Here is a 70675-nt window from a genome sequence, read left to right as displayed (position 1 = left end):
CCATATAATCGATTAGTGATTCGAGAGAACCTAGCATGTTATGTTTTACATATGATTTTCCAAATACTACTAAATTATAAAATAGTAATGTATATTTTCTTATATGTCTTCAGTCTTCAAGGAAGGGTTTTAGCCCCCAAGGAAATAAATAAATTAGCCCCACTGGAAGATGAATTTTAGTTCTGCAATTAGAAACACAGAATGATCCTATAATGCAATGATTCCCAAGCTGGGTGTGCATTTAAATCACCTAGGGAGCTTGTTAAAATACAGTGTCTTGGGACGCATCCCCAGAAGTTTTAATTCTGGTTTGGTGAAGGACCCAGAAATGCATACTTTTAGCAAGTACTCCAAGTGATTTTGAAGCAAGTGAATTACATTTGCAAAACCCCACATTACAGACATAGCTGAACAAAAAGTGAGGTCAACAAAAGCCCTTAGCACTTTGTACTGATTCAGGAACATCTACTTACCCTCCTATCATCAAATTAGAATTATTCTAATCCAAACTGAATTGATCTCTATCTCCTAGGCTCTGTCTGCTTTTGCCTTGGACACCCTCTCTTCATCCCGATTCTTTCGATATAAACATAGCGTATTAGTCAGCAAGGGCCGCCATAATAAAATATCACAGACCGGGTCGCTTAAACGACAGAAGTTTATCTTCTCATCGTTCTGGAGGCCAGAAGTCCAAGATGAAGGTGCCCTCAGAGCTGGTTTCCTGGTGAGGCCTTTCCTCTGTCTTGCAGACCTCCACTTCCCTGCTGTACCCTCACATGGCCTTTCAAGGAGAGAGACAGTGAGACAGCCCTGGTATGTCTTTCCCTTCTTATAAGCCCTTATTAAGTGAGGGCACCGCCCTATGACCTCATTTAATCTTGATTAATTCCTTAAAGATCCTATCCCAAAATACAGTCGCATTAGCGGTAAAGGGCTTCAACATATGCTTTGGAAGGGGGGACACAGTTCAATCCATAACAAGTAGGAGAGGGAGAATTGTATGCCTTAGCTCTGAGTGACAGCTTCATCAGGACAGCATCTAATTCGCTAAAGTGCCACCTGAAGAGGGAGATTTGTGGATGTGATGAAAGTGTGGAGATAAAAGTATTGTCACAGAGTTAGCAAGGATTTGGCCTTTAAAGCACTTTTTTTTTTTAAAGATTTTATTTCTTTGCCAGAGAGAGAGAGCATGCACACAAGCAGGGGGAGCTGGAGGCAGAGGGAGAAGCAGGCTCCTGCCTAGCAAGGAACCTGATGCGGAACTTGATCCCAGGGATCATGACCCAAGACAAAGGCAGATGCCCAACCAGCTGAGCCACCCAGGCATTCTACTTTCAAAACACTTTTTAAATTACTTCTTCTGTTCTATTTTGTCCTGAGATGTGACCTGCTCTGTGATATTCTTCACATGACAGAGATGGCTGGAAATTTTACCTGCCTTTGTAAGAAATAAAAGGAGGACTTAATTTAACTAACACTGTGCTGAAACCAGTAGATAAACAAGACGTGAACCTTGTCTCTAAGGAGACTTCAGTATATGGTTGAACAGGCCAAGTAAACACACACCCAAACACTACAGATGTAAGAAAACCCACGTTTACTCATAACATTTGCAAAGCATTCACTTCATGTTTGAATTCTGAAAATGTGTGAGCCTTGCCTATGGTGGACAAATGACACCTGTTTAAGCTTCAAGCTCCTCAACTATAAAATGAGGACAATAATAGTACCCGCCTCAAGGAATTGTTAGGAACATTATATGAGACCATTCATGTAAAGTATCTACATATATTAAGCTAATGTCATCATCATCATCATTATTAATGCAGTATTTGTTTGTTTACTGAAAATTGTTGGGGTAAATCCTACTCTCCCTTGCTATTAAGATGGGATTAATGAGTGGAAGAACTGATGTAATCTATAATCATAACCAGAACTGTAAATAAAAGATGGATACTGTTTCTCCAGGGAGATTCATTTGCCAGTGACAGCCCCGCCAGGGCCACTGGCATAATGGGTGAGAACTGGTTTTATCTGCCTTTGAATCAGACTTGGAACCTATTTCTCCAGAAGTACATTCACCCTACCTGCCATATCAAGACCTTTAGTGGCTCTTACTGAAGCCCTAGCCAAATTGTACCTGCTTCCCTCTCTCAGGACTTTTGGAATCCAACCCTTTTGCAACCTTTCCCTTGACTACATTTCTATAGCGAAAGACACCTGTTGATACAAGTTCAAGTGAGAAGAGGTATGTTCTGGTGATGTCTCTTTCTATGCACACCAGCCTAGATGGCACTGGGTTTTGTTCAGTTTTATTTTGTCTTGAGACAGAAAATGAAGGTTCTGAATTTTGAACGAGATCAGGCAGGGTGAGATGACTCCATGAGCTAAATGATTTCTCATTAAGCCAGACCAATGGCTATCATTTGTTGAGTTCAATCTCAGAATTATGTCCAAGAATTCCTGTTATCTAGGAGACAGAGGAAAGAGAGCAGGTCAAATCACTAAAGATCAATTCTCTAAAGGGCAATGCTCTGAAGATAAATTTGAAGATCAAACATTAATGAACAATGACCAGTAAGCCCAAGTACTGAGGATTTTTGGGGGGCGGGGTGCTGTGGGATCTTGTTTTACTCTTTTCCATCTTATATGCAGATGCAGGAACTTGCTGGCAAAGGTGGGTCAGTACATTCTCTGTCTTTGGATACGTGTTCCTTTGCCACACCTCTGTCCCTGTCCTTGGCAGTTAAACAGCAACGACAAACCACCCTAGCGATGGATTCAGGTAGTTGCATGACATTTTGTGAAGGGGAAGTTGGTCAAGTCGACCTAGAGGTGTCTTGGGGAAGCAGGAATCCATCCTCTGGTGAATGGACCCTCAGGCCGTCTTTTTCAGGAGGCCTTTTTTGGTTGAATCATGTATTCCTATCAATTCTCACATACATGCTCCTTTCTGTTCACTGTTTTTCCATTCTCTCAGCACCTCACGCACAGCCGGCTCTTGATTTCCCAGATGACGATCTCAGCCTCTTTCCCTGGACTCCTGCAGATTTCCAGCCAACCCCCCAGCTTCCAGTCTCCTCCTCTTTGATCCCTCATCCAGTGGCTGTAGTAAATGTTCTGAGTGCTGCGCCCACTATTTCACAGCCCTTCCGAAAACATTTTCATTTGATCAGTCTCCTTAACCTAGTATTCAAGATTGTCCGTATTACCCAGGTTATTTTGACAACCTGGTTTTACTATACCACTTTATGTACCCTATGCTGCAATAATTGATAATGTGTGCCTCCATCCATCAAAAAATGTATACATACCTCCCTAATGTCCTTTGTCATCACTTAGGGATATTAAGATCCCCTTCCATTACTCCTTACCTTCTCACTTCCACAGCTGCTGTTAGTAACTTCAGGGCCATTTTTTATTTATCGCACTTCATATGTGCATTTCCCCCTTCTGTAAGTCTTTGGGATCATCTCATCCTGACTTGCCTGACTTTTATGAATAATGCCACCAGATGTGGGCCTTTTTTCTTTCACTATGCTTGGATACCTGGACACTCATGTCTTTTAGTTTTGGACTTTCTAAGGATAAATTCACCGCTGATTTCTTCCTCTATATTTTCTATATTCTTTCTAGATAGAACTCTGCCATTCACATTTGAATGTTGATGAGGGAGGAAGAACACTTATTTTCTAATCCCCGCTTTTAATACAGTGGAATAAGTTCTGGTACATTCACCAGGCAGGAAATGTATGGGGGAATATTTCCAATTTATCTCAACTCTCTCCTGTCTGGTTTTAGAGGAGTTGATTAATAATACTTCTGTCTTCTCTTCTTGAATTCAAAACAAAATGAAAAATGGACATAGATGCCAGAGAAGATGATTAAAATTTGTTTGCATTATTGTTGTTAGAACTGTTTGAAGATCACGGTTTATGTCATGCAATCAAATCATCTTGCTTTTTCTCCACCCCTGAAAGCACTTACCCCATCAGTTACTGGCACAAATGGACAACCCCCCCTCCTCTGTCCCCAACACACACACACACACAACCACATGATGAATCTGTGCCTATAGGTCAGGCATATGGCAAAGCAGAACAGGATGAATCCTGAAGACAGGTTCGATTCAAACAGAGAGAAAGTGGCTGAGTCAAGCATACTCAGCTCCATTTGCAAGCCGACCCATCTTAATTTAACACTGTATGTTTTTTAAAAAAGATTTATTTATTTTTTAGAGACAAAGCTGCCCCTAACACCATGTATTAATTGCACTTCAATTTAGAAAAATAAAATAGGGGTGCCTGGGTGGCTCAGTCAGTTAAGCAGCTGACTCTTGATTTCAACTCAAGTTATGAACTCGGGGTCCTGGGATGCAGCCCTGCATGGGGCTCCTCACTCAGCAGTGAGTCTGCTTGTCTCCTTCTCCCTCTGCCCCTCCTCCTGCTCTCTCTCTTAAATAAATAAATAAATCTTTTAAAAATATATTTAAAAATTTTTTTAATATAATATTGTAAGTCATACTTCAATTTTTTTAATTAAAAAATTCAGTTTACCTATCTGATAAATTCCTTTTTCTTTCTCAAAACTACGAAAGCCTCTCAAGGCCTCTGCTTTCTCAGATCTTCTAAGACAACCACTGCCCAAACACCTGCTTTCCAGCTTCCAAAATACTGTTGACATTGCTTCTCTGTTGTCATCTCCTTTCCCAACCTCTTTTCCTTTGTGTTTATACCTTTTCAAAATTCTTTTAATGCCATTGTGGTAGACAACTGCCTTTGTTATATGTGTCATGTTTAACCTGAAATCCATATCTAATATTTGCGATTTCGTTCAGTAGCACTCACCTTCATGATACCATCAACATCTTGATTCCTGCCACCTCCAAATTCTCTTCACCCTTTACCTAGGATAGCACATCTAGGATAGCACTTAACACATTTTTAGTTATTCTTAGTTATTTATGCACATGTAGATAGATACTGGTGTATGATCTTCTTGGAATGGAGGATAGATCTGGTTAGTTTTCCTGCCCTGCAGTGCCCAATATTGTGCCCTGTGCTTAGTAGGCATAAAAGTTATGTTAATTTAATGAGTGAATGGATAAATGACTGTACATGAATCAGCCAAAATATTCTGATTTTAAATTTAAGGCCATATGCTATGTCTGGAGAACTGTAGGTATGTTAATTTTCTTTTATATACATTTCCTCTTATGAAATATCTTGCTTTCATGAATAGTTTATAAAGTCTTTAAAGGAAGAGGGGTAATTGTTGGATCATATGGTAAGAGTATGTTTAGGGGCGCCTGGGTGGCTCAGTTGTTAAGCGTCTGCCTTCGGCTCAGGTCATGGTCCCAGGGTCCTGGGATGGAGGCCCGCATCGGGCTCCCTGCTCGGTGGGGAGCCTGCTTCTCCCTCTCCCTCTGCCTCTACTTGTGTTCCCTCTCTCGCTGTGTCTCTGTCAAATAAATGAATAAAAAGTCTTAAAAAAAAAAAGTATGTTTAGTTTTGTAAGGAACTTCCAGACTGTCTTCCAAGGTAGCTGTACCATTTTGTATTCCCACCAGCAATGAATGAGAGGTCCTATTGCGCCACATCCTTGCCAGCAGTTGGTGTCATTGTTCTGAATTTCGGCCGTTCTAATAGTCATGTAGTGGAATCTCATTGTTGTTCTAATTTGCATTTCCCTAAGGACATATGTCTTAGCCCATTTGGGCTGCTAAAACAAAATGCCCAAGACTGGGGGGCTTATAACTTTTATCTCACAGTTCTGGAGGCTGGGAAGTCCAAGATCATGGCACTGGCAGATTTGGTGTCTGGTAAGGAACCACTTTTTGGTTAACAGCACCTTCTAGCTGTAACCTCCCATGGTACAAGGGAGGTACAAGGGGTCTGTGTGTCCTTTTATTATAAGAGCACCCCTCGCATGCATAAAGGCCCACCTTCATGACCTAAGGCCTCTAAAAGGCCCTACCTCCTAACACTATCTCATTGGGAATTAGGTTGTAATGTATGAATTTGGTGAAGGGGGTGGGGATAAAACATTTAGCCTAAAGCAACATATGATGTGGAACATCTTTACGTATGCTTATTTGCCACCTGCATTTCTTCTTAGATGAGCTAAGGTCTTTGGCCTGTTTTAAAATTGGGTTGTTTCTTTATTGTTTAGTTTTAAGTGTTCTTTATATATTTTGGATATTCTAAGTGTTCTTTATATATGTTTAGATATTTTATCAGATATGTCTTTTGCAAATATTTTCTCCCAGTCTGTAGCTGACCTTTTCACTTTCTTGGTAGGGATAGCATTGTCAAGCAAGGCAGCTTTACTAGACAAAAGTCTAGTTTTGTAAGGAACTTCCAGAGAGAAAGAAATGTGCCTTGGCTAGAATGGGAGGGTGGGTGGCGCCACGAATACCCCGACGCCACATATATCCACGCTCCAGTTCTCAGAGCCCCACTCTCTCCCCATCAGTGCCCTGACGAACAAGAGATCTTCAGAACACTTCAACCCGCTTTCTGGTACTATTTTCTGTATTAGTCAGCGTCTGTGGTTGTAAACAAAGAAAATAATTCTGGGGGCGCCCGGGTGGCTCAGTCTGTTAAGCGTCTGCTTTTGGCTCAGGTCATGATCCTGGGATCCCGGGGTCCTGGGATGGAGTCCACATCAGGCTCCCTGCTCAGTGGGGAGTCTGCCTCTCCCTCCGCCCCTCACCCCGCTTATGCTCTCTCTCCCTCCCTCTCGCTCTCAAATAAATAAAATCTTCAAAAAAAATTCTGAGAACTTAAGCAGAAAGAAGATATTGGAAGAGTGGTAGTTCACAGAATCAAAGTGAAAGGTGAAGAACCAAACTTGACAAACAGGCAGACATGAAGGGAAGCAAGATTTAGCCAAGATCCCACTCCAGAAAGACACCATGTAGGACATAACGTTAGTGCTGTCACCTGGGACAATAATCAGGAAGGCATCTGCTCCAACAGTCCCTTCCTCCCCCTCATTCTTTTGCCTCATTTTACTAAGATTCAGATCCTTTGTAGAAACATCTGATTGACCAAATCTAGATCACATGCACCCTTAGCAGCAAAGTTGCTGGGAGAATACACTGCCCACCTCCCAACGGCTTCTTTAATCATACAAAAGCGCCAACACCAATAATGTCCACTAACCTATCACACAGTGCTTTGATTTAGGGAAAAAATATATATGTTTGAAACTTGTCTACTGAAAGGACTTTTCTTTTTCTTTTTTTTTTTTTAAGATTTCATTTATTTGACATACAGAGAGAGAGAGCACAAGCAAGGGGAGTGGCAGAGGGAGAGGGAGAATCAGACTCCCCACTGAGCAGGGAGCTCGATGTGGCGCTCGATCCCAGGACTACAGGACCATGACCTGAGCTGAAGGCAGACGCTTAACCAACGGAGCCACCCAGGTGCCCTGAAAGGACTTTTCAAATGTTACTTTATAATGTTAATTGTAATTATTATATTCATTAACCTTGTGATTTCTTTTCTTTTTTTTAAAGATTTTATTTGACAGAGAGAGACACAGCGAGAGCAGGAACACAAGCAGGGGGAGTGGGAGAGGGAGAAGCAGGCTTCCCGCCGAGCAGGGAGCCCGACGTGGGACTCGATCCCAGGACCCCGGGACCATGACCTGAGCCGAAGGCAGACGCTTAACGACTGAGCCACCCAGGCGCCCCTAACCTTGTGATTTCTGTTGAGGGTGTAACCCATCTCTCTTCCAAGAAAGTATACATTTTCTTCCTCATGTCGTCAAAACTTCTGCTAACTTGGGGTTTTTTAAATCACTCTTATCTTCTTTGATTTTAGCAAGTGTCTCCCGTCAAAATTCAACGAAGCACATGAATGAAAGTTTTCCAGAGGATTTCATTCTTATGGGCTTTACCAAATACCCTTGGTTGGATCTTCCTCTCTTCTTTGCCCTCCTGATCTCCTACACGTTCACACTGTTGGGAAATATTGCTATTATTCTGGTTTCCCAACTAGATTCTCAACTCCAAAGTCCTATGTATTTCTTCCTCACAAACCTCTCCTTTTTGGACCTCTGTTTCACCACCACGACTGTACCCCAAATGCTATTCCACTTGGGGGGCCCCAACAAGAACATCACTTACATAGTGTATGGCCCAGGCCTATATATTCCACTGGCCAGGCTGTACTGAATGCATCCTGCTTGGCATCATGGCCTTAGACCGCTACAGGGCTTGTGTAAGCCTCTGAGGTAATCTGTAATTATGGACCCCAAGCACTGCCTGCAGCTCTCCAGCACCGTGTGGCTCATCGGTCTGGCAAATTCCCTGCTGCAGTCCACACTCACGGTCCAGCTGCCCCTGCGTGGGAACCAGGAGCTAGACCACTTCTTTTGTGAGCTGCCAGGGCTTATTAAGATGGCTTATGTGGACACCATGATCAACGAGGTCACTTTAGCTGTGGTGGCCACCTTTCTGATAATGGGTCCCCTCTCCATGATTCTTGTCTCTTACAGTTGTATTGCCCAAGCCGTATTTCGAATCCCCTCCACTGATAAGAGACTTAAGGCCTTCAACACTTGTTCTTCACATCCACATCACTGGTGGTGTCTTTATTTTATGGCCCAGGCATCTACATCTATATGCAGCCCACGTGGGTAGCCCTCAAGACCTTACCAAAGCTCTGATGCTGTTTTACTGTGTTATACCCCAATGGCCAACCCATTCATCTACACCCCGAGGAACAACGATGTTAAAGGAGCTTTGAGGAGACTTCTCAGGGGGGCCATTTTGTCCAAAAGAATATGAGAAAATGATGCTTTATTCTGAATGGAAAAGCCCAACAATAATCTAAAATACATCCTCCTTTAAATATATGTTTCACAAAAATCATACCCGAAAGTCAAGAAAGCCTTCATGTGCTGCGTTTACCTACACCACTTCTGACACCAAGTATGTTGGGGTTTTTTCCACACCAGCCAATTCTCGGACCCCACCTGGGTGGCCTACAATTCAATTCAATTGTGACACTAACTACCTAGAGTTAGCACAGACTCCACAATTTAAGGGCTCAGTCCCACAGCCTCTGCCTCGGACGAAAACACACATATTTGTCCATCCAGCAATCTTGTGAGAACCTATCCCCTAGAAATAAAATCATTTGTGCGTGCGGAAGAGATCATGCATAAGAATAAATATTGCCAAAAAAAAATATTGCAGACTTGTTCATAAAAAAATAGAAATATATTTTAGTATGCCTACTGATAGTAAATTAACTATTAAAATAAGTGCCTTAAGACCATTAAAAATAATGCTTAAGACTTATTCCAGATGACCTGGAAGGATCTACCTGGCCGCAGGGGCTCTTTACATGTTAATCATTCAATACTCATAACTGTCTGATGTTTATACTATTATTATTTTACAGAAAAAGAAAATGAGGCACAGAGACATTAAGTAACTGGATCTTGTAGGGGCTGCCCCAAGATGGGCCTCCTAGGCACGAAGATTATTTTGAGTTAAGGTTGCTGGAGGGGAGGTGGGTAGGGCAATGGGGTAACTGGGTGATGGGCATTAAGGAGGTCAATGGATGTAATGAGCACATGGTGTTATATGCAACTGATGAATCACTAAATTCCACTCCTGAAATTAATATAGTATATGTTAACTAACTGAATTTAAATATTTAATGTAATTTAATGTAAATAAAAAATTTTTTAAAAAGCAATTGAAACCCAGCAGATTCTGGAAAAGTTCTTTACCTCCCTCCCAACTGGCTAAAAAGAATTTAGATAGAGGTCCCGCTCCAGGAAGAGAGCTGTCACCATGGATACCTACGTTATGGTATGAACTAGGGACGCTGGACAGGGAGGAACCTAGCAAGGCCTGTTTGATCGAAGTCCTCTATGCCCCATTGTTTCTGAGTGGCCATGAAAACATTTGTTTATCAAACATTTACTCTCTTTCATCTTCCTGAGGATTGCATTCTTTCCTTTTGAAGTCCCAGACCCCTACTAGGTTCTCCCTAATTGAGGATGACATTTATACCTCATTTTGCTTGACTGTCTCTGGAGTTTCATGTCTGTCTGGCTTTCCCGCTTGTATGGTATCAAGTTTGATTTTCTCTGGTTAATCTCTGAAAAAAATCTATTCAAAGCCCCCCCTCCCCAGCCACCTTACAGACAAAACTCACAGGTGTCTGCGCTTGGCCCTACCTCTGTTTTTCTAGGTCACGGTGCCCTACATTCTGGGAACACAGACCTCAACTACAAAACACATTCTCCTCTAGCCTGACCACAACCCGCCCCGGAGGAGCCCCGGGCGGAGGCCCTAGAGAAACCTGCCAGCTGCCGCCCTACCTGGGCCGGGACTCGGGCCCTCCCCCACCCCCCGGGCGCAGCTGCAGCGCCCTCACACCCCGCAAAGGCCCAGCCTCGCATTTCGCCAGCTGCGTGGCCCCCTCCTCCCACGGAGTGAACGAACTCCGTCCCGCTAGTCGCCCCGCTCCTGGTGCGAATCTCCGCCACCCGCGTCCCCGGCCTCCCCAACCATGTCGGTTTGGTTCTCTGCCCGCCTACAGGGCCTCGAAGCGGACGGGGCGCTCCTGCTCCCCGACGACCCGCCGCACGGCACCAGCAGCAGGCCGAGGCGCGCTCTGGAGCACACACCTCCGGCGCTCGCACAGAGACGCCTCCCCCGGCCCCGGCGGCTCCGGTCTCCCGCGCCGTCGCGAAGCGGAGGACCTCGGAGTGTGAGACGGGCGGTTCTCCTGCGATCCGGTGGGTCCCCGACGTCCAGGAGACGGAACCTTTCTGCAGTCCCTGCGTCGGAAGCGTTTTGGGACCCGAGTTTGAGGGACGTTTTCCGAAAGCGTGGCGCTTCTACGGTGTTTTGAAGGCCTAGCGCCCCAGGAGCCTGGGGCAGCGCACAGACAGACGCCCTGGTGGTTCCGTCGCGAGCCGCGACTGTTCGCGCGGACTGTGAGCTTCCTGTCGTTTCAGGGCGCGTTCTGTTGGTAGATAGAGCTGTCGCTTTGAGTACTGCCTTCAGGTGACTTTAAGGACGTGCCTCTGGTTTTCAGAGCGTGGAAAAGCGGTTGTGGACCTGTTGTAGCTAAGTTTTCCCCGTGCACTTGTCTGAGCACACTTGTTTATCGCACGGTGTAAAGCGAACAATTCCCGAGCGAGTTTTGAGAAAGTGTGACAGCTAGTGCCTTTCGTTGGTCGTTTTTTCAGCGTAGCTGTGGATGACTTGCTACGCATCAGGCCGGCCTGGGCACCCCCTGCAGTGCAGCGCACAGAACAGGTGCAGCCCTGCTGCTGTGATCGTGGCGCGGCAGTGGCAGGGCCGCGCGTGACGGCAGGTGGTGGCGCATGGTACAGCGGACCACGCAGTGAGGGTCAGAGGGTGCTGGTGGCTGGAGAGCTACTTTATGTAGGGCGGCCGGGAGGTGGCTTCTTGAGCACGCCGCAATGGAATGAGGGGATGTCCCACGCCAGTATCTGGATACGAGCGTTCCAAGCAGGCGGAATGCATTCACAAGTCTAAGATTGAAGAGGATTTCACTGGAGTACAGTGAACACAGCAAGGATTCGTAGGAAAAAGGTTATTCCTAATTTCTAAAATAGTCCTATAAATTTTCATTACCAAGAATGTCAAATCCTCAAGTCACCTACATCACTGTTAGCAAAATTTCAAAAACCTCTTCTGTTGTGTTTTTCTTAAAGTGTCCTGGGCAACCTTTATTTATTTATTTATTTATTTTTATTTATTGAGAGAGAGAGAATGAGAGATAGAGAGCACAAGAGGGAAGAGGGAGCACTCAGAGGGAGAAGCAGACTCCCTGCCAAGCAGGGAGCCTGATGTGGGACTCGATCCCGGGACTCCAGGATCATGACCTGAGCCGAAGGCCTGGGCAACCTTTAATAGTACATAATAGATTTTCTTTTTTAACTGGTGCAGTTTTCCATCTTAATACTGGTCTCTATTTTGTGAAGGGGACTCTTCTTGGAGTATAAAGCCATCTGCAGGCACCCCTCCCCTGAGAGAAAATGGCTGCAGGTCTCATCATCCAGGATGGAGAACAAGAACCTGTGATAGTAAAGGTGGAGAAAGATAACTTTTTTGTACAAAAAATTGACTTGCAGAAGAACAGCCAGTCCCGTCAGGAGGTCTCCCACCAGCACTTCCAGCAGTTCTGCTACCAGGAGACATCTGGGCCCCAGAGGCGCTGAGCCAGCTCCGGGAGCTGTGCCGTCGGTGGCTGCGGCCCCAGACGCACAGCAAGGAGCAGATCGTGGAGCTGCTGGTGCTGGAGCAGTTCCTGACCGTCCTGCCCGAGGAGCTGCAGGCCCGGGTGTGGGAGCAGCATCCACTGAATGGAGATGAGGCTATGTTGGAAGAGAGCCTGGAAGAGAGTCTGATGATCCGGGATTTCAGGTGGGAAGAGGTGTTCTGTGGTGGCAACAAGCAGCATCTACTGGTTAGGTTCATAAGAAAGCAGTGAGGGCAGCCGTGAGCTTTTGTCCCTGTCGATGCTTCATTGTTTCTGTTGGTTCCTTTTTGTCTCATCTCTCCTAAGCCTGCTGAGTCCTTTTTCCCTGCCCTGTTTCTCCATGGGAAATGTTTCCTAAGGTTTTAGTTCCAGTTCTCAACAGCAGCTTCTTCCCAAGCTCAATGCTTCCTCCTTGTCTCCAGGGCACATTCCAAGCAGATGGACAGGAAGTGCTCTGGGAGGAGGTGATGTCCCTGGGAGCCGCACCCCAGTCACCAAGTTATCAGCTCCAGCACATGGAGACTCTGCTCAAGGATGCCTCTCTGGAGCCCCTTCCCTACAAGAGAGAGGTGAAGAGGAAGTGGAGGAACCGATCTGGGAAGGTGGGTTAGGGTAGCGGGCTCCTGCTTGGCCAATCAAAGCCATCCTTTAGGGGCACCTGGGTGGATCAGTTGTTAAGTGTCAGCCTTCTGCTCAGGTCATGATCCCAGGGTCCTGGGATCGAGCCCCACATCAGGCTCCCTGCTCCGCAGGAAGCCTGCTTCTCCCTCTCTCACTTCCCCTGCTTGTGTTCCCTTTTTAGCTGTGTCTCTCTCTGTCAAATAAATAAATAAAATCATAAAAAAAAAACCATCCTTTACAGCTTAATCATGAGTGTGTCTACTCTAACCCTCACCCAAAATCCTCACTGGCTTATCTACCTCTCTTTTTACAAAGTACAACCTTTATTCTTGGCCTTTTAAAAAGGTTTTATTTTATTTGCTTTTCACATACCCATTTTGCTTTTTATTAAAACACTGAATGATCACATCATCCTGTTGGTTCTCCTTTATGGTGGCCTCCTCACTGTCTTGCCCTACCCTCTTAAGTTTTATCGACCCATCTGGGATGAAGCCACCTTTAAAACCTTTCACGTTGACTGCATTTTTCCTGTCTTCTTCCACATTAAATTCCCTCCTGTTTTCACTCTGGTCCCTTCCCCTACATGTCGCTCCAGTGTACATTTGGTACCTTTTCCTTTCCACATTCTCTACATGTCAGATGTGCTTCCCATTTACAAAGCTACCCCCCTCCTTACATCCTGATCCCCTTCACAGTCTGTCCAGAAAAGAGCAATAAAGTGACCAGAACAGCCAAGAAATCAGTCCTTTTCCAGTATTTCCTTTGAGTTCAGGTGGAATCTTCAATTTAATGAGTTCAGTGGGACATTTATCTCCCTCAGGCCAAATTTCACTAAAACTGTATTTTAAAATTGTGTTCATAAAGGAATACTGATCTTAGTTAATATAGGGTAATTATTGGTTTACACTGAATCTGCAAGCAATGTCCTATTTGGGGGAAGATTAAGACAATTTTTTTTCCAACCAATAGAATAAATACACTTTTGCCTTTCCTCTATAAGTGTATTTGAATGCAGTTTGAAGTACTCTTTATACACTTAGACTTTTAACAAACTCTTTAATAATTTGTGCCCTTTTTGTCGTAAAGATTGTTCCTGATCCTACCTTAGTGACTAGGACATAGGTTATTTATTCCAGAATATGTCTGTTTCACCTTTCCTCTCTAGCGCTTTCCTTCCTTAATTGAGCTGAAGAGATACTGATCGATTTTTGGGGCAACATGACTAAAAAAGAGAAAAATGATCCCTTGGGGTATAATACTCTATCCGTTCGAACAGATGACATTTCCATTTTGTTTACTTCTATATATGTCTAAAATTTTCCATAATAAAAAGCTTAAATAAAAGAAAGTGATGTTTGAATGATCCATTTCCTATTTTAGATAGTGAGACCAAGCTTGAGACTGGGAAATTGGCTGGAAAGCAGGAAGTATCCAAAGGAATGGAATCACAGAAGATGATACTCCATAGAATCTGCAGAGGCAGGACCATTTTCCGGGGGACCCATTTTGGAGACCTTCATGAATGCAAGCACAGGTTGGCGGGCATCAAGGAAATTCAGAGGAAGGACAACAACACAGATGTGATCGGTGTGGGAAAAGCTTCATGCATAGCATCAGTCTTCTTGGATGTCAGAAAATCCACACAAGGGAAAAGCTCTTTCAGTGTCAAGAGTGAGGGAGAGCCTTTAGTCAAAACAACTCTTTTTAAGCACCTCATAATTTACATGGATGAAAAACTATCAGTGTAATCAGTGTGGTCAGTTTTAGTCAAGGCTCAGTTCTTATTAAACATCAGAGAAATCACGCTGGGGAGGAACCGTATGAGGGATTGTGGTAAAGCCTTCAGTAACGGCACAGGACTTGCTCAGCATCGGAGATACCACAGCTTAATAAAGTGTTACCAGTGCACTGACTGTGGGAAGGCCTTCAGGGAAAGTTCAAACCTCATTAAACATCAGTGAATTCATACAGGAGAAGAACCCTACGAATGTGATGAATGTGGAAAAGCCTTCAGTGGAAGTTTTGACCTTAACAGATACCGCAGAATTCACCCTGGGGAGAAACCCTATGAATGTGACAAGTGTGGGAAGGCCTCCTGTCTGAGCTCACATCTCACGGAACACCAGAGAAGCCACAGCAAAAACTCTACGTGTGTAGTAAGTATGGAAAATCCTTCAAACAGAGGTCAGGTCTCTTTCAACATTAAAAAAAAGAAAAGAAAAGAAAACCACAACTAATGAAAACCACGTTGCTTAAATTGTTGTGGTAAAGACGTTGCGCAGCATTTGTTCCTGGCAGCATTGAGATGAGCTGTGTGAGCGCTCTCAGTATGTCACTTTCCCAATCTCCTCTGACATCAAAGTACCCACGGACTAGATTCTCCCTCTTTCAAATGAGCCAACCCCATCATCTGTTTCAAGGCCTGAAGGCCAGTTAATTAAAAGTGCAAAGCTCCAGAATGGCCAGTTTCACCCTTTCACAATGAAAGTAAACATTCAGGAGTGTCCGCTGTAATCTGTCCCAGGATCTCCAGTGTTGTTTTCCTTCACTGCCCAGCAGCTCTGCTCTATGGGTCTCATTTTGCCCGGCCACCCCAAGTACACTCAAGCTCCCGTGACTTTGTCTTCCCTCCTCATGCCCTGAATGCCCTCTCTTCCTTTGTTGGGAAAGTTTTACATATGTCTGACTGTAACCCCATTTAGAATAAAGAAGTTTTCTGAGTGCTGAGCCTCCAAGAGGTTGTGTAACAGCGTGCTCATGTTCCACTAAAAATGGCATGGCTTAAAGACTAATGACCCTGTTGAGTACCTACACTTAAGAGCGCAGAAGGTTTGTCTGTGTGCTTTCAGTTCACTTGGTGACCATCAGGATTACCTTCTAGAAGTAAGATCTTGCTCCTTCAGGAAGAGAAGGATAGCCCCTTTCTGGAGCACTGGAGAACAGTGAGTGTTCACGGAGGCACTGGTTACCCTTCCAGGGGACAGAGGCTGCAGTGCTGACCCAGATAGAAGCCATACTGCAATGGCAGATGGAGGGACCTCCTGTCCAGTGGTGCCCCCGTGCACTGCACATCCACTTGGGATGGTCCCAAGACGTGCTCCTTGTTCAGGCACCATTATGTTAATGCAGAGAAAAATAAAATAGGTTGGTTCTGGAGAGGAGTTGTGAGGTCTTCCCAAAACAGAGCAGAGGATGATTCAAGTCAAAAGAAAATATAGATACTTCCCTGGATTAGAAGATGGGTAGCAGGGATCAAAAAGAGTATACCACTGGGAGGTTAAACTGGATAAACTAGAGAATACTCCCCTTTAGCATGGCTCCCACATGGGAGGTGACTTATTTCAGGGACCGAGTGACCCTGAGGGTATTGTCTGTCATTTCTATTAAGTCTGATATTACTGTTAGTGGTAGAGCTATCCTTTTGATACTGATTAGCCAGCGTACTTACAAGTGGACAGACCCTAACTTAGGTTTCAAGGGAGAGCTCAAGCTTCCAAGTGTAACAACCTTGGAGGGTAACTCAAGCTATGGACACTTGAGCCTGGGTTGACTGACATTTGCAACATAATTTACCGAGTGGGTGACGACGAATCACTGAATACAACACCACTTTTCACCTGTTCTCTCTTCCCTTTTTTTCCTGACCATACACATTCTGCCACCCTCGGCATCATTGCTGACTAATTCTCTACCCTCTCTCCAAATTGTGTTTCCTAAATATCTGTGTTTGGGGGGAGGAAGCAGAGATAGTTCAGTCAGAGATGATACGATCACATTTAACACAAAAAGGAAAAGAAAACCCTAGTTTTCTAGGTTAGAGAACATAATTTTAGATAATATGTTCCAAATTTTTTTGATCTGTCACCCTTATTTGAAAAAACACTCCGTATTTCTATATAATCACCTTTTGGCTTGTATAATAATTTTAGGTCACTTTAGACTTTAAAACATATCTCCACCTCTATATTTGGGAAGCATCTCACATAAGAGGTAGAATAGATGAGTAAGATTATCATACGTATGTATCTAAAACTAAGTCAAGGAGCAGACCCCATATGTCAGAATTTATGATCAGCTGCTAGTAACAAAAATCTGAGGGGAGCCTGGGTGGCTCAGTCGTTGAGCATCTGCCTTCAGCTCGGGTCATGATCCCAGGGTCCTGGGATGGAGCCCCGCATCGGGCTCCCTGCTCTGCGGGAAGCCTGCTTCTCCCTCTCCCACTCCCCCTGCTTGTGTTCCCTCTCTTGCTCTCTCTCTCTGTCAAATAAATAAATAAATAAACCTTAAAAAAATCTGAAAAATTCACACGGTGTATTTCTCTCATGTAAAAGAAGCCTAAAGGCAGATCATTTATGGTTGGTGGTTTATTTTGTGGGGTCATCGGGGATCCAGGTTCCTCTCACGTTGTCATCATCTGCATGCAGCTTCTTCTCTTCCTGTGGCTGCTGAAGCACCAGCCATCAATTCTGCATTCCAGTCAGCAGAAAGGGCATAAGAGGGTTTCTCTCAGCTAACTCGGGGTCTTTCATGGAGCCTTCTCAGAATTCACACATTTCCTCTTACATTTAATTAGCCAGAATTGAGTCACACGACCACACTTAGCTGCAAAAGTAGCTAGGAAAAAGGGGCGTGTGGGTGGCGCAGTCAGTGAAGCATCTGCCTTCAGCTCAGGTCATGATCCCTGAGTCCTGGGATCAAGCCCCCACATCGGGCTCGCTGCTCAGTGGGGAATATGCTTCTCCCTCTCCTTCCCCCTGCTCCTTTTCTTTCTCACTCTCTCAAATAAATAAATAAAAATTTTTAAAAAGTAGCTAGGAAATATAATTCCAGGTGCCAGTGTACACATAAAAATTGGAGTCCTGCCTGTCATCTAATAAAAAAGAATACTTATTTGGTAGGCAAACAATCTGTGCCAACAGTCCTAAGTATTTTGAGCTCTGAATTGTTAAATGTGTGCTAAAAGACTGATCTACATATGAATGAATGAATGGTAAAGGGTGCAAGAAACAAAATTAGAACTAGGAGATAACAGTGGTGTATGGATATCAAGAGATTAGGAGAATAGAGCAAGAAGAAAAAGCGGGAAGTGGGGAGTGAGAATATGTAAAACTCCTGAGTTGGAGATCCCTTAAACTTACCAGGCTTCTTTTAATGATATTAAAAAGACTTGTGAAAAAAAATACAGTTTAAATCCATTTTAATTTGGTAATAAGGGATATTTTTAAAGATTTTATTTATTTGAGAGAGAAAGCAAAAGCAGGCAGAGAGACGGAGTGAGAGGAGGAAGCCGACTTGCTGCTGAGTTGGAAGCCCTATGTGCGGCTGGATTCCAGGTCTCTGAGATCATGACCTGAGGCTAAGGCAGACACTTAACACACTGAGCCAATCAAGTGCCCCTAGAGGATATTTTTTAAAGAAAAAAATTCCTCTAGATTCCTACCTCCCTAATTTGAGAATTATTTTCACTTATTTGTCTATTTGGAGAGATTAATGTATATACACACACACATAAACACATATATAGAGAGGGAGAGAGAGAGAACATAATTTTAGATGTGTTTCAAATTTTTCTGATCTGTTCTATTTTATCAATCACCTTATTTAAATAAAACACTCCATATTTCTATATAATGACCTTAGGGCTTGTATAATAATTTTAGGTCTCTTTCGACTTTAAAATATATATATCTCCGGGATGCCTGGGTGACTGAGTTGGTGAAGCATCTGCCTTTAGCTCAGGTCATGATCCCAGGTTCCTGGGATTGAGTCCCACATCAGGCTCCTCGCTCAGTGGGGAGCCTGCTTTCCCCTCTGCCTGCTGCTCCCCCCTGCTTGTGCGCTCTCTCTCTGACAAATAAATAAATATAATCTTTAAAAAAATAAAATATATATATCTCCACTTCTATCTATTTGAGAAGCATTTGTGGGATAGCCGAGTAAGAAGATTATCATACATATATATCTAAGTATTACTAATAACCATATTTTTGTCTAATGAACACTGTGCTAAACTTGCAACAAAAGAAATGGCCCCTTTAAGACCCATATGCAAGGATTTCTAGCTAAAGGATCCTTCAGGGCTAAGGAAGCTACCTGATCAGGAAACCTGGATTTAAGTCCCAGCTTCGCTGACCTCAGCAACATACTTCATTTCTCTGAACCTTGGTTTCTTCAACTGTAAAATGGTTTGAATTTAAAAAAACATTCATGAAAAATTTTTTATTGAAATATATCTATACTTGAAAATACACAAGTTATAGTGTACAGGTAAATGAAATTCATAAGTGAAACCACCCACATAACCACCACCAAGGTCAAGAAATACATTACCCATTCCCAGGAAGACCCACCTGTGCTCCATCCTCCTTCCTGTTGTGACTTCTAACACCAGATATTAGTTTTCTCAGTTTGAAGTTTATGCAAATGGAGTCATGAAGTATGTATCTTTTTGTGTCTGCCTTCTTTGACTATTATGTTTGTGAAGTTTATCACCGTGGCTTATAGCTGTAGTTCATTTTTATTGTTGCATAGTATTCTATTGTATGAATAAACTTTAATTTCTGTATCTATCCTACTGTTAATGGACATTTGGGTTGTTTCCACTTTAGAGCTATGAAAATGCTGCTCAGACATGTCTTTAGATGCAAATATATATTCATTTCTGGTAGCTATCTCTAAAAGTAAAACTCCTGGGTCATAGAATATGCATGTGTTCAGCTTAGGAGATATGCCAAAGAGTTTCCCCAAAATAATATTACAATTTACACTCTCATCAATAGCATATGAAAGTTCTCATTGCTCCATAATCTTTGCTAACATGTGGCACGTGAATCCATTTTTTTTTTTTTTATATCTATGAATAAACACTTGGGCTGCTTCCACATCTTGGCTATTGTAAATAATGTCACAATAAATGTAAAGGTGCATGTATCTTTTTGAATTACTGTTTTTGTTTTCTTTGGACAGACACCCAAATGTGGAAGTACTGGATCATAAGGTAATTCTATTAATTTTTTGAGGAACTTCCATACTATTTTCCACAGTGGTGGCACCAAATTACATTCCCACCAACAATGCATGGAGAGTTCCTCTTCCTCCACATCCTCACCAACACTTGTTATTTCTTGTCTTTTTAGTCTTGGCCATTCTGACAGATGTGAAGTGATGGTGTGGTTTTGATAGGCATTTTCCTGATGATTAATGATGTTGAGCATCTTTTTATGTGTCTGTTGGCCATCTGTATGTCTTCTGTGGAAAAATGTCTATTCATGTCTTCTGCCCATTTTTTAATTGGATTATTTGGGGACTCTTTGGTGCTGAGTTGCATAAATTCTTTATATATTTTGGATATTAACCCCATATTGGATATGTCACTTGCAAATATCTTCTCCCATTCTGTATTTTGCCTTGCTATTTTGTTGATGTTTTCCTTTGCTGTGCAAAAGCTGATTATTCTGATGTAGTCTTGATAGTTTAATTTTGCTTTTGTTTCCCTTGCTTGAGGAGATATATCTAGAAAAATGTTGCTCGGTCCAATGTCAAGAAATTACTGTCTATGTTTTCTCCTAAGAGTTTTATGGTATTGGGTCTCACATTTAGGTCTTTAATCCATTAGTTTATTTTTGTGTATGGTGTAAGAAAGTGGTCCAGTTTCATTCTTTTGCATGTAGCTGTTCAATTTTCCCAGCACAATTCATTGAAGAGACTGTCTTTTCCCCATTGGATATTCTTGTCTCCTTTGTCAAAGGTTAATTGACCACATATATGTGGGTTTATTTCTGGGTTGTGTATTCTGTCAATTGATCTATGTGTCTATTTTTGTGCCAGTACCATACTGTTTTGATTACTAGAAGTTTGTAGTATACCTTGAAATCTGGAATTGTGATACCTCCAGCTTTGTTCTTTTTCAAGATTGCTTTGGCTATTCAAGGTCTTTTGTGGTCCCATACAAATATTATTTGTTCTAGTTCTGTGAAAAATGTTGGCATTTTGATAGAGATTGCATTAAATCAGTAGATCGCGTGGACATTTTAACAATATTTGTTCTTCCAATTCACGAGCATGGAATCTCTTTGCATTTGTTTGTGTCATCTTTAATTTCTTCCCTTACTGTTTTATAGTTTTTGGAGTACACTATGAATCCATTTTTAACAGGGTTTTCAGCATTGGGGTTGTGGTTGCTTAGGAAATACCCAATGACCTGTCATATTGACAAAATTCAAAAACCTGAAAACATACAGTTGGGGAGGCTATATGAAAACAGGCACTCTCACACTTTGCTGTTGAGAGTGCAAAATAATACAGTGATTGCAAAGACACACCCCTTTCTCTCTCCTCCCTCCTCTTTCTTCATTTTTCATTGTAGCATTATTTGTTAAAACAAAATATTGGAAACAATCCAAATACCCATCCCTTACAGACTGGTTGGAAAAATTATGGTATGGCCACATGATGGAGTATTATGCCACTGCAAAAAATAAACGAATAAAAATAAAATAAATAAAAAGAGGGATATTTCAGTGAACAAATAATTTCCAGGCTATTTTAGTAAGCGATAAAGCAAGATGCAAAGGAATGTATTTAATCTGATAATTCATGCGGTAAAGGTGATTATTTTTGTAAGAGAAAGGAGAGTAGAGAAGAGAGGAAGGATGAAGGGAAAGAGGAAGGAAAGACAGGATAAATCAATGAAAATGGGGCATGAGTATACAGTTGACTCTTGAACAATGCAGGGGTTGGAGTACTGACCCCCATGCAGTCAAAAATCCATGTATAACTATTGACTCCCCCAAACTTAACTACTAACAGCCTACCCTTGGCCAGAAGTCTTACCAGGAACATGATTAGTAGATTTACACATACTTTGTATGTTATGTGTATAATATACTGTAGTCTTGTAATACGGTAAGCTAGAGAAAATAAGTCTTAAGGAAATTATAAGGAAAATACACTTATAGAACTGTACTGTATTTATTCAAAAAAATCTGTGTATAAGTGAACCCACACAGTTCAAACCCATGTTGTTCAAGGGTCAACTGTATATGGAGTAAAGGAGTTAGGGATGGAAGCAAAACTGGATATATCCTTTTATAACATTTAGATTTTGAACTAAGTGTTTTGCATGTTCAGAAAAGAAATGAAAAGGGATGAAAGGAAAACAGACCCTGAAATAGAAAAACAAACAGAAACAAATGATCCTAACTGTATATCAAGTTTATAACAACTGTAAAGAGAAAAGAATTCAAATTAATGTATGTATACAGTACTCTGACTATACTCCCCCTAATGGGATATATTTCAAGAACCAATAAACAAGCAAAGCAAGCAAAGAAATTTTGAACTCCACACATCAGGTATATTGTTGCTAGTGATACCGGCACTGTAAATGTGAAACTATTTTGTTTATATTTTAAGATAGAGCAAATTGGGTGACTATATATGGATGCTGTTGGGAACCAGGTTTTCCGTGGGGAAAAACAGAAAGGAAAAGGAAAAACAAACGTGCAATGGTGTAAATGAAAAAAAAAAAAAAAAAACTACGTGGAATTGTACTTGAATCGGAGACATCCTATAAAATCCCGAAGAAAATATAATCATTGATAGGGCCCTAGAAGCAGTGCCAATGAGCTTACCTATTGGTTTCTGTACACCATTCTCCACTGAAAGGAATCAGAGCTTCGGAACAATGGTGGATTCTAGGTCTAGAGCAGAGAAAGTATAAAAGGAGCCTGGACTATCTTGTGCAGTTTAGTAAAGTGCACAAAAACGATTTCTTTTCAGGAATGACAACAAATGCGGAAGGAATGCACGTCAGTTTCCTCATTTGTTAAATGGGGATAATTGCAGCTAACTTACAGGGTTGCTATTTAGAATGAATGAGTTAATACGTGCAAAACTCTAAGTTGGCTGTTACTACAATCGCCCCCCGGGGCCGCCCAGCGCCTCACTCCACCTGGAGAGGAGACTCCGCGGGGCGATCACCGAGGCGTGAGCCCTCCGAGCTCGCTAGAAGGAACGCGGCCGGAAGCGTCGTCCCCGGGAGGCGGGCCGCATGACGCACTTCCGGCCTTTGTAGCCTGGCTCTCCTCGGGCCGCGGTTGGCGAGGACGCGGAGGTGGTGCCGTCTGGCCTGGTGGCCTCTCCTCCCGCGGATGCCCGGTGAGCTTTGGAGTCGGGCTCCGCCGAGGGCCTTCGAAGGGGCGGGTGTGAGCGCCGCGCCGCCGGACGAGTGTGGGAGGCGGGGCGGCGGCCCGGGCCCGCCCCCGCCCCGGGGTCTCCTCCCCGTCCGTCCACCGCCTGGCTGGGGGTCCGGGCGGCTCGGCGCTCACCCCGTCGGCCCCCGCGGGTATTTCCCCGCGTCCGGGGTCCCTGCTGGGGGCCGACTTTAAGCTATGAGCAGGGATCGTTTTACATTCCGCCGCAGCCTCTCGTAGTCCGGTGCACCGACGGCAGAGGCTCTTGTGTTGATTTTCCTTTTCTGTAGCGAATGTTTAAATATAGCAGTTGGTATGTTCCAGGCAGGCATTGTTGAAAGCACTTTACAAGTATTGAGGTAGTCACTTCTCATGACTCTGGGTGGTAGGCACTGCTCTTATGTAAGCTCCCCCATCGGCCCCCTTTTTTAACGTCGAGGAGGAAGATGAGGTCAAGTAACTTCCCCAGGGTCATGCAGCTGCTGTCGCCAGGGTGCACCTCCAGGCTGTCTGGCTCCAGAGTCTGTTTGCTCTGCTGACTCTGCATTAGCGTTACAGCCACCACCCAGGAGCTTACTTCTCTCACTTGAATCTGATCCTGCACCTCTTGGACCTCAGTAGTGCTGAGCTTCCAGTTAGGATTTAAGATTGGAGAAGAATAATCTGAAGACGAATACGTCTTTGAGAGTATGTCTGCAAACTTGACGAAACAGCTATTTTATTTGTGTTCACCTGTGTAGTGCACGTTTCCCCACCCACTTACCACGCTGTGCTTTGGGGAGCGGAAAACATGACCTTGGCCCCAAGGGTAGGTAGCTGCGATTGATTAAGCCTTAAATCAAAAACTGCACATTATTTCTTTAGAAGGTGGTTAATTTGCAAGGTTATTATGTGCCAGTCTTTGTGCAAAACCAGTTTATGTGCATTATCCTCATTTACTACCCTTGACAGCTTTACGGAATGGTTGTCCTCATTTTGTACATGAGATTGAGGGTCAGAAAAATCACTCAGGTAACTTGCCTAAGATCCCATTGTTGGTAAGTCAGGATTCACAACTAGATCTGCTACATCATACTACCTTCTACTTATTGTAGATAAATAAGAAAGATAAGAGGTGTGTTGTGTGTGTGTGTGCACTCAAAGATAGACAGAGAAAGTCTGAAAGGATCCATTCTAATCGTTGTGTCTACTTCTGATGAAGGAATTCTTTATTCTGTATGTTTTGGATTTTTTTTTTTTTTACCATGGGAAGTAACCGCAGGATAGATTGTGACTGAGGGTAAAAGGTGGGGCTCATGATCTAAGAGCTGGAAAGAGGAAGAGGGTGGATGGAATGGGTGAGGAAGACCTCAGAGGATGTGAGATTCAAGTCAAGGTGCAGAAATTGGGTAGGGTTTGGATAAATGCAGAAGGGAAGACCATGGGCATAGACCAGGGATGAGGAAAGCCTGATGAAAGAATAGTGAAAAGAAAAGCCTAAGTGGAGCTGGCAGTTTTTGCATGTGGAATAGAGGAAAACAAGAGCGGGGCCCCACAAGTGAGGCTAGAGATGTGACTAGTCTTGAGCCAGGCTTGGGAATGTGGGGATATGCATCCAGTAAGTAGTGGGGGCCTTAAATGGTGACATCGGAGGGGAGAGCGTGGGGATACGTTACGATAAAGACACATTTGTATTGCTGCTGCTTGGTCTTCAGCTACATGCCTGTCCTTGGTAAAGAGCATTTCGCCCTGAGAGTCATCGTAGATTTGGGAGTATTGAGCCTGCCGGGGCTCTAGGAGAGACCAGCTTTAAAATGCAGATGTGTTTTTTTTAAGTGTGAGAGATTATTATGCTAATTATATACTGGCATGTACAGATGGTCCCCAACGATGAAGAATGATTTTTCAACTTAACGATGATGGGAAAGTGATTCGTGTTCAGTACTACGAATTTTGAGTTTTGATCTTTTCTCTAGAAAAAATTATGAGAAACAACTGATATATACATACAACCATTCTGTTTCTCACTTTCAGTACAATATTCAATAAAGTACGTGAGATTTTCAACACTTAATTATGAAATAGGATGTGTGTTAGACGATTTTGCCCGACTAGACTCACATAAATGTTTTGAGCACATTTAAGGTAGATGAGGCTAAGCTATGATGTTTGGTAGATTAGGTGTATTTGGTACACTTTCAACGTGTGATATTTTCAACTTTTGATGGGTTCATGAGGACATAACCCCATTGTAAGTCGAGGAAGACCTGTACAATGGGATGGTGAACCTAAAAGAGATTAAAAACTGTTTGTGACCAGGAGGGCAGGATTGTAAAACAATTGGGAAGCCTTTTAGAGGCACTGGGTTGAAAGAGGAGCTACGATGTGCTGTGTGAGGCCGTGGGATTTTAGGCCACCCCACAGAAGCAAAATCAAGAGAGGAAAGCAAAAGGGAGCCTAGACTATACAGAGAATAGAGAGGCTTGATCATAGTGAAACTGAGTAAAGATTTGAAACACCATATAGCAGAACTGATTTTCTATGAGCAGAGCTCAAATCTTCAGCTGCATTTTCTGTGAATAGAAAATCTTTGACTTAAAACCAAAGTGGATGGGCAGCAAATAAGAAAAAGACATTTTTCAGGGCCTAGAAAGTTGACAGAGCAAGAGGGCAGAAGTAGGTGTTTAATCCTTTGAACGCATGCTCAGTTAATTGAGAGCACATATTCTTAATTGACCTATTTGATATTTGCACCCCAGAACTTCCACATCCTAGAACAAACTCTGCAGACCATGCTTTAAGCTCCCTCATTGCTCCCTAGATTATTAGATAGCTTCTCTCCCTGCTTCCACTTTTCCTAAAGTCTGTTGTCACAGCAGCCAGTTATACTTTTATAGTAAATGTAAGTAAAATTTGGTCACCCCTGTGCTGAAAACCTCTGATGGCTTTCCACGTGTCTTAGACCAGAGCAGAGTCCTTAAGGTGGCATCTCAGTCTGTTCCCAGCCTGCTTTTATCTCCCATGACCGTACCTTTTGTTTCTCTGTGTAGCCACGTCGGTGGTCCAGCTGGCCGTTCCTGGAAGAATCCAGGCATGCTTCTACCTCCAAGGACTCAAGCTTCCCTTTGCACGGAACAGTCCTTCTCCAGATAGTCACGGGACTGCTGCTCACGTCCCTCGGGTTTCTGCTCAGACTTTACCTTATCAGCAAGGTAAAGTTCCCTGACTCCTCCATACAGAGACCTTTCTTCCCCCGGCTCCCCATCTCCTTTACCCCTATCTTTCTCTAGAGCATTTATCACTGTTTGACATCTGCTTCATTACTGTCTGTGCCCATCGGCTCCTTCCTTCATCCTGTTCCCTTCCTGCCCACGTACAGGAGGGACAGTGGGGTGGTGGTTGAGACTGTGAATTCTCAAGTACATTTGCTGGGTTGGAAATTCAGCTTCACCACTAACTGCATGTGAGACCTTGGGCAAGCGACTCAAACTCTTTGGGTCTCGGTTTTCTCATCTGTCAATATGTGGATAATAATAAAACCTTACGGTTGTTTCAAGGAGTCAGGGAGTTAATATATGTAAAACATCTAGTACAATGCCTGGTACCTTAAAAGCAATATAAATGTCAGCTGTTACTATTATTGTGATTAGAGTGTAAATTCCATCAAAGTAGGGACTTTGTTTTGTTGGCCATTTCTAGTGCCTAGAACAATACCTGGAATATAATAGGCTCTGAATAAATATTTGCTAAATGAATGAGTGATGTGAGAAGTTTTAAAAGAAAAAGATAATGTGGAACTCAAAGTGATAGTGAGTCAGCACCAAGAAAAGTTGGGGGAAAAATAAGAGCTCAGGGATCCTGTCTTTGGAGGGAAAAACCCTCTTGACTCTTCCTGGGGTGGTGACTGTAGACGTCAATGAAGTCAGAAGTGTTAGAAGTTTGTGGAGGGGATTATGTTTGCAGATTACACAGAAGGATGCTTCCCCACCCCAGTGGTTTTTCCCTCCTTAATAAGTATAACTAATAGTGGCAATATGGATTTAACTTTTCTTATAGTGTGAGCTGTATTCAATAATAACTTAAATACACTGTCCTTAGTTTTTTGTGTTTTTTTTTTTTTTTTTTTTTTTTTTTTGCAATGTATGCCAATACCTAAGAATAGTGTTGGGTTATATTTACAGTGAATTGCAGTCAATTTACAGTGAATTATAACCATTTTACTTAAATTTGGAAACTTTTTAAAGCTCTAGGTCATGACTCATGTGGATCACGAAGTCTATGTGGTGGGCTATGACCAGGGTGTTTTGTTTTGGGGTTTAAAAAAAAACAAGATTTAAGAAATAGTAGTATGTGTCACATAATTCAGGATACATAGTGTTTTGTGAAATTATTATTTCATTTTCTTGTGTGCCTGTGTATCTCATGCACAAACATACATTCATGTGCACATGTATATGGGTGTTCTGGGTCTCAATATAAAATGTTTCTTTTTTTTTTTCATTATAAAATATTTCTTACTGAGGGTCCAGGTCAAAATCACTAGGCTACATAATATTCTTTCAGAAAATTGCTCTCATGGGGCACCTGGATGGCTCAATCAGTTAAGTTAAGTGTCTGCCTTCGGCTTAGGTCATGATCCTGGAGTCCTGGGGATTGAGTCCCGAGTCGGGCTTCTCCCTCTCCTTCTGTGTGCTCTCTCTCTCAAATAAATACGTAAGTAAGTAAGTAAATAAATAAATCTTACAAAGAAAACTGCTTTCATTAGTTACTATCCTGGTTAAGATTCTATTGTAAGCTTTAAGTGGTCAGAGACAGTTGTCTCTTTATGAGCATTAGTTTTATTTTACGCACAGTTGCCCACTCTCCATCCTCAAGGGGATTCAGACATAAACAATTTCCAAGAAATTAAAGGACAAGACACAGCTCAAAGTCTGCCTCTGTTTTAAAATACCAGAATCAATATTTCTTTCATTTTAACATCTCTGATTCAAGACCAGTTCAGTTGACTACTTTCTGATTCTTTTGCCATAGTGTTTTGATCACTAGGATTCATTTAATCTTTCAATAAAATTTATAAGGAAAATAACAATAGTGGTAATTTACAAGATTTGAGCATTTACCAAGCTCCCAGCCTCTTGTGCTCTTTATTCATGATCTTATTTTATCTTTATCTCTTACCTCCACCTAGAAACACTGCCTGCAGAGGCTGTGCCCGGAGGACCAGGTCTCTCCCACCCCAGCAGCCCTCTCTCCTCCACGCCTCACCTGGCTGGGGGGCTGGGCCTCTCTTCCCCAAGAGCACTTCCTCTGCTCCTCATTCTTTCCTATTATCTTCCTTCCTTTCTCTCCCTTCTCCATTTTGTTTCCCTTTTCTCCTCTTCTTAGCGTCCTCTGCAACCACTTGGCACCAAAATGCTGGTTTACCTCCATGCAAGTGAAAACTTACTCTGGGTCTCCTATCTTGCCATTCAAATGGAAACCCTATATGTTCCAGCTGATTTATTTGAGACAGTTCATTCAGGATGATCAAAATGGTCCCTTCCTTTGATAAAACTGTGTGTGTGTGTGTGTGTGTGTGTGTGTGTGTGTGTGTGAGAGACCCAGTGTGTGTGTGTGTGTGACCCAGTGTGTGTGTGTGTGTGTGTGTGTGACCCAGTGTGTGTGTGTGACCCAGTGTGTGTGTGTGTGTGTGTGTGTGTGTGTGTGTGTGTGTGTGTGTGTGTTGGGACCCAGTTGGGGGAGGAAAGGTATTCTGTTTCTGTTTGCCTTCCAGTATCACCTGATTTGCTAGTCCTTGGGTGTTGAGTTTGATGAGTTCTTTATAGATTTTGGATACTAGCCCTTTATGTGATACGTCATTTGCAAATATCTTCTCCCATTCTGTCGGTAACATAATGAAAAAAAATGCGTAGTCCTTACCATTACTCGTGCATTCAGTGTTCTTCACTAGACAGTGACTGCTTTTGTTACAGATACTCCCCGTGCCTGCCAGCAGAAAAGATTTTCAACATTTTAATATTTTTTCTCTGCAATTATTTTTTAGATTTTGGGATTTCTAGAAGAAAAGACCAAAGAGGAATCATTGAGAATAGACTCTTTCTGAAGCGTTAAGCCTAAGATGGCCACAGCCTTGGCCCTTCAGACTTCAGAGATGCAGGAAGGACTTCTGGCAGTAAAGGTAGAAGAGGAGGGGGGTTATGCCTCTGGGCAGGAATCTGGCCTGTTGAGAGAGAACCCTCATACCAGAGAGCTCTTTCGTAGACGCTTCCGGCAGTTCTGCTACCAGGAGACTCCTGGGCCCCGCGAGGCGCTGAGCCGGCTCCGGGAGCTCTGCCGTCAGTGGCTGCGGCCCGAGACGCACAGCAAGGAGCAGATCGTGGAGCTGCTGGTGCTGGAGCAGTTCCTGACCATCCTGCCCGAGGAGCTGCAGGCCTGGGTGCGGGAGCAGCACCCGGAGAGCGGGGAGCAGGCGGTGACTGCCTTGGAGGACCTGGAGAGCGAGCTGGACGAGCCGAGAGAGCAGGTGGGAGAGGGGAGGACAGAGGTTCGCACCTGCAGGAGCAAGGGTGGGGTTTCAGCGCAAGACGAAGAGGAGAAGGCTTTCTTTGTGCCTCACGAGGCCTGCTGTGGGCCCTCCATCTCTCTGCCTCTTTCTTGTTGCTGGTTTCTTGGTTCTTCTTTTCCTACACGGTGGACCTGGGAAGGCCCCCTTACAAGGTGTCTCTGATGTTTGATTCCTTACTGTCCTTAATTTCCACCAGGTCCCAACCTACGCTTGTGAACAGGGAGAGTTTGCGAAGGAGGAGGCAACTCGGGAAGCAGCCCAGGAGCTGTCAGGTGGCCGGCTCCAGCCCTTGGAAGAGCTGCATCCAGACAGTTCGCGAGAGCTGTGCCCGGTTCAGGAGATCGGTGAGGATCAGAATTTCCTCAGGAGGCCTCCCTCACTCCCCGAGTGTCCATCAGTTCAGCACGTGTGTTCAGTGTCTGCTGTGCACCAGGCGGTGTGCTTGGTCCTGGGGAGACCGTGACAAGCAAGGTGGACGTGCTCCCTGCCCTCAGAAGGTCTGTGGTCTGGCGGAAGAGGCAGACGGCACACGGGCAGTACAGTTCAGCCTGTCTTCTTCCTGAGGGCAAAGTGAACGTAAACAGAAACCGTGCTTATTCGTCCCCTGCCACTCTCTCTCCCGGCTGGTGTTTCCCTTTTTCCTTTGGAAACCTAACATTCACATGATCCACTTATTATTTCAGGTGATGAGGCTGGGACTTGGAATGTGGAGTTAGCCCCAAAGAGGGAGCTTTCTAAAGAAATGAGATCTCTTGTGGAAGTACCTCAAAAACTGAATGGTGGTACTGCTCGGATGCCTGAATGTGCAGACACCTGTGACCACGAGGGCAGATTGGAGAGGCAGCGGGCGGGCTCTTCTGTGGAGAGACCGTACATCTGTGGTGAATGTGGGAAGAGCTTCACCCAGAATTCCATCCTTATCGAGCACCAGCGAACCCACACAGGGGAGAAGCCCTACGAGTGCGATGAGTGTGGGCGGGCCTTCGGCCAGCGGTCAGGCCTGTTCCAGCACCAGAGGCTCCACACTGGGGAGAAGCGCTACCAGTGCGGCGTCTGCGGCAAGGCCTTCAGTCAGAACGCTGGGCTCTTCCATCACCTCAGGATCCACACGGGGGAGAAGCCCTTCCAGTGCGGCCAGTGCAGTAAGAGCTTTAGTCGACGTTCTGTCCTCATGAAGCATCAGAGAATTCACACCGGGGAGAGGCCTTACAAATGTGAGGGATGCGGCAAGAACTTCATCTACCACTGCAACCTCATCCAGCACCGGAAGGTCCACGCCGTGCTGGGCCCGGCCGGCCCCTTGGAGCAGGTAGGGCAGCCTTTCCTGGCGTCCGACCGCTAGCGCGGTCGCAGGGTGGGTTCTTCCTTTGTCCCTGAAGTAAGCAATGGTAAAAAACAGTTTAATCCTCTTGAGGAAGCTCCAGGTAGAGCCAGCGAAATTGTCCATGTTTTTTGTCCTGAGAGAAGCATTATATCTTAAGTACGTCTGTCGAGTTCTCTGGGGTCAACAACATCCGCGCTTTGCAGTACTGAGTCTTGTTGTGTTGACTTCATCAACAGAGTCTCCAGTCTGACACACATCTGTGCAAGAAGTTTTCTAGGTGTACTTCAGGAAAACTTCTTAAAGTTTAAGAAACTTTTTAAAAAAGTTTTTAAATAAAATTATGTGCTGCCTGAACACAAAATTATGTTAACTAGTATTTAAAAATTAATTTAAAAATAATTGCAGTAAAACCTGTAAACGATTTGACTATTGTCTGTTTTCATAAGATATGAGAATTTCTTTTTGACCTACAACAGGGGGCAGATGAATCCTCCCTTAAATACACAAAAGGCTTTTCCCTGCAGGAGAACTCTGTAGAGTTCCAGTAAGTCAGTCTCCAGTTAGGATCCAAGAAATTGAAGCAGCCATGTGTTACTAGTACCTCAGTGGCTGGATGTAGCAGATACTGCTCAAGATTTTAAATGTGTGCAGATCAGGAAACTTAGCTAAAAATCTGATATCTCACTTCTGATCTTCGTTAGGAAAATACAGGCCTCTGCATTTTTCCTGTGACTTAAAAGCATTTTCAGTTTTTGCTTTCTTTAACTCTTAGTTATGGAAAATTTCAAACACATACAAAAGTAGAAAACTATGATCAGTCTTCCATGTTGATTGCTTTTTATAAGCTCCATGCTGCTCAGCATTACCTATTGATTACCACCAAGATTATGCATTAAAAAAAAACTTCTTTCCCTTAACAGTAATTGAGTGTTTATACTAAGCCCAGGACACAAAGAAATGGAAAATCTCTGGTGACGACAATCTGGATCCGAGTACCAAATACACAGCGGGTCACTTAACAATAATAGAAACACTGTAAGGGACCTTAGAGATCACTTCTCTGTCCCCTTACATGATTGATGCAGAAACGGAGGCTCTGGGAAGTAGCTGTAGGATTATACGAACAACTAGTTAATGGAGCTGGAGCTAGAATCCTGTCTTCTAACTCCTAGTGCTCTTTCTACTAAGCCACTGGAAGGATTTTATCTCCAAATAGAAATTACTAGCGTATTGAACTTAAAAGATTTAGAGGGCACTGAGGTTTTGCTTTTTAGCTCAACAAAGCCTCCCATCCATGTGTTTCAATAAATGCACAGCTCCTCTGTTCAATTTACAGTGGAGTTTCAGGAAAGACTTACCACTTACCCCTCATTTGGGGCACTTTATTTTATTTTTAAGTAATCTCTACACCCAGCGTGGGGCTCAAACTCACAACCCCAAGATCAAGAGCTGCATACTCCATCGACGGAGCCAGCCAGGCAACCCGATTATTTTTAACCTTTAAATTTTAATTTACTTAGAGGGACATTTCAAGAAAGATAACTCATTCTTCATCCAATTCAAGAATCAGAACAACATTAAAAAGGGAGCCTATCTTTTCCCTTATATGTGGCCATTTTTCTAGTATCTTATGTATCTTCAGTATTTCTTTATGTAAATACAAGAAAACGTGACTCTATATCACCTTATTTCCTCTTATTATACAGAAAGATGGCATACTGTTGGCACTTTTCTACACCTTGCTGTGTTCGTGAAACAGTGCAGTCCTTAGAGTAACAGAGCCTCCTCGTTCTGTTTACAAGTGGACAGTATTTCATTTGTTGGTGCCCCAGTTTTTAACACACTCCCATAGATGCACAGTCACTACTTTAAAAGGTCACAGACTGTTTCATTCTTCCCAAATGTGGTTCAAGCCAAACTCTGTTTAAAATAACAACTTCCACATGAGCTAGGAAACAGAGCTTGGGCCACTATAGTTGCACCTAATTCTTCTACAGAGAAATGCAGAAATGATGGGGGTGGTTTTCAGTCGCGTGTATTTGGCTCCATTATATATCCTTAGTCATAACATATCAAACCATTTCTCTTGCCATTTGTGGCTAATTATAGGTCTAATCAAAAATCTTAAATTTTCTCAAGAGTGTATTTTAGTGTGTCTTGAGGTTAAATTATTTCTAAAAGAAATACATATGGATTTTAAAGTGAGGAAAATATAGTAGACTTAAGTTTGAAGTAAAATCAACTTCTCTGGTAAATATATATTCCATATAATAATATAATACATATACTATTATAATCTGAGTTTGTAAGTATCTCAAATGCCTCTGCATATGCCGAAGCAGCATGTTTGGATAATTCTATTATATGAGCTCTTCAAAGATTTAAAATATGAACAGATCAGGATTTTAAAGGATGTATTTCTAATGGACTGTTTTTACACCTGCAGTTGAATATTGGATGTTTGGTTTGTTTTGTGCTTGTCGTTTTGTTTTGTTTTGTTCACAGCTTCTCAAAAATTCTAAATTTTCTTAACAACTGATGAAATACCAAGAAACAAAAGATGTTACATATGCTGTAGAGACATATACCACTTAGAATGCAGTGATGGTTAACATGATTAAATGACTTACAGTTCACCAAACTAACTACTTGTTCTCTGATACTAATTGTTCTGATTAGCTTATGCTAATTCTCTTATCTGGGATGCACATTTGTCATTAGTAGTACACTGATGTTGGCTGTATCCTGTGGGCAATGGCCTGTAAGGGCCTCATGCTGTATCTGTCTGTTGTTTCCCTTTTACATTCCTGCATTACCCCCACTTCTCTCTTTTCTGTTTCTACCCTGGCTGTTCTCATTCAACCCATGAAGTCTCTGGCATTGATCTCCTTTCAGGTGCTCCGTAAACCAGTAACCAGCCCTCCCTGTGCCTTTGAAAGTCCAATCTGAAAGAGTAGTCAGTTTTACAGCCCAGCAAGGTGTAAGAAATATTAATTCAAATCCAATTAAAATGCCTTATTGGTTCTTGAGGGATAGTCCAGCACCCCTCTGAGCACTGTTAGGAGATTGGACACCGTATGTTAAGAAATTGGCTGACAATTTGCAAATAACACCTGTCTGGAGCTGTAGATAAGAGCCCTGAAGACTCTCTTTCACTGTAATTTTTATTTGAAGTCAGGACTAAAGGAGAACCAAGTCTCTGTCCACATCTTGTATTTGGAAATGACTCCTATTTTCTATATGTGACAATACTTTTCCTTTAAAAAACATAATTTATAGTGGAAGATTGTTCTATATTTTTCCTATGTAAGACAAAAGTTATCTCTGAGGATATTTTAAAATAAAAGTATATCTAAAGTCCAGGCACCTGGGTGGCACAGTCGATTAAGCATCTGCCTTCAGCTCAGGTCATGATCCCAGGGTCCCAGGATCGAGCCCCATTTGGGCTCCTTGCTCAGCTTCCTGCTCTTCCTCTCCCTCGGCCCCTACCCCCACTCGTGCTTGCTCACTTTCTCAAAAAAAAAAATCTTTAAAAAAGTGTATCTAAAGTCAAAATTATAAAATATGAAGTACTTTCTCAGGAGCAATTTTGAAATATAAAATCTATACCAGTATACATATGTATAATTGGTTAAATGTTGAGTTAGAAGTTGAGAGAAAAGTAGATTATTTGTAGAAGGAGATGGACGATAGAGTAAAGTATTTTAGGCAGAGGGAACAGGGTGAGGAAGGCCCAACAAAGATATGCTCAAGAGCCCTGCGTTTTCCAGTTTGGCAGGTCATGGAGCTCTTACAAGAAAGCACAGGAGTGGGGGGCAGATTGAGAGGTCCTTGAACACTTTCCTGTGCGTTTGGTCTTTGTTTGGTAAGCATAATGGGATCATTGAAAGTATTTTGTTGTGGTATAGGGGCTTTTTAACACAGAATCAGAGAATGTTAGCTTTAGGAAGAAATTTTGAATTTACCCATTTCATACCTACATGAGAAAAGTGAAGCCCAAAGTCGTTAAGCACTTGTAGTGATCTATTTTTAATTGCATTCACATTTTTAAGAACAAAACTGTGAACAGAGATCATTGTGAATTATATGTAGTTTCACAGACACTTACACTTGGAGCCTGGGACACATTTTAGGCATCTCCAAGCAGCAACAGCAACAACAAAATAGGAGGGAAAGAGAAAAGGGAAGAACAAAATGTGAGAACATAAAAAGGACTCAGACAGGCAAAATTACACGTTAAAACTGGATTAGACCAACAAATGGTGACCAAAGAGAAGGAAAAATAAAAAGATGCAGAGACACTGTTACCAAGAAATGTGCTTTATCTGTATAACAGCTGTTACTAGAGCTCGCTCTGTCTCTCAGTGAGTCCACGTGTCTCAGGAGTGAAAACAGTCCCACTGCTCTTCACTCCTCGCCCATTTCAGTGCTTTACGTAAAAAGAAGGAGAAGAGCACAGTGTATAGAATCACTGATTTTTGTTTTCAGGCTCTGTGGAGCCACACCCAGTTTTCCACGTGAACGTGTCTGCTCTATGATGAAGCCACTATTTCTGAACATATACCTGTGTTAGAATCACCTGCGCTGTTTGAACGCCAGTTTCCTGGGCACTACCCCGGACTGGCTGAATGTTTCTGAGAGCAGGATCTGGGAGTCTGCATTTTAGCTAGCTTATCAGTGGTTCTCAGACATAAGGTAACTATATGTAAATTACTGCCCAATCTGGGACATTTGAGAATGAAAGGGATTGGTATTAACAATTACACTCAGACAAGAGGTAAGACAGGATGGGTGGTTTTCCCAGTTTGGACATTTCCAGCCGAGGAGATGGAAGATGAGATAGAATCAGAAAGAATACAATGTGCTCCTGAAAGCTAAGGCAGAACATCTATGAAGGGGGCTGTGGGAGATGGAGGTGTAGCCACCACCTCCTGGTTTGAAGTAGCTCCTGTTAACACATCCACTGGATTAGGTAAGAAGGGGTGGGTAAGCCTACAAAACCACATTCCCCTTAAGAGGATCCCCCGAAACAACAACAGTAAGAACACTGTTGGGACAGCCAGTGCCCGCATGTGAGCCTGTCGAGGTCGTGGTTTAGCAGGCAAGATGGGTCGGCTCCCGGAGGCGGAAGGAGCATCTCCGTGTATAGCATGAACTGGTGTAAGCGGTGGAGCAAAGCGTGGTCCCGGGCGTCAGGAGAGAACTCGCCGGAATCGGGCCGACGGTGAGCCCTCCTAAGCAGCTGGGATGGTCGGGGCCCAGACCCGTGTGCTCGGCCGTACCGCCGCAGCCGGCCCCGCCCCCGCGCCCGCAGCCCTGCGTCCCTCCGCCTTCTGCGGTCCGGCCCGGCGGGGATCTTTGGTTCCCTTGCTCCGAAGGACAGGGCTTGGGGCGGCGGAGGGCAAGCCCGCGGGCCGCTGTGCTCAGGGCGCTGCTCATTACTCTCCGCCCCTGCGGGCCCAGTGGACAGTGGGATCCGCACGAGGGGGCTCTGCAGGGACCGGAGAACGGAGGGCATCGCAGCGTTGCGTGAGAGCGGACAGGTGTCCTCGGGGGCTGGAGAGCTGGGGGCCCCGGCGGAGCGGGGCCCCGCCCGGCGGACCGCCCGCCTGAGGCATTCACGGGCCGCGGGGCTCGCGAGGGTCGGCGGGAGGTGGGAGCCGAGCCACCACCGAGACGACGGGGCCTCTAGGCTTCCTAGAGAGGCGGCGAGGAGGCGCGCCCGGGCGTCGTGACGTACTTCCGGGCTGCCGTCGCGGGGTTGGACGGGAGCCTGGCGCCCGCTCCGCGGGCAGCTCCGGCGCTGGGCTCGGCTGTTCTCCCTGCGTGGGTCCCCGGGCTGCGGGCGGCCCCGTGTCGGCGCTCGCGGGGGTTAGCGGACGCGGGGTAGCCGCGGGGAGGCCCGCCGTCTGGACGCGGCCTTCTGTCCCCTGCGCGGGTCTCCTAGGGTAACGGCCACGGCCTGGCCCCTAAAATAGGGTCACGTGCCGCGCACAGACTGTCGCGGAACAGGGGGAAGTACCGCGTGAGTTCAGTGGCGAGGACGAGAGTTGGCGCGTCCGTCAAGTACACGCAGACCGGTGCACGGATGTGCGGGCCCTAGGGCTCAGACCGGGGGTAGCCCGCTCGAGGCGGCGCTCTTCGCCTTACCGTGCGGTGAGGAGACGCGTAACTTGCGGTCCAGCGGCAGCCCCTGCACGGGGCAGCCTTCACGTCCGAGGGCCCTCGGAGGTGGGGGTGGCGAGCTGGGGTCACGTCCCTGCGGAGGCGGTAGGAGACGGCACGAGCGGGGAGCCCACGGCGTGCGGCAGCGCAGAACGCTGCGCCGGCGGGAACGTGGGTGTGCTGTCGCCGGGGCCAGAGGAAGAGCGCCAATGACTGCAACGTTCCGGGAACTTAGACGTTAAAAGGCCGTGTGCTGCTCCGTTTTCAGTGTCAGCCCATAAAATGTCTGTATGCACACTGCCTTGCAGAGGGACCCGGCCAAGGGCTTCCGCTGTCCTGCTCGGCCGCCGCGGTAGCTGAGTTCAGCGACAAGCTAGCGCCCGGGGACCTGCGGCATCGCACCGTAGACGCGAAGGGCTCCTCTACAGAGAGGGCTACCTGTCTTTAAGCAGGGGAGTAGTGTAATCCTACTAGGCTTCTAGAAATATTCTAGGAGAAATGGTAAATGAATTGGAAGGGGGCAAGACTGGAAGCAAGAGAGAAGAGACGTGCGGTCGTCCTAGAAAGAACCAGTACTGTAAGTTGGTGAAAGTAAAGTGGTGGCTATGGAAGTGAAGAGATGTGGAATAGAATTATGTGGAAAAGGTGGATTTAACTAGACTTGAAGACCAAAGATTGAAAAGTGCGGAGCACACTGTGTAGCATATACTTAGTACTACAAGCTTTTTTTTTTTAGCATTTGGTTTTTATTTGACGGAGAGAGACAGCGAGAAAGGGAACACATGCAGGGGGAGCGGGAGAGGGAGAAGCAGGCTTCCCGCCGAGCAGGGAGCCTGATGCGGGGCTCGATCCCAGGACCCTGGGATCATGACCTGAGCCGGAGGCAGACGCCCAGCGACTGAGCCACCCAGGCACCCCAGTGCTACAAGCTTTTTAAAAAAAATACAGTCAGGGCTGGGCCCCTGGGTGGCCCAGTTGGTTGAGACTTTGAGGATCTGACTCTTGATCTTGGCTCAGGTCATAATCCCAGGGTCCTGGGATCGAGACCCGCATCAGGCTCCTCCTACACAGGGAAGCCTGCTTCTCCCTCTCCCACTCTCCCTGCTTGTGTTCCCTCTCTTGCTTTGTCTCTGTTAAATAAATAAATAAAATCTTAAAAAACAAACAAACAAACACCTGACCTAAGATCAAGAGTTGGATGCTTAACTGACTGAGCCACCCAGGTGCCCCACAAATGTGCTGTTTTAAAAGAAATGGGTTAAAAAAAAGAAATGGGTAATTCTGGAGGAGGCATTGATTATGAGAGGAAAATGAGTTACTTTTTGGTGGTGTTGAGATACACCATTGGGCTATAATGGTCTGGAGTTCCAAAGCAAGACTGGAGTAAGAGAATCAGATTTAGGAGTTCTTAGGTGACAACATTTCAGGTCTCATACTACTGAATAGACAAGGTTGCCCAGAATGAATGTGGAATGAGAAGAAGGCTGGGTCTCAGCTTAGGGTAACCAGACATTTCTTGGCAAGCTGAAGAAGAGCCATAAAGTAGACTTAAGAATGAGCTATTTGACAAGCCCTTATATAATACTGAGTGCCAGGCATTGGTCTAAGCACTTTACAGAAACCAACTCATGGAAAACAGCCAGAGGATTATAGTTCTTATAAGATTGGGAGTGGCTAGCAGTGTTAGGTGCTGCAGGGGCATCTGGTAAGCAAAGGACTGAAAAATACTCCCTGGGTTTGTGTACAAAGCAGGCCTTGGTTAATTGACTTGGGCCCCCTGACTCAAATGTGGGACACATTTGAGTGACACACACACTGTTCTTTTCTGAAACTAAAGATGCCTTTGAAAGTATCTAGCAGCTGATTTGTAAATATAACTGACTAAATCTGTGACATGCAATTTAAGCAGGCAAAGCTGTTTGCATTTTCTTCATTATCTGAATATTTCACATTATCTGAACATGTCACTGAAGTTTCTAGATCTAAAAGTCACTAGTATTGTTCTTTAATCCTAAAGTAACTGAATTGTCTTTAATTTTCTGACATTATTCTAATAACATTTTGTGCTTGTTTTATCTTTTACAGAGCATCTTTACCTTCAAATCATTGGCCAGATGACAGCGATTCACTCTGACTAAATATGTTCCTAGTTTGGAGTTGATCTAACAGTGATGTGTTATGTGTTATCATGAGCCTTAAGCTCCCCCTACTGTCGTAGTGAGCCAGTCTTCTGAGCTGTTTTGCCCAGGAATGGATTCAGTCCAGCCCTTTCGGGCTGCAGAACAGAAGGAATGTCAACTAGTTACAGAATCTAGCCTGCACAGAAATGGTGCTTCTGACAGGAGTCCTTCAGACAAAACTTAAGGCAGTTCTGCTGGGAGGATTCCCTTGGGCCTCAGAAGTCCAGCTCCGGGAGCTCCGCCGTCAGTGGCTGCGGCCCGAGATGCACAGCAAGGAGCAGATCGTGGAGCTGCTGGTGCCGGAGCAGTTCCTGACCATCCTGCCCGAGGAGCTGCAGGCCTGGGTGCGGGAGCAGCCCAGAGTATAGGGAGGACACGGTTCCTGGACTGGGAGGGCTTGTCGAGGAAGCTGGATAATCCCCAAGGACAGGTGAGATAAGGAAGAAATGATCTGTCATCAGAAGGCAGGTGTTGTCTCCAGAGAGCGATAAGAGAGGTGAGATCTCCTCCCACATGTAGTGAGGGAAATGGCCAAGATGCACTGGCAGAGTGCGTCCCCTCCCGATATTCTATGTGCTTTAATTCCCCGTCCTTGCAGGTCAAGGGAAAGTGCTTTCTGTCCAGCTTTTCTATGTTCCCCATTAATATTGGGATCGAAGCTCTAGAACTCTCCGCATATATCACCCTGGTCAAATTGATCCCATTGTCCCTGGATCCTAGTTCTACAGGGACAGGAAGGGCCCCAGGGGCAGAAGCTTTATATGGCAGCAGCAGAGGACTCACGGGGTCCAGCTCCGGCCAGAACGGGTTAGCTCAATGCTGAACCTTGGGAGCTGCCTCCATTCAGGAGAAAGGTGAGATCCCACCGGGGGAAAAGATAGGAAATGTCTTCTTGTGTTTTTCCAGATGAACCTCATCACTAAATTTTTTGCCTACCTTTCCCTTGATCTTTTGTTCCACCTTTAACCTGTTCCTCTAAGCACATCATTTTAACCTTGTGATTCTTCCTTCACTTCTTTGCACTAAAACTGTTGAAAATCCTTCTCCTATTGAATGGTTCAGTTTCTCTATTCTAACTCAATACTACCAACTTCCGTGACCCTGACTTCTTATCCCAGAGGCAGGAAAACATTCTTCTACATTGAAACCAATGGAAAATGATACAAAAGCCACGTGCAATAGAGAAAATTTTAAATGTGCGTTTAAAAAAAATTAGGAAACAAAATTTACAATTTTTATGTGCTTGTTGGAGAAGCACATGTATATGCCCAAATATAATCATACTGAACATATCAACTGCCACTACTCTTAAATTCCATATTATGTTCTGGACACATTTCCAAGAGTTACATGTAATGCATACATATAGCTGACGTAGGTTTCATTGTATGGGTATCAGATTATTTTTTTTTACCTTTATTCAGGTCTTTATTCAAAATCAGCTGTCCAAAATGATTCAACCTTTATGGAACAAACAAATTCAAGCTTATGCAGCAGGCTTCTTGTCTTCCTTGGTGGGTTTCTTTCCTACAGGCTTCTTCTCAGCTGCTGGTTTCTTGGTATCTGCAGCCTTTTTACCACCAAAGGTTTCTTCTGCTTCTGAACACCAGTAGCCTTCTTTCCTTTTTTCCATACCATGGGCTTCTTGCCTGGAACCACCTTCTCATCTGATTTGGCTTCTGAGGCTGCTGCCGCTTTATCCATCTGGAGCTTGTGATTCTTGGCCTGGTGAAGAATGGTGTTCTAGCACATGATCTTTGCATACAGGTTTAGCTTCAACGTGATTCTCAGGTTTTTCAGTGGATTCCAGACTTTAAGTTTCTCTCTCTTCCTTCCTTCCTTCCTTTTCTTTTCTTTTCTTTCTTTCAGATTTGTTTGAGAGAGAGAGGGAGAGTGGGGGTGGGGGGGTGGATGGGCAGAGGGAGAGAATCTTCAAGCTGACTCCCTGCCGAGTGCAGAGCCCAACACGGGGCTTCATCCCAGGACCCTGAGATCATGCCCTGAGCCCATATCAGGAGTCGGCTGCTTAACCGACTGAGCCACCCAGACGCCCCAGGCTTCAAGTTTCTTAAGAGACAAAACAGCCTCCTTGGTCTTCTTATAGCCTCAACTAACTTTATCTTCAACCAACAAAGGAAGTTCAGGAACTCCCGCAGTGCAAGGATCTGTAGACATGGCCAGCATTGGAAAGGCTCATGCAGCCAGGACAGAGCAGAGGGAATATCGCTTCTGTGTTGTTTTGGTTGGTACAAATGTGCAGTCCCCATGACACGTATTTGCAAAAGCACCCTGGCCACAACGGCAAGTCCCATCATCTTGTACTCTGGGAATTTGAGCCACGGCTCGGCCAGTACCCCAAGACTCAGCACTGGTTTGATGACCTGCTAATTCACTGACAGCATAGTCATCTGTTGTTTTTGCACAAGTTGGTGTGAACAGAGTTCACAGTATCAGGTCGAATGGGAGCCTTGAACACAATAAGCAAAGTCACATTTTTGCCAGATGACTCCCCCTTTTCACAGTACATGGATATCAGTGGACGAGCACACACCATGGGGGTGGAGAGGAGAGGGCCACGCTTCTCTCAACCTGGTGGCTCCTACAGAAAAAGCTCAAATTATCTTTTAACTAGGAGGGTTTGTAAGTTGCTTCTTTTTTCTTTTTTTTACATACTACCAACTAAAAGCCACAAACTCATCTTTTTTTACTTTTTATTCTGAAAAAGTACAAATCTATATAAAAGAATTGTGTAATGAATCTCCATGAACCTGCCACCCAGTTTCAACATTATCAAATCATGACTATGTTGTCTCATAACTCTTACTCATTTCCATGTTTTTTCCGTATAATTTTGAAGTATGTCTCAGATATAATCTTTCAAATGTAAATATTTCAATATGTAGCTCAAAAGATGAATTCTTAGAGGCATGACTAAAAGACAGGAATTTCTTTAATGTAACCATAATAGTATTATCACACCTAAAAAAATTGTACCAAATTTCCAGTTGTCTCAAAGATGTTATGAATTTTTAAATTTCTTGTGTTTTAGCTTGTTTGTTTGAATTGGGATCCCAAGAAAAAAACACATTTTGACCCATTGATATATCTCTTAAGTTTCTCCTAATATATAGACCCCTCTTCCTTTTTATCTCCCCACTTGCAGTTAACTAAAAACATCAGGTTAGGGGGCGCTTGGGTGGCTCAGATGGTTGAGCATCTGCCTTTGGCTCAGGTCGTGATCTCCAGGTCCTGGGATAGAGCCCTGTTGGGCTCCCAGCTTGGCGAGGAGCCTGCTTCTCCCTCTCCCTCTGCTGCTCCCCCTGTTTGTGCTCTGTCTCTCTCTCTCTCAAATGAATAAATTAAAAATCTTCAAAACAAAACAGGGGGGGCCTGATGGCTCAGTCGTTAAGCATCTGCCTTCAGCTCAGGTCATGATCCCGGGATCCTGGGATCAAGCCCCACATCGGGCTCCCTGCTCAGTGGGGAGCCTGCTTCTCCCTCTCCCTCTCCCCGTTTGTTGTGTTCTCTCTCTTGCTGTATCTCTCTCTGCCAAATAAATAAAATCTTAAAAAAAGACAAAACATCAGGTTGGGGACACCCAGCTGGCTCAGTCAGAGGAGTGTGCGACTCGATCTTAGGGTCATGAGTTCAAGCCACACCTTTTGGGTAGAGATTATTTATTTATTTATTTTTTTAAAGATTTTATTTATTTCAGAGAGAGAGAGAATGAGAGACAAAGAGCACGAGAGGGCAGAGGGTCAGAGGGAGAAGCAGACTCCCTGCCGAGCAGGGAGCCCGATGCGGGACTCGATCCCGGGACTCCAGGATCATGACCTGAGCCGAAGGCAGTCGCTCAACCAACTGAGCCACCCAGGCACCCTGGGTAGAGATTACTTTAAATAAATAATTTTAGAAAAAACTAAACACACCAGGCTATTTCTCAGATAGAGTCCCATAGTGAGGACTTTGCCATCTGCATCTAGTTCTGTAGTTTAATGTCTTCTGTTCTATCCATTTTCTATAAATTGCAGTAAACTGGGGGCTTGATCAAAACCAAGTTTAAGGTTTGGGAACAAGATAAGTTTAACTTGGCAAGGTGGTGTGTTCTATCAGGAGTTTACAACATCTGGTTGTCTCTTTCTTCGTGATGTTAGCAGCTCTTGATCCTCAGTACCTACGTACATGACTCCATTAGCGGTTCCAGAATGTTGGTATTCTTATTTTGTCGTTCCTCATTTAACAAAGCTAGAATATTTATATAAAGAGATACTTCCCCTGTCTTCCTACTTGGTTACCCAGTGGTTCTTATAGAAGAAGCAAGGTAATTGATTAACTCCCTCCCCACTACCTATTTTTTTTATTTTTTTAAAGATTTTATTTATTTGACAGAGCACACAAGTGGGGGTGGAGAGGCAGAGGGAAAGGGAAGAGCAGACTCCCCACTGACCAGAGAGCCCAATGTGGGACTCGATCCCAGAACCCTGGGATCATGACCTAAGCCGGAGGCAGAGGCTTAACTGACTGAGCCACCCAGGTTCCCTTCCCACTACCTGTTTTTAAAAATCAGTTTCAAAATGAATTCATTTTGCTGTCATTCTCTAAAACAGTGGCCAGTTGTTATTATTAATAATAGTATCATTTAGAACTTGTGGATTTAGGGACACCTGGGTGGCTCAGTTGGTTAAGCGTCTGCCTTCAGCTCAGGTCATGATCGCAGGGTCCTGGGATCGAGTCCCACATCGGGCTCCTTGCTGAGCAAGGAGCCTGTTTCTCCCTCTGCCTGCCTCTGTCTCTCTCTCGTTGATAAATAAATAAAAATCTAAAAAAAAAAAAAAAACTCGTGGATTTAAACATATTTTGTATTTTTCAATCCATTGTACTTAAGTATTGTTATTGAAGCTCATTTGTCTCATCTTTGGGCAGTAGGAGCCTGTTGAGTTTGACTCCTCTGTTTATGACACGAGTCTAGGCATTTTAATAGCTTTCTTGCTGTCTGGTATAACAAGAGGTACGGACTCATCTTCCGATTCCTTCCCACTCTTGGGATCAGTCATTTTTCCAAGGCCCCTTGATTCTGTTTAGTGGGAAACAGTATCTCAAGACCAAAAATAAGGTACTAGGAGTGTTCATGGCTTTATTGGACATTGTTCCTAGGCCTTGTCAGTGCTCAAAGCTAGGAAAAATTTAAGATAGACTATGTATTGTGAATTCATATTGATAGTTCCAATTCAAATTGAGTATTTCAGGGTCTTAATCTGTCTTTCATCTGTATCTCCTTTTGGAGAATTCTCAAAGACACCAGGAATAATAGAGTACCAAATACTCATTTGCTTTATCCCACAATATATACACAATAACCTCAATAAAAATATTAGCACTACCATCAACAAGTATGATTATTATAAACAGCTTCATGGTTGTGCCTGTGTTTTCCCATTCTTTTTGTTCTTAAGTTATAGATCTTTGGGTAATACAAAAAAATTACTGTTCTAAGGCCATTGGAAATAATTCCTCTTTTCTGTGCTTATGTCACCAACAGGTACACATTTAAATTCAGTTTGTTTCATTACTTGTTCAATGTTTAGGGACTGATTTTTTATTTTATTTTATATTAAAATGTTTATTTTTTAAAATTATATAAAGTATAAAATTTTACATATTAAATTTGTAAAATGTTTTCAAGGAAGTTCTCTTCCTGTTGCACCCTTCTGTTCCCTCTCTTCCCCATAGATAATCCTTTCTTGCTCTTCTGTGGTTTATTCTTTTATTGTGTTTATCACAGGCACATATATACATACATACACCTTGCTTTAAAAAATAACACAGTATAATTTAAGTCATAAACTGAATACACACCTGTGTTACATAAAACATTTTGTTTTCTTTCCTTTAGCATGTACTTTTTTTTTTTAAGATTTTATTTATTTATTTGAGAGAGAGCAAGATTGAGGGCGCACAAGCAGGGGGAGGGGCAGAGGGAGCGGCAGAAGCAGGCTCCCCGACAACATGGGGCTCGATCCCGGGACCCTGAGATCTTGGCCCGAGCTGAAGGCAGACGCTGAACCAATTGAGCCACCCAGGCGCCCCTAGCATGTACTTTTAATGAGTGCTTGTTCAATGAACAAGTAATTGAGTAAGGTGTGTGTGAGTAGGTGAATCATGCTGAAATGTTCAGTCTCCTCTTTCAGATGATTTGGTTGAAATGGAGAATGAGAAGATGCTTCCAAAGTAGAAGACATCTGAAGAAATAACATGCCAACAGGGACACATTGTCAGATTAGATGGAGGTGTTGCTCAGTGCTTTCGTTACATAAAAGTCCAGAAATACCAGGGAAGACTAGAAGGATATCCATGATGGCGTAAGTGTGATGAATGTGGAATGAGTTTCACTCAGAGCTCCATCCGAGCTACACACTGAGGAGAAACTCTATGAATGTGATGAGCGTGGAAGAGCTTTTAGTCCAGAGTGCAGGCTTCACTGAAGATAAGAGAGTTCACGCAATTTGACTCACAGATGTGGAGGATATGGGACAATATGCAAACTGGACTAGTTCATCACAGAGAAGCCATCTTGGAGAGAGACCCTGTAATAGAAGTGACAGGTAAAGCCTTGGAGAGTGGTCAGCTCTTAACCAGCACCAGAGACTTCACACCAGCGAGAAGTGTTACCATCCGAACAAGTGTGGAAGAGCTAATAGTCAGAACACAGAGCTTTTCCACTGTGTCAGAATCTGTGTTGGAGAAAAACTCTTAGTGTAATTGTAGTAAAAATTTTCCTGGACATTTTATTCCTTATTCAGTATCAGAAAAGTCACTCGAGAGAATGTGGGAAGTTGATAAATATGGATGGAAAGGCTGTGAACAGTAGCATCTAACACTAAAAACTTTTAAGTGTCCAGCATCTGAGACTGGCAAGGCAGAATCTCTTCATTCCAGACCTGTAGGTGGTCTTTGATGGGAACTGGCCCTTCAGAATGTCCCTCAAAACCTGGTCAGATTCAATAGAGCAAGCCAGTTACTTTTTCCTTAACAGCCTCATCAAACAAGCTACATTATTTTAGTGATTCAAAGGGCTGCCTATGGTCCACCACTTCAGATTTCCAGATGTTTTATTAGTTGTTCCTAAATACAGTTCTTACAAAAGCTTGGACTATTTAATTTTTTTTTTTAGTGAAAACTTAAGTTGTGTATAAAATACAAATAGCAATATTACTAGATGGTTAATGTATTTTAAAATGTTGCTGCAGTGATTTGTCAAGTCAAAAAAAACTTGTTCAGCATCTTTTTAGTGACAACATGGTGGATCCTTGGGCCTTCCGTTCCTATCTAAGTTATGATGTGTGACACATAGCCCCCAGCCAAGACCCCAAACGAGAAAGATGCATCTTTTTTTTTTTTTTAAATAGAGGTGTGTTAATTTGCATTAGGAAAACAAACAGATCCAAGTTAGTCTTCATGGGAGAATAAGCAAACTCAAATGCCCAGGGGACAGGCAGGTAATATAAATAAATAAAGCCATCCTAGAGTCAAAAACAAGTTAAAACTAAAACCATTATTTTATTTACATTGCATTAAGTTCAGGGAAATTGACAAGATTCTCTTTATTGATTTTGAGTTCTGCATGAGAAAGGTGATCAAGTTAATTGTTCATTGCAACCACCGTAAACATAATGATCTCTTCATACTTTTGAGTGTAGTACAGTTGACCCTTGAACAACATGGGGGTTGGGGCACTGACCCCCTTCACAGTAAAAAATCTGAGTATAACTTGACTTAACCACTGATAGCCTACTGTTGACCAGAGACTTACTGATAATATAAACAGTTGATTAACACATATTCTGTATGTTATATGCATCATATACCGTATATAAAGAACAAATTTTTTTATGATTTTTTTTTTAAGTAATCTCTACCCCCAATGTTGGGCTGGAACTCAACGACCCCAAGATCAAGAGTCACATGCTCCACTGAATGAGCCAGCCAGGGGCCCCAAGAAAATGTAAAGAAAATCATAAGAAAATACATTTACAGGGGGCCTCCGGGTGGCTCAGTCGGTTAAGCCTCAGACTCTTGATTTCAGCCCAGGTCATGATCTCAGGGTCATGGGATTGAGCCCTGGGAAGGGCCGCGCTCAGTGTGGAGTCTGCTTGTCCCTCTCCCTCTGCTCCTCCCCCACTTGCTTGCTCCCTCCCTCTCTCTCAAGGAAATAAAATCTTTAAAAAAAAAAAGGAAAATACATTTATGGTACTGTGTACTGTATGGGAAAAAGTCCAAGTATAAGTGACTTGCATAATTCAAGCCCTTTGTTGTTCAAGAAGCCAACGTATTCAGTAGTTCATCAGTTAAGATACAAATTGATTGTATAAAAAAAAAACAGCTGGTTGTGGACCTGGGGAACTCAGAAACATTAGGCAATTTAATATCCTCAGGAAATAGTCTGACCACGCTGTTATAATAACATATACTGGATGCATAAAAAGTTACCCAAAAACAATGCCTTAGAATAAACATCCATCCCATGATGTTTTGGGCCAGGAATTTGGGGAGGGCTCAGCTGCAAGGTTTTTCCATTTCATGTGGCATCTTCTAGTGACACTTGGTGGTATTCATCTGGCAGCTGGGTTTGCCTGAAAAATCCAAGACCGCTGCACTGCCATGCCCAGTGCCTTGGGGCAAGGACAGCTAGAAGGGTGGGCTCAGGGCCTCGTTATAGGATCTTTCCAGCAGGGCAGTCAGCCTGTTCCTGTGATGGCTCAGGACTCCAAGAGCAACTGTTCAAAAACACAAAAAGTGAAAGCTGCTGCTCTCTAAAGGCTCAGGCTGGGAAACTCAAACAGCATCACTTTTGCTGTATTTTATCAGAGCAGTCATCAAACCCACTTAGACTCAAAGGGAAATGACCTAGACCTCCACCTCCTAAGGGAAAAATGCTGAGAATTTGTAGCCATCTTTAATTTTCCAAAACACCCTTGTCCATCCAGATTTAAAGCCTGGGGGATAAATAATAATAAAGTTTTTTGGATTCTCTTTTCCTAAATTATTGTTCAACTTTTTTCTCCTTTCTTGCCTCCTTTACAACTTCTCTAAATACACCCAACATGATTATGAGCTAATCCAGTGTATATATAGGTTTATTTTTTAAACACAAAGTAACTGATCTTCTGAATTAGTTTCACCATGTCTTTCTTGAGTCCTGGATCTCAAAGTCTGCTTTTCCCCCCCTCTTTTGATTTTAGAAGTACTTAGAAGGATTATCAAATATCTCAAGAATCATTTCTCTTTTTTAAATGTTGGGAGTTACCTGGCTTATAAAATGGCCAAATGTTATCAATGAGTTTGGACGAAAAGTATGAGAAATGAGTTTTCCGGAGATCCATTTTTACCTTTGGCGTCTGTTCCGCACCCCTACATCCCTGAGTTTCCCCGCGTGGACGACGCGGAGCGCTGTCCCTGGGCCTGCCCTGTGTCTCGCGCGCTCGGGGCTCGGAGGCTCTTCGGCTGCATCGCACCTGTGACCCAGGCGGACTGCTTCGCCTTGGCCCCTTATTCTGGTGCTGGCTGACTCCTTCAGCGTCAGCCTCCTGCAGGAAGCCGCGCGTCGTAGGGCCGTCATTACCCGAAGACATTACAGAAAGGAAAACTACGGGCCAGTATTTCCCCCGAGCAGAGATGCAAAACCGCCAACAAAACACTGGCAAGCTGACTCTAGTAATTTATAGAGAGAGTTACAGGACAAAGTGGCACCTACTGCACGTGTGCCAGGCCTCGCCCACCGTGGGGCCGAGGTCGCGGGGGCAGCGACAGGGGCAGGAGCTGGGGATTGAGAGTAACGACCCCCGCAGCTCGCCCGCCTAGCTTCCCCGACCTCGCGGGGCCGCGCCCGCCCCTCCCTGCGGCTGCGGCGGAAGTGCGCGCGCGCCCACCGTCTAACTCTCGCGAGCTCGCGGGGCCGCGCGGGAACTGCCCGGCGAGCGCCCGCCCCCTCCCTGCGGCTGCGGCGGAAGTGCGCGCGCGCCCACCGTCTAACTCTCGCGAGCTCGCGGGGCCGCGCGGGAACTGCCCGGCGAGCGCCCGCCCCTCCCTGCGGCTGCGGCGGAAGTGCGCGAGCGCCCACGCCGCTCGCTTCCGGCCTTTGTGGGGCGCTGTGGGCCGCTCGGGCTTCGGACCGCCTGGAGGCCGCGGCCTCTCGTACCCCGGGGGCGACCCGTGTGCTGGCCGCCGCGGGCCGCGGGGGAGCGAGCGTGCGGCCCTGTCCCGCCCTCGGAGAGCCGTGAAACGCGGCGTGGCCTGCGCGGGGGGAAGGAGCGGAGACAGCGCCCGAGGGGCTGGAGCCCTGCGCTCCTGACGGCAGGGTTTCCGCCGGTCGCCCGGCCGTTACAGGAGAAAGGCGACTGAGCGAGGGTGTCCCGACGTTTTATTACTGTTTATTTGCTCTAAATGTTGGTTGCGTCCCCTTGGATTGCCCTTCGTTCCAGGACTCAATGCAGGTGTTTCCTGCCGGCCCGTACTGTTCGTTTGTAGAATCCTCAGACCACTTCGCAGCTTTTACCTAATCTTTTTCTAGATTAGTTTGTTCCCAAGTCTTTTGTAATCGGAGCGTTTCCCTGAGTATCGTAAATTAACCTGGAGGTGGCTTGCAAAGCACAGAAGTGAATTCTTAGAATTTGCAATTTTGGCCGGTGGTGTAGCTTGTGTGAAGAGTGACGGCTTCTCCCTCAGGTCCACCCAGGGGGAACTGAACAGGGACTCTTGCTTGCGGCACCGATAAAGCTTTCGCACAGCTCTGATGGCATCTGCTTGGGCTCTCGCGGCCCGCGGGGACCAGGATGAGCCTCTGGAAGTGAAGATCGAGGAGGAGGAGAGGGAGGACCATACCACCGCCAGACAGGATCAGAACCTGCGAAAGAACAGCACCCACAGCAGGGAGGTCTTCCGGCAGTACTTCCGGCAGTTCTGCTACCAGGAGACGTCGGGGCCCCGCGAGGCGCTGAGCCGGCTCCGGGAGCTGTGCCGTCAGTGGCTGCGGCCCGAGACGCACAGCAAGGAGCAGATCGTGGAGCTGCTGGTGCTGGAGCAGTTCCTGACCATCCTGCCCGAGGAGCTGCAGGCCTGGGTGCGGGAGCAGCACCCGGAGAGCGGGGAGGAGGCGGTGACTGTGCTGGAGGACCTGGAGAGGGAGCTGGATGAGCCTGGGGAACAGGTGCGAAAAAGAGATCTGCTTAATGATAAAAGGTGAATTATGGATTTCTAGGCCAGAGTGAAGTACAACGTTGTTTTACAAGGTGTGTGGACACTTCGGGGCATCAGGCCCGAGCCTCTTAGAAAGTTGGTTAATGTAGTCCTAACTTATTTTTGGCTTCTCTGCGGAAGGATCATGTACTTCTGTACTAGGCCTACAGAGTTCTATTTGATAAAATGCTCAAAAACATTAGAAAGAGATTTCTAAGAGCAAATGTTTGAGAGGTCGTGGTAACGGGGTGCTCAGCAGTCTCTTGAAAGGGGCATTGTTTCTGTTGCGCAACAGTGTATCCACTGCCCTGCCTGCATTAAAGGATTAAACGAAGGAGAAATCAAAGTCACCAGCTTGGAGGAGTGGAAGGTTAGGAGGGGGGGGCCGGGCAGGGATGGGAGTTACTGGGAGTAGTAGAAAGCCCAGTTAGGTTGGACAGGTGAGGTGTGAGTAGAGGGGTTGAAAACAGAGTCCAGGACCTTGAATATCATCTGTGGAATTTAGATTTTATTCTGTAGGACACAGGCGTCTAATGTTTTCTCTTTGAGTCTAAATGAGCTTCTCTAACCCCAGGATGTAACCAAGGTATGTAGGATCTTGTTCTGTTTTGTTTCAGCACTGATAAAAGACAGTGGTTCTCAACCAGTGGCAATTTTGTGCCCTAGAGGCATCTGGCAATGTCTTGGGACATTTTTGGTTGCCATTTGGGGAGGTGCTACTGGCATCTAGTGGCTAATGGGCAGGGACATTACCCGGTATCCTACAGTGTATAGGCAGCCGCATACAACAAAGGATTATCTGACCCAACTTGTCAGTAGAGTCAAGGCTGGGAAGTCTTGCTAGGAAGAATATAAACCAGGGAAATAATAAAACAAGAAGTGCAGCCCAGCACTGGGGCGCCAACAGTGGAAGGGGGGAGCCTGTGGCAGAAGATGTGAGTTTGAGAGAGTTGTGACGGTGAGACTACAGAGGACGAAGCATGTCATAGGTAAGTACTAATTGCAAACGATGACAGATCAGTGGATGAAAAAGGAAGGATGAAGGGAAATGTCTCTACGGAGCAGTCACTTGTAGGCTGAGCACTGGGGACTTCCAGCTTGAGAGACTAGCGTGATCCAGGTGCTCCTAACAGAGTTCGAGGGTTTAGGGGAAAGTGGATTGGGGAAAAGTTCATTTGTTCAGGAGACATTTACTGAATGGAGTTTTGTACCAGGCACCATTCTAGGCACTGGAAACGGAACCGTGAACAAAGTGCAGAAGTTGCTGCTGTCTCATAGATAGATTCTAGTCTAATGAGAGGAGGCAGACAGTAAACAGGGGGTGCTGAGTCACTGGAGAGTTTTGAACAGAGAAGAGGTTTGACCTGACCTAAATTTTAAAAATAATCAGCTGCTCTGTTGGAAGAGTTGTGCCCGGGGGGCTGGTGGTGGGGGTGCGGGAGGCTGGGGGGTCAAAGATAGAAGCAGGGAGACAGGTTCAGCACCAATCCAGGCAACAGGTGCTGGCGGCTTGGACTAGGGCAGTAGCCGTGGAAGTGGTGAGATGCCATTGGATCCTGCCTATTTTGGAGGTAGCACTTGAAGGGATTATGTTTTTCTGTAGGATGTGGGATAGGAGAGAAAGTGAGCTCAGGATTCAACTAAGGTTTTTGTTCTGAACGTCATGATTTGTGGATTCGTCATTCATGGAGTAAAGTCTGGGAGAGAGGAAGGTTTGGAGTCAGGACAGGGATCGAGGGTTACTAGGTATTTGGATGTGTTGATTTTGAGATTCCTATTAGAATCCACCTGGAAAAGTTGAGCAGGCAACTGGGTATAACAAGCTGGGATTCGGTGGAGGGATCTGTGCTAGAAATGCAAAATTGGAACTTGTCAGAATATGGACGACATTTGAGGTTATGAAATGAAGAGAGGTCATCAGGGCAGTGGAAACGGAGAAGCAGCCAGGGAGACAGGAAGAGAACCAGAAGAAAGAAGGGGATTCTCAAGTGCAGGCAGACGTAATGTGGTTTTAAACATGTTGAGTTTGTTTTGCCAACCAGCCCCTTCCCTCGAAGCATGCTGGGGGCAGCTAACGGAATTTAAACTTGATTTCTGAGGCCTTGCCAGAGATCTGTGGATAGAAGACACAACCCACTGTACTGGCCTTTTTCTCCCTCCACATTTGAAGTTGAAACATCTTTTTCTGGGCATTTCAGCATCCTGCTGATTTTGGCTCTTATTCTGGGGGCAGAGGTTACACAATGAAACTGTCAGAATAGAGGCAGTGTGCGGTGATTTCTTATTTACAGAATGTAGCCACTGAAGGGGATTGGGGAGCAGTTTGAGGGCCTGGTGTAGCCGTGCCCTCTGTGAGGTGCTTTGTGTGCATGGTGCCATGTAGTCCAAGTAACAAGTCCCTGCTCACGGAGCTCCTGAACTAAGACACAGACTAAGGAATGAGAGTTGTCCCAGATCCCTGCGTTTCATACCCTGCTGGGGAAACCTGTTATTTTTAAATACAAGGGGAATGATTCCATGCAAGCATGGAAGCTACAGAGTGGCTTAAACTGCTAAATAAATGAGTTTGTTGCAGGAGCAGGGGTCAGGGGTGCAGTGCAGGAAGGGATGGGGTTGAAAGCGAGAGTAGAGATATGCACCTTGAATGAGAAAAGGCCTCTTCCTCTAAGTGGAAGGGGAAAAGGGTGTATGCGGGGGCGGGGGGGGGGGGGGATGATGAAATGAAGGGTGGGTGGTCGGTCATGTGACCATGACCTTGGACAAGGAGAAAATAAGGTCATCTCCTGGAAGGAAGTAGGGTGGGGGCCTGGGAAGGGCAGTCTGTAGGGAACAGCTTCTGGAGCCTACATGGACGATTTCCCCTCCCTCCTCCTCCCCCGTCGCTCCCTTGTTTCCTTCTGCCTTTCTCCAAAGCATAAATGAAGTGAGGGTGGTACAACCAGCATTGTTTAGCTGTGAAGAACAGGAGAAAGGAAGGTTTCTTAGAGGAGGTGCCATGAGGAGGGTCATGGCAGGCTGGTGTCTGGAAGGAAGTTGAGGTGTCAGAGAGCTGGGTGTCACTGCCATGATTCGTATACTCTTATTTTCTGTTCACAGACTGAGTGTGTGAGCTGTGTCTCGTTTGCCACAGGTCTCAGTCCACACTGAGGAACGGGACCAGCGCTTGCCGGAGATGGCCCCTCTGGGAACAGAACAGGAGCCCAGCATGTCCTTCCCACCCCTGATGGCACAGCTCAAGTGTGAGTCTCCAGAACCTGAAGCCCAGCTGGAGGAGCAAGGTAAAGAAGACAGACCCGTCTTGGGAGGAAGGCGAGGTTGGGGCTGGCCCAGGCCTCTGTAGTACTCTGTACTGTTTCTGATCATCAGAGTCGGGACGTCTCTCATGCACAGCCACTTTGGTTTGTCACTCTTCGGGTTATCAGGACAATGGAAATAACTATCAGAATCACGCAGTTAAGTGATCTCAAGTAAAATATTTTTTTTTGAATTCTTGCACTGTTTTACTTGAGATCACTTAACTGCGTGATTCTGATAGTTATTTCCTATTGTCCTGCTACCCTGCTTTCCCAGCCTTTATCCTGTCAGACGGTACTACGGTCTTCACTTTGGCTGTACCCTTCCTCCTTCAGTAAACAAGCCTCTGCCCCACGATGTCTGCAGTTTTCAGATGGTTCAGGAGAAAATGTATATATGTGTACGCTTACAAAGAGAAGAAACAAAGCAAATGTGGCAGAATGTTAAAAGTTGGTGAATGGATGAAAGACCCCTTATCGTCCTTGTCTCTATTTTGTCTATATTTATTCTTTCCCATTTAATTTTTTAAAATAGGTAAAAATTCATGCAGTTCAAAAACAAAAACTTAAAATTATCCAGTGAAAAGTTTTCATTTCACCTTGTTCCCTCGGCCATCTGGCCTCCTAGCTCTGAAATAGGTTGTCACTGTTCTAAGTTCTTGTGTGTCCTTCTCAAGATACATAGTTTTTCATATTCCAGTAAATACCTTTTCTTGTCTTTATCATAAAGATGATAAAAGCTTACATTTTTTTTTTAAAGATTTTATTTATTTATTTGACAGAGACACAGCGAGATAGGGAACACAAGCAGAGGTAGCAGGAGAGGGAGAAACAGGTGGGAAGCCGAGCAGGGAGCCCGATGCGGGGCTCGGTCCCAGGACCCTGAGATCATGACCTGAGCTGAAGGCAGCCGCTTAACGACCCAGGCGCCCAAAAGCTTGCATTTTTTTATTTCTTAGCAGCTTAATAGTAAAATGTATGGGTGAACCACACAGTAAACTTATCCATCCCCCAGGTTGTCTCCAGTGTTGTATTGTAACAGGTGGTGCTGTGGTGAATGTGTGTAATTCTGCAGTATAAATTCCTGTATGTGAAAATACTAGGTCAAAGGTTAAATACATTTGTAATTTTGACAGATGTTGTCAAATTGCCTTCTATAAAGCCTGGGTCAGTTTACACTCCCACTGGCAACATGTGATACCCATTTCATGAACACAGTGTTACATCGTAACTACCTCCTACTGGGCAGGATAACGGGTGAATATTGTGTCTCAATATTGTTTAAATTTGCTTTTCTCTTATTACAGTCAGTTTTTCCTTTGTCCAGTTTCTATTGGGTGATTGGTCTTTTCCATAACAATTTTTGGAGTGCTTTCCATATTGTGTCTGTCCTGTGTTCTAATACATTTCATAGTCCTGCAGAAACTCTAGGTTCTTATGTACTTTTCACTGACGAATCTTACCTTGGAAACTAGTTGACTTGGCAATCCATTGTAGTTTCAGGTGTTGAGACTGGAAACGAGTACAGGAATTTAAAGCAAGAAGTTTCTGAAGAAATGGAACCATATGAGAATATGTCTAGATTTGAAAGTGAAGTGTCCCAGCCCACTTGGTGCAGAAAAGCTGATGAATCTGAAGCAAAAACAGAAGAATCTTCTGGACACTCCAGGGAAGGTGAACAATCTACAGGTGATGAAAACAGAGTCAGTCTGACTGAACAGCAGAGGGTCTGTCTGGGAGAAAAACCTCACGAATGCAAGGAGTGTGGGAAAGCCTTTAGTCAGCACTCGCGCCTTATAGAACATCAGAGGGTCCATACTGGAGACAGGCCCTACAGATGCGAGGAATGTGGAAAAACTTTCCGTGGGAGAACTGTGCTTATTCGGCACAAAATAATACACACCGGAGAGAAACCGTATAAATGTAATGAGTGTGGCAAAGCCTTTGGCCGGTGGTCAGCTCTTAACCAACATCAGAGACTTCACACAGGAGAGAAGCACTACCACTGTAATGAGTGCGGCAAAGCCTTTAGCCAGAAAGCAGGCCTCTTTCACCATCTCAAGATCCACACAAGAGACAAACCGTACCATTGTACTCAGTGTAATAAAAGTTTCAGTCGGCGCTCAATACTTACTCAGCATCAAGGAGTTCACACTGGGGCGAAGCCCTATGAGTGCAGCGAGTGTGGAAAAGCCTTTGTTTATAACTCATCCCTTGTTTCCCACCAGGAGATCCACCACAAAGAAAAGTGCCATCAGTGTAAGGAATGTGGGAAATCCTTCAGTCAGAGTGGCCTTGTTCAGCATCAGAGGATCCACACTGGGGAGAAGCCTTACAAGTGTGACATATGTGGAAAAGCCTTTATTCAGAGGACGAGTCTTATAGAACATCAGCGAATTCACACTGGGGAGAGACCCTATAAATGTGATAAGTGCGGGAAGGCTTTCACTCAAAGATCCGTCCTCACGGAACATCAGAGAATCCACACTGGAGAGAGGCCCTACAAGTGTGATGAGTGTGGGAATGCCTTCCGTGGAATCACCAGCCTCATTCAGCATCAGAGAATCCACACTGGGGAGAAACCCTACCAATGTGATGAATGTGGTAAAGCCTTCAGACAGAGGTCAGATCTTAGTAAACACCAGAGAATCCATAGTAGAGGTGGTCCCTGTAAATGTAAAGAGTGTGGGGAATCGTTCAGGCAGACCTCAGCTCTCATTCAACATCAGACTATCCACAGAGGAGAAAAGCCTGTTTCTCTCTGATGGCTACAGGGAAGCTGTGTGACGGAGTGCAGGCTGGAGAGAAATCCTAGCTTTGAAATCATTTGGGAAAATGCCAGTCACTGTTGCTATAAGGAAACCTCAGCTATTATATAAAGAATTCCCTGTGTGCTGCCTGTTCTGTCAGGTGCTGTGGAGATCAAGAAGCATAACACCAAATTCCTCTTCTCCAAAGTTTACAGTTTAGCTGGGGATAGCTAAATACCACGTGTGAGGTTAGGTAAGACTCTGCAGTAGGGCAGGAGAATTGATGGTGCGAGTGCCGTGTCTTGGAAGTGGCTTGTGGCGCACAGTAAGTGCCGTCCGTCCAGGAGGACGGACTACCGACGCCTCGGGGTCAGGAAAGATCTTACAAAAAGGGTTGGATGGGCAGAATTGGAAGGCAAAATGGAAAGCATTTAGGGTAAAGGAAATGCAGGCAGAGTGCTTGTGGTTTGGAGGCGTCCGAGCCGACCTGAGGTCGAGAGTCCGTCCGGTTGGCAGTTGATGGCAGTACGCTGGCTGCAGAGCTTGGGGACAGACTGCGGGAGGGCGAGCGTGCGTCTTAGCACTTTTCTGACTTCATTCCTAAAATATCTCTGTAAATTAAAATCACTGGCCATTGGAAAGGTGAGGACTCTTGCGTGTGGAGATGGGGACATAACTGCCATGGCGCAGAGGGAAGACCAGCCACTGAAGGGTAGGTCTCCGGCTCCAAGTCCTGTCCATGGCTCTAGGGATGCTTCCACTTCACTGGGCATCAGAATCGCGTGTGGAGCTCGTTTAAAATGCCCACGTCCCACTCACAGACATTCTGCCTCATTAAGTCTGGGATGGGGGCCGAGAATCTTCATGTTTGTAGCCGGTCACCTGATTCTGCAATTCGAGAAACACCGCATTGAATCCCAGCTGCCTTCATGGTTGCCTGTGGCGTGCGGACACGTGAACCGCTGCTGGATTAGAGCGTAAGGGAAGCCCGACGGAGGACAGGTGCCACCGGTACTTTAGAGAGAACCTGACCACCGGCCAGCCACAAGGGCTTCAGGCTGGCCTTCCCACCTCTTCACATTTAAAGGTGTCAAAATAGTCTCCTGACCTACATTCAAAGGCTCCGGGAGTCATCTGAGCACAAGGCTGTGTGTGTTTAGTTAGGGGAGGGCGCTAGTGTTCTCTCTTTGGCTTCTGACCTCTCTTTTCCCCCAATTACATAGTTCTCGTGTTCTGAATTCCCTAATAACTGTTCTTCAGAACTGGTTTACAATTTTTTTGGTTTGTAAACCTTCTTGAGCACATAAAAGAGCCAAAGATTAGTGACTCTGTCCTTTGGGACTTGTGAAAACATGAACCGATAACTGGTTGACTTTACTCCTGTTTTACTGAGTAAACAGTTCGGTCCTAGATGAGGGCCTGTGATGATTATTTCGGGTAGTCAGCAGCTACAGAGAGGCACACATGGCTCCTGGTCTGTTGATCTTTTTATTTACAGAGACTGTTTTTAATTTTCACTCAGCTGTCCTCTGATTTCCCTCCCTTGCTACCTTGCCACGGCAGACTCTGCAATTTCTGGGACTACCTCCCCACCCTACCTCATCCCACAGGACTCCAGGATCCTCTCCACCCCTCACCTCTAGCTGGTTAGTGGGTTTGAAGTGCTGAGACAAAAGGGGGAGGGGAGAAATGGGTAATTGCCTTCCTTTAACTACTCTTAACTGCCATTGTATCTAGCCCATCTCCTCCCTGCTCCTATAGTGTACTCTGCCCCCTTTCCCTTCGGCCCTTGTCTCCTGCCCCCTCTATCTGTAGCCTGATCCAGAACATGAGAGTGTCATCACTGGCTTGGAACCAGAAGGGTCCCTGGAGAAATAGCTCTGTAGCTTTTAAGCTCTTAAATGTGAGCACATTTTCCCATAAGAATAATAATGGTATTAGTACTATAATTTAGGCATATTATGACACATGTGTCATTTGCTTTTGGGATTGGAATTTACATGACCATGGGAAAACATCCTGAGTTCACAATAGAAGAAAGCAAATGAACATTTGAAAAAACAACTCAATCACAAGTTGAGGACTCTTTATTTAGGTGTTTATCCTAATACCAACATGGGAGCTGCACACATGAGACACTGAGGCAGCCAGGGTTGGGGAACTAATTTTTTACATCCAGAAAACAGTTTGTTGCCCTGAGTGAGCCTGAGAGCTTTGAGCTGTGTGTGTTCCTGCCCCCTTCCCCAGCTCACCCTGCCTTGCATTTCTCACTCTGGCAAGCTCCTTGCTGCTTAGTGATGAGAACCCCTATGAGCACGTCCTCTTCACCAGCTGATGATATTCGTGCTCGTCACCTGCTCACATGTCAGACACGGTATCCAAACTGAAGTTACTCTGACCTCTCTCAAATCCTACTGCTCACTGGAACGCAATTTCTTATTTTAAACTTGCTTTCTGTTCACAGTGCCTTTACTTACAGGTTATGTAGTTCATCTTCTGCTTAACACGTTCTCAACGCAGATGCGTGCCTCCATTTACCTCTAACGCCTTTAATTGCCTAATATAAAGGACCCATAGATAGAGACCCAGAACATCGGGATGTGCCTGTGATGTAGCATACAGTTCATAACTTGTTTAAAAATAAAGGTGGGAGTTTTGTTCTGGTTGTTTCTTGTACTTAAATATAGTTGCAGTACCAAGAAAGGGTGGGGTGGCGTGGAATTTCCAGGTAGGCATCAAAGGGGTCAAACTATCCAGGATAAGGAGAAAAGAGAGTATAACTGGAGCTAAATTGGCAACACAGAAGTAGAAGGCCCTGAGGGGCAAATGGAGGACATGACAGGTTAGAGATGAAATTGGGGAGTGTGGCGAACAGAGAATGATGAAAGTCCAGAGTGCATCTTTATGGATAAAAGCTGGATGTGGTCTAATAGGGACAGGAACTAGGAAATCAGGGTCCTTTGAAGCAGCTTACCTTTGTGGATTTTGAAACCATTGGCAATAACAGGCAGTAGGATGGAAAGGAAAAATGTGAAATTAAAGCAAGTCCAAGGTAGAAATAATGTCAGTCAAGAGTAGTAACAGCCAGGTTGAGGAACTGGTGTAACACTGGAATCACAAAGCAGTGGCTTAGAAATAACAGTAAGGATGAGAGTGAGATTGACTGGCTTCTCTTTTCTAATTGATTCAAGGTAAACAAGATACTGAGTGTTTAAGACAAAAAAAGTGAAGGGGGCTTTGAAGAGTAACCTGACAAACGGGTTTAGTGGATGTAATAGAAAGGGACTCAGTTGTAAGAAGAGGTTGCTGGAATTTTAGGTGTGAGAGAAAGCTACTGAGGAAACGGATTGAGCAGGGCTCTGAATTGAGAAATGTCAGTTGTGGGGTGAGGCTGGCAGTGGAGAGCAGGTCTGCACCCCTGTGCTCTGAACAGAAATGGCCTCTTGTTATTTGCCATAGATTATTCATTATAGAGTTCTTACGCCCTTATTGGCGTCTTTGGGAGTCGAGAATAGGATTTGTTAGTAATATGTAACATATACGGCTTACTAAGGGCCGGGCATTACCAAGTGCTTTATTTTCTTTTTAGCTGGGGAAACTGAAATCAGGGAATTGAAGCTGCCTGAGGTCACAAAGTTATAATATAGTGGAGCCAGGCTTTGAACCCAAGCAGCCCAATTCTAGAGCCCACACTTCCCATTTCAGTTGAAGGAACCCTGTGTTGCAGTGGTAATCAATGTCCTGAGTAATGATCTGTGCAAGCTTTTCTACTGTCATTTCTTTCGTTTTTTTTTTTTTTTAAGATTTTATTTATTTGAGAGAGAATGAGAGATACAGAGCACGAGAGGGAAGAGGGTCAGAGGGAGAAGCGGGCGTGGGACTCAATCCCGGGACTCCAGGATCATGACCTGAGCCGAAGGCAGTCACTTAACCAACTGAGCCACCCAGGTGCCCACTACTGTCATTTCTAAAAGATACTTCAGAAACCCCAGAGTCCTAGGTAGTATCCAAGGTAGTATTACCACCCTCTCTGCACACCAAATCTTGGATGAGGTTTGGTCAATGTAATGTGAACCCTAATGCTTGCTGCCTACACAAGGAGGGTGTCCACAGGAGACATTCCACTAAAAATGGACTCTTTATAGGAAAGGATCACCTTCTATTGTGACAGAATACGGGATTTTTGGCAGTCTTCATTAATACACATCATAAAGATGATGTCCGGGTATGGATCTATCCAATAACCCATATGGATCTATTCTTGATAAGGGTTTTATATTTGTAGCTAACACCACTTCTAGGATTAAAGGAAACAGAATTATATAAAATAGTTCTTTCAGGTGCCTCTCCTGACTCCACAAGCCCACAATTTATTTGAGCAACAAGTTGCCCTATTCAGTTTAGGGATAATCATTTGACAACCTTTAATTAAATATTCTCAACTTTCATCCTTTCACCCTGAAAAGTTCTCATATCGCAGTCCCTCTAGCAGTTCATTTTACTGGAATTTCTTTGGGTCCTCTCTCATGCCAAATGTTTTTGGATGTAATTGGTAAGGGGTCCTTGCACATTTTTTATACGCACATATATATATGTAAAGTACATAGGAATATATTTTATAAAAATGTGTTGTACATAGGTTTTATTTTATACATATAATTTGATTTTGATAAAGCCAGCCATGGTAAGTAAACTCAGTTGAGTAGCTCCTTGGCTCACATTTTAAGAGCATCATTGAGAGCCAGCGGTTTTCCCTTGATTTCGTGGAAACCACGGACCGTTCACCCACACTTCCAGGTCTGAAAGCCCATCGGTCAAGGCTCCCGGAGCTTTCAGCCGGCACAGCTGAAGGGGTCCATGTTTGTTCTACGGACCATCTTATAAGCCCAAATGTGTGTGTGTGTATATATATAGAGAGAGAGAGCCCAAATGGTCCTTCTGGGTACCCAGAAGGACCTCTAAGTGGACGGTATTTGTCACCTGTCGTTTATGGTGAGCTCTTTACTACTCTTCAGGCTTGATAGGCATATTTTACTTTTTGATCTAGTTGTGCCTACCTAAGTGATGATCTCATTTCATACCCGCTAAAAAACGTGCGTTTTCTGTAGTCAAACTGAATTCAGGCAAGTGATTTACTACGGTTGTGTCTCACTTCCCCGTAGGGAACGTGGAGACGAGGAGCCGCCGACCGGGCGTGACGTGGGCCAGGTGGCTTCTCCGCCCCGTGCTTCGCCCCCGTGCGCGCGAGCCGTGTTCCCGGGACGGCCGCGGGCACTCGCCTGCCTCGGGGACGGCCCCCCAGCCTTTGCTCAGCGTCGTGCGAGCCGGGGCCCCCCTCCCCCGCGGGCGCCGCCCGGAGGCTCTGCGGGGCGGGGACGCCGCCAGGCAACCGCAGAGAGGGGAAAGCCTCCAGGCCCCGAGAGGAGCCCGAACGGCGCCGCGGGGGTGGGGGCTGCAGCCGGCCGGGAAGCGCGGGCGCCGCGAGCCTCGGCGCGCACCGGTGCGGGGGCGGAGCGCAGCCTTGCGCACCGCGGGCTCCGCGCGGCCTCTCCGCGCGCGCCCCGAGGCTCCGGGCTGGGCCGGGGGTGGGGTAGGGTCCGGCGATGGAGAGTTGCCGGGGGAGTCAAGGACGGCCTCGAGGGTTTGAGCTGTATCAGGGCACCTGGACTGTTGAGAAAAAGAAGGTCTGGGGTCCCGGTTTTGTAAAAGGAAAGTGCGGTTGGTCGGGGAGAGGATCTGACGCCTGACCCCGTGCGGTGGCTGCGGCGACGCTGGAAGAGGCTCGAGGCCACGTACTGGTTGTGTGACTTAGCAAATGGCTTGATCGCTCTGTACCGCAGTGTCATTCAGGTGTCAGTGGGATTATAATAGTACCTACTTAACTAAGTTTGCAGTTACTTTTAAAGAAATATTAGCTGATACTATTTTCTCATTTCTGATGTTATTTTCTCTACTATTTCTTCGGGATTCTTTGAAGGGGAGAACCCAAGGGAAGAGGGTCATGGTCTTTCAAGTTTCATTAACAAACATTTAGGAAGTAAAAGATTCAGCACATGGTGCTATAGCTAATAATTTGCAAAGTCCCTCCCACTCAATGTATTTAGCTTCCTGACAGTTCCTTTTTCTTTCAGTGCCTTGTCCGGGTAGTGAATTCTTGAGTAAAAGAGCTGAACAAAAATTAGAGTTTCTGTTAACAGTGTTATTTTGTGCCCCAGGAAGAAGACTAGCCACAAGGAAATACTTCTGAAAAACCGTTGTGAACCCCAGGCTGGCGTGAATCTTCTCCTGAGTGCTCTCATTCCAGAATGGCGGTCCTCCTGCGGAAAGGTCCCTAATAGTGACTGATGGCAGAGGGAGAGGGCCGTGCCTGGGACCACGCTGGCAAAGAAGTCATGGATAGTCCTTCAGACTTTAAGTTGCTACTACCAGGAGATAGCTACCTGGGCCTCCCAGGGCTGTCAGAAGACTCTCCGAGCTTTGCCCACAGTTGCTGAGACCAGAAACAGACCAAGGAGCAGGTGCTGAAGCAGGTCCTGACCCCTGGCTGGGAAGCTGCGGACCCAGGCAGGGATGATATCCAGGATGTGGAGAAGAGGCATCACTTGTGCTAGAGAAGTTGGAGACAGCTTTTTGGAGGAAAAGCCATCAGGTGGGAAGGGTTGGGATAATCACATATGTTATGGCTTGAATAGTGAAAGTCTTCTGCAATAGCAGAGAAAGCAGTGAAACTGAACTTTAGCATCCACTACATGTCTCTGCAGCCAAAACCCAGCCCCTCCCTCATGGGCTTTAATTCCCCTTATTCGTGTGCACCTCTGGAAAGTTTTTCAATTTTGGGTTGTTGTTGTTGTTTGGGCGACTTCAAATTCAGTTTTCCAAGACCAGCTTCATCCCATTGCCTTTACGGTCCAGGCGAAAGAATAGAACAAGAAATGCTTATGGCAGAGATAGTACTTTGGAATCCAAGGTTTCAAGTGCAGCCTGTTAAGACCCTGGTCATAGTTTGACTTTGAGCATTATTGCCTTTTGAAATGGAAAGCAGATGAGAAAGGGTGTCTGCAGAGAAAGATGAGATCCTTGAAAGGAAGCTTTTCAGAACTCTCAGTAATGTCCTTTCCCTTGAAAATTTGCCCCTATCCATGTCCTTTTCATTATCTGCCCGATTCTTGAGGTAGAAAATCTCAGCCATATTTGTGAGTGGTTTTGTTTGAATTGTTTTGACCTATTCAACTCCTTTAACTTCAAAGTGCAGCTTTCTTCCTATGTTTTAGTCCTGAACATTACTGGAAAAGTTATTTTCCCCACTTTAGTTTTTTCCCCATCAAAACAGTATGTATTTTGAAACTGTTCTAGCTGTTGCTTCAAGTTAACTTTTATTATATACCACTGTTCATTGATTGACTCAATAAATATTTATGGAGCATTTTGCTTGTCTATAGTAGTGGCCTGGGTACATTTCAGTTGGCATAAATGGTCCTTTTAACTCGCACTAACAAATTAAAATTTCTCTTGATTTCATGATACTCCATTTTTCATCTCTGGATTCAAACTTATCTCCTCTTAACTTTTTTGATTATACCTTCCTGATTCTTTGTCACATTTTGTGAGAAAATCCTCCATGTTCTTCCAAAATTTCTGCCCAGCTGTCTCTTCTCCTCACTCAAACTGGAACCTCGCATGCCTTTTTGGGCACTTCGCCAAATGGAGACGACAGTTTAGATACATAGAACAGGCATGCACTTTAGATAAAACTGGGTTTTATTTTTATCACTGTTCTTCATCTTAAGTCTCATCTCAGCAGAAGAGACACCTGACTTTTGAAATGCCTGTGCATTTTTTTTTTAAGGTGGTGTTACTGAGAATGAAAATAAGGACTTGTCTCCAACACAAAAAAATTCTGAAGGTTACAAATCATGTGGTGGGATCTCTGTAGAACTTCAACACCTATGCAGTAAGTGTAGGAGTTTTTAGTCACTGGTGAGTCCTTACTCAGCATTAGGGAGTCCAGATGCCGAAGAGAATCTCTTTGAGAACAGGTTTAGAAAGGCTTTTGTTTAGAGTGGGTCCCTCCTTTCCCACCAGGAGATCTGCCACATGGAAAAATGCTCAGTGCAAGGAATGTGGAAAAGCTTTCATTATGGTGGCCTCATTTTACATCAGAGACATGAACGAGAGACTGCAGAGATGTGATGACTATGGAGGAGGATTTCATTCAGCGCAGAAGCCTTACCGAACCTTATGTGCAGGAAAGAGGAATGCCTTCACCACAAGTCAGGACTGACTGTGCACCAGAGAATCTACACAGGAGAGAAATCTTGTACATGTGATGAATGTGGAAATGCTTTGCATGGAATCACCAGCTTTATTCAGCATTGGAGAATTCATGCTACAGGGAAATCCAGACTGTGATGAGTATGGAAGTCTTCAGACAGTGGTTGGACCTTGGTAGACATCAGTGAATCCATATCAGAAAAGTTCTTATAAATGAGAGGATTGTGGGAAGTTGAATGGACAGACACCAAGTCTCCAGAACAGAATCTCCACAGTATTGGAAAATTAATTTAATTAATGTAAATGGGCGAGTTATATGGGGAATGGGTATTCTTAATTGCCCAATTTAGCGAGTAAAAACAGTCAGTGAATGTCTCAGGTCAAGAAGAGGAAAGGCCAGCAGTTCTTTTTTGCTTTCTAGGGGAGTCTGTAGATGTAAGCAACCAGGACTTTTGAAACAAGTTGCTTCCTTGCATCCCAGGACTTGTGATACTGTCTCCTGGATGACTGTGCATACATGTTTTCCCCAGCCTGCTCTAATCTTATAGCTTTAATTCATTCATCAAGAGTAGATTATTGTCTACTGTTACATTTTATTTTCTTTATGGGCTAAATAGGTTTGTGTCTCTACCCCAGGACATAAAAATCACATTTATAAAGTTTCAGTACATGCAATGAAAGTAACCACATCATTAATTTTTGGACACTTTCCTAAATTTGAGACTGCTTCTGTGTTCTCCAGCATAAGGTCGTGTAAGTGTCCTTCATAGAATATATATTTTCCAGCTTTGGTTTGATTGTTTTTTTTTAAGATAGTGAAAGATAATTAACATACAGCCTATTGACAGATAACGATGGAGATATTTTCCCTTACAGATAACACATAATATAATGTTGTGAAGGCTAATACTTTAAGTAACTTGCTTATTATCCTTTTTAGTTCTAAAACAGGTGAAAAGAATCTTTAGAAGCTTTTCAGCAAGTTGTTAATATAGCCCAATCTCTATGAGAGATAATGAGGCTTATGTAATTTATAGTAGGTCACTAAATATAGGAAACATAGATTTTAAAACTCTACAGTGATTATTTCAGAACTCTGAGTGTATTTGTTGTATATTCCTAAATTTTTTTGAATAGGTATTACAGGAGGTGCCTGGGTGGCTCAGCCAGTTAAGCCTCCGACTCTTGATTTCGGCTCAGATCATGGTCTCAGGGTGCTGAGATGGAGTCCCATGTCGAGCTCAGTGCTAGACATGGAGCCAGCTTAAGATTCTGTTCTCCCTCTGCCCCTCCCCGCCATATGTGCTCTCTTTCTCTCTCAAAGGAAAAAAAAAGGTCATTTTAGAAGACGGACTGCATTTGGGGTACCTGGGTAGCTCAATCAGTTCAGTGTGTCTGCCTTCTGCCCAGGTCATGATCCCAGGGTCCTGGGATCGAGCCCTACATCGGGCTCCCTGCTCATCGGGGGGTCTGCTTCTCCCTCTGCCTCTGCTCCCCCGCAACTCGTGCTCTCTTGCTCACTCTCTCAAATAAAATCTTAAAAAAAAAGAAGAATGACTGCATTCTGTAAAAGGCCTTTATAGCATCTATAGAAATCATGGGTTTTTTTTTTCTTAATTTTATTATTGTCTTATATTATGTGAAAGGATTTTCTAATATTGAACCAACCTTGCATTCCTGCAGTAAGTCCTACTTAGTCATGGTGTATTCTTTTCTTAATGTGTTAATGAGTTTGTTCATATTTTATTTAGTACATTTTTCTTCAATGTTTATATGAAATTGGTCTGTAACTTTTTTTTTTGTACTATATTTTCCAGGTTTAGGTGTCAACATTTTAATTGCATCATAAAAGTAATTATATTTTTGTTCATTTTTAATACTGTAGAACAATTTATAGAGCACTGAAATTAGCTGGTCTTTGAAGGTTGAATTCTGATGTAAAGCCATCTGGACTGGGTGCTTTCCTGTAGGATAGTTCCTTGGTAACTTTTTCTGTTTCTTCTACAAAACCAGTCTGTTTAGGCTTTCTATTTATAATGAGGGTCAATTTTAGTAATATATTATTTGCTTAGAAAATTCTCCATTTCATCTAGATTTTTAAATTTGTTTGCCTTGAATCTGCAATATAATCAGTTACAATTTTTTAAACAGTTTAATGGAGGGAAATTGATACACAATAAACTGCAGAAGTGTACAGTTGTACATGTTTTAACACGTGCACACCTGTGAAATAATCACCACAATCAATATAATGAACATATCGATCACCCAAAAATATTAATGTGTGTGCCTTGATAATCCCTCTCTCCCACACTTGCCTGCACCCACTTCATCTCCAGGCAACCCCTGCTCTGCTTTCCGTTGCTATAGATTTAGTTTGCATTTTTTAGAATTGGATAGGAATGGAATACAGTATGTACCCTCTTTTTTTGGTCCAGCTTCTTTCATTCACCATAATTATTTGGAGATTCATCCCTGTTGTTGCATGTATCAATAATCCATTCTTTTTCTTGTTGAGTACTCCATTGTATGGATACACCACAGTTTGTTTGTACATTTACCTATTGATAGATGTTTGGGTTATTTTCATTTGGGGGCTCTTAAAAATGAAGTTGCTGCAGACATTTGTGTACAAGTCTTCGTATAGACATATGCTTTCATTTCTCTTCAGTAAATACCTAAGAGTGTGGGATGGTTAGATCTACCTGCTAAGAATTTTTTTTTTTAAAGAAACTCATATTGTTTTCTAATATATATATATATATATATTTTTTTTTTTAAGATTTTATTTATTCATTCATGAGAGACAGACACAGAGAGAGAAGCAGGCTCCCAAGGAGCAGGGAGCCTGATGCAGGACTCGATCCCAGGACCCTGGGATCATGACCTGAGCCGAAGGCAGACGCTTAACCATCTGAGCCACCCAGGCGCCCTGTTTTCTATATTTGTTCTCTTTCACATCCCTACCAGCAGTGTATGAGCTTTCCTTCACTACACATTCTTGCCAGCACTTGGTAAGGTCAGTCTTTCATTTTAGACAACCTAATAGGTGTGTATCTTACTGTAATTTTAATTTGCCTTTCCTAATGACTAATGACATTGAGCATCTTTTCTTGGGATTATTTGTCATTCCTATAAAGCCTTTTGCTAAAGTATCTGTTCAAGACTCTGCCCATTTTTTCATTGGGGTGTTTGTTTTCTACACTTATATATTCTGGATTCCAGTCTTTTCTCAGTGCAAGGATGTATTAATATTTCTTGCAGTCTGTGGGCTTAATAGTGTGCTTTGAAGAGCAGAATTTTAAATGTTCATGAAGTACAATTTTATGTTTTTTTTTTAATGGTCATGTTGGTGATATGGCTGAGAAATCTTTGCCTAGCCCAAGGTCACAAAAAATGTTTTATAATTGGTTTTATTTTTTTGTTTGTTTGTTTTTAAAGATTTTATTTATTTGACAGAGACAGACACAGCGAGAGAGGGAACACAAGCAGGGGGAGTGGGAGAGGGAGAAGCAGGCTTCCCGCCGAGCAGGGAGCCCGATGCGGGGCTCCATCCCAGGACCGTGGGATCATGACCTGAGCCAAAGGCAGATGCTGAACGACTGAGCCACCCAGGCGCCCCTATAATTGCTTTTAGATGCTGTGTAATTTTTAGTTTTTTTCCTCAACTGAATTGCCTTCAAATGTTTGCTGAAATGTTGTTCATATTCGTCTGAGTCTATTTCTGGACTTTGTATTCTGTTCAAATGATCTATTTGTCTACCTTTACACTAGTACCTTTCTCTTTTGATTACTAATATCTTTACAGTAATTCTTGAAATAGGGTGCATTAGCCCTTCAACCTTTCAAAGTTGTTTCAGCTATTGTAGGTCATTTCCATTTCCATATGAATTTTGGAAACAGCTTATCAATTTCTACCAAAAAGTCTGGGATTGGGCGCCTGGGTGGCTCAGTTGGTTAAACGACTGCCTTCGGCTCAGGTCATGATCCTGGAGTCCCTGGATCGAGTCCCGCATCAGGCTCCCTGCTCGGCGGGGAGTCTGCTTCTCCCTCTGACCCTCCCCCCATCTCATGTGCTCTCTCTCTCAAATAAAATAAAAAAAAAAACCTCTAAAAAAAAAAAGTCTGGGATTTTACTTTTGTTTTAATTTTAGATATATATTAAAATATTCTTGATAATTTTGGAGTATTCCAGGTCATATGGTTGAATAAAGCTTGTTTCCAGGTGACTCCTCCAGAAAGACTCATGGACACAGAAATCCCTAAGTTCTTCTAGATTTCAAACTATTTTTCTAATATTGATACTTGAAGGACAATTGAGCTGAATATTAAATTCCTGAGTCACACTTTAAAATTTTTTTTTTTTAAAGTAAGCTTAACGCTGAGCTCACGCCTCAGGGATTGAACCATGATCCTGAGATCAAGACCTGAACTGAGGTAGAGTCAGTCACTTAACCACTGAGCCACCCGGGTGCCCCTTATTTTCAGTGTTTTAACACTGTGATGTTTTCTTGGATTATGGGCTTTAATATTAATTTTGTTTCATTGTTTTATTTTTCAGGGACTTCATTGGCCCAGCGTCCATTTTCTTCTTTCCTTTCACTTTCATTCTCTTTTTTTTCCTGCCTTTCCTGCCTCAGTGCACCTTTTACAGTTTATGGTTTATGTTTAGAGTTTCCTTCCCTAGGCATATTTTAATATAGTGTTTGTTTCTGAGGTGACTCTCTTTCTTCCATTTCTTTCCCGAGTTCAATCAGCCCTCTTCATTTCCTCCTGGTTTTTTGATCCGTCTTTGTTTTTAAATTTGAGTTTCTTTTTTTTTTTTAAGATTTTATTTATTTGACAGAGAGAGAGTACAAGCAGGGGGAGCAGCAGAGGCAGAGGGAGAAGCAGGCTCCCCACTCAGCAGGGAGCCCGACAGGGGACTCGATCCCAGGACCCTGGGATCATGACCTGAGCCGAAGGCAGATGCTCAACTGTCTGAGCCACCCAGGCGCCCCCTAATTTTTGAGTTTCTGATTCAAGGTATTTTTCATATCTCCAGTTCTTGTTTGAGATGTTCAGTTTACTTTGCAGTGCTGTTTCATTTTTCTTTTTCTTCAAGGATTTTTGGGGAAGTGGTCTAGGTGATTCTTACTAGTTGAGGTGCATTGATTCTGATTTTCTATTTCCATGTAGTACCTTTTCCTAGACTTTTCCATGTTTTTTCCTATTTATAAACTTAGGGTGTGTGCTGGATTCCTTATTCAATGGTCCCTTCTGTTTGTGTAACAAAATCCAGTTTCTTTAGTGGATTATTTTATGCGGACTCTGATTACTGGTTTTGAGATTCTTTATGTGTATATATCTTGCAGGAATCTAAAAATTTTTGTCTCACTCTGTATCCCTTTCACTACACGTTTCCCAAAAAGTGCTTCTTTTCTTTTCTTTACTCCTCTCCCTGCCAAAGTGTGTCTTTTGAAGATGCCACCGTCAATTACACACCCTTTTAAGTCCCTTTCTTAACGTTCTCATCTCCTAGTATATTTTTCCCAATTTTCACACTTAGGATAGACTCCCTCCTTCTGGTGGTGATTTTAGAGCAATTTTTAGGGCCACTACTAGCTCCCTTCTTCTCTCGTCTAGGACTTTCTCAGACTGTTTCCCACCACAAAGCCTAGCTATAGGGGGATTCTGGTGTTTTCTCATTTTGTATTCCAGGTAATTTAAAGTTTAGGCATTTTCTGTCTTCTGGTATTTTGAAGGCATAGTTTTTGTTTTTCTTGTTCTACATTGTTTTTGGAGGATGTTTGGTGACACAGATTGAAGCAGCTGTCATTATCCTCCATCAGTAGGTTTT

General features: G+C 44.3%; 2 protein-coding genes and 2 pseudogenes across 9 annotated transcripts; 3 read left to right on the top strand and 1 right to left on the bottom strand.

Moving 5' to 3' along the window:
* Nucleotides 1–7861: 7861 nt before the first annotated feature.
* LOC113928042 lies at nucleotides 7862–8797 on the top strand (annotated as a pseudogene).
* Nucleotides 8798–22939: 14142 nt separating this feature from the next.
* Nucleotides 22940–46433, top strand: ZSCAN23 (zinc finger and SCAN domain containing 23). 7 transcript variants are annotated; one of them, XM_027602200.2, is made up of 8 exons: nucleotides 22940–23042; nucleotides 26107–26268; nucleotides 29100–29579; nucleotides 29818–29965; nucleotides 30305–30930; nucleotides 39196–39786; nucleotides 39889–40144; nucleotides 45479–46433. In XM_027602200.2, the coding sequence occupies exons 3-6, from the start codon at nucleotides 29175–29177 to the stop codon at nucleotides 39226–39228; spliced, it is 1212 nt and encodes a 403-aa protein (XP_027458001.1). In that variant the 5' UTR covers nucleotides 22940–23042; nucleotides 26107–26268; nucleotides 29100–29174; the 3' UTR covers nucleotides 39229–39786; nucleotides 39889–40144; nucleotides 45479–46433. The 7 variants fall into 7 exon arrangements, 5 of the variants coding, with proteins under 5 accessions (XP_027458001.1, XP_027458003.1, XP_027458002.1 ...); XM_027602202.2 differs by lacking the exon at nucleotides 39889–40144 and having other exon boundaries at nucleotides 39196–39720; XM_027602201.2 differs by lacking the exon at nucleotides 39889–40144.
* On the bottom strand, nucleotides 41221–42585 carry LOC113926860 (annotated as a pseudogene).
* A 2999-nt stretch (nucleotides 46434–49432) lies between the features above and the next one.
* ZSCAN12 (zinc finger and SCAN domain containing 12) lies at nucleotides 49433–66070 on the top strand. Of its 2 annotated transcripts, none has more exons than XR_003521421.2 (4): nucleotides 49433–50493; nucleotides 53653–53800; nucleotides 55313–56890; nucleotides 62781–62902. XR_003521421.2 is itself a non-coding variant. In XM_027602162.2 (4 exons), exons 1-4 carry the CDS (start codon nucleotides 50080–50082, stop codon nucleotides 62908–62910), a joined length of 1818 nt encoding a protein of 605 aa, XP_027457963.2. In that variant the 5' UTR covers nucleotides 49433–50079; the 3' UTR covers nucleotides 62911–66070. The 2 variants fall into 2 exon arrangements, 1 of the variants encoding a protein (XP_027457963.2); XM_027602162.2 differs by having other exon boundaries at nucleotides 55313–56438; nucleotides 62781–66070.
* Nucleotides 66071–70675: the final 4605 nt, after the last annotated feature.

The sequence above is a fragment of the Zalophus californianus genome, chromosome 7 (genome assembly GCF_009762305.2).
Source record: "Zalophus californianus isolate mZalCal1 chromosome 7, mZalCal1.pri.v2, whole genome shotgun sequence".
Classification (NCBI taxonomy): Eukaryota; Metazoa; Chordata; class Mammalia; order Carnivora; family Otariidae; genus Zalophus; species Zalophus californianus.
The sequence above is the reverse complement of the archived record's forward strand: the minus strand, read 5'-3'. Positions and strand labels throughout refer to the sequence as shown.

Excerpts from the sequence above, each read along its gene's own strand:
- ZSCAN23 (XM_027602202.2), top strand. The coding sequence starts at position 29,175 with ATGGCCACAGCCTTGGCCCTTCAGACTTCAGAGATGCAGGAAGGACTT. Across the intron at positions 29,580-29,817 it reads TGGACGAGCCGAGAGAGCAG|GTCCCAACCTACGCTTGTGA; the intron begins GTGGGAGAGGGG and ends AATTTCCACCAG. Across the intron at positions 29,966-30,304 it reads GTGCCCGGTTCAGGAGATCG|GTGATGAGGCTGGGACTTGG; the intron begins GTGAGGATCAGA and ends TTATTATTTCAG.
- ZSCAN12 (XM_027602162.2), top strand. The coding sequence starts at position 50,080 with ATGGCATCTGCTTGGGCTCTCGCGGCCCGCGGGGACCAGGATGAGCCT. Across the intron at positions 50,494-53,652 it reads TGGATGAGCCTGGGGAACAG|GTCTCAGTCCACACTGAGGA; the intron begins GTGCGAAAAAGA and ends CGTTTGCCACAG. Across the intron at positions 56,439-62,780 it reads GGTAAAGCCTTCAGACAGAG|GAAGAAGACTAGCCACAAGG; the intron begins GTCAGATCTTAG and ends TTTGTGCCCCAG.